Here is a 72,089-nt window from a genome sequence, read left to right as displayed (position 1 = left end):
GAGAAAATTGGAAGATACAGTTCCGAACAGAAAGGTGAGAACTACGCGCAGAGGGGATATTGACTACCTCAGAATTGGACTCAAAGGTTCAAAACCCAGCAATGCAAAGTGGATAGAGATTGGACAAGTGAGGAAGTTGTATCCTCACTTGATTGATGCTTAAAAACCAGCTTTTGGTGGTCCAAAAGCCTTTTTCAGTGGGAAGGCGTGATCCAAATGGATCCTAAGATACTCTCTAAGTCTTCAAAATCATTCAAAAGATCAAAATTATCGCATGGGCAAACCTTCATAAAACAGCAGAAAACACTATCGGGAGGCAAAAAACACAAGAAAACAGTGAAAAACAGAGTATCGGAGGCTTGAACAGTGAATGCACAGGGGCCGTTGGATCTGCCGATCAACGGTCCAGATCCAATCGGCAAATCGCAATCGACGGTGGCAAAGGGAGGCTATCGGCGGAGAACCCATGATATATGTGACTGCGATGAGCGGGGTCAACGAGGACCATCGATCAAGCGCGCAGATCAACGGGGTTATATACATATACATATATGCAATGCGATGGCCGAACTCGATAACAATTATAAACGAAGTTTGATATATTTTGAAATCCGGGAAACACCAATTTCCTTTGTATTTGCGATTTTTGTTAAATAAATGAAATATAAGGAATCAAGCACCGATGCGATGAACCAGACCCGAAAGGGGTCTATTAATGCTGTTGAATACTATTTCAAGTCCGATAAAGTGGGTTTTTCAATTTTTTAACGCATTTTTAATATAAAAGGAAAATCCACGAAACAAGTGGGATTTCGAGAGGCCAAAGGCGGTAAGTGGTTTGGGTCGGGCTTCGCCTGATCCCATACATAGGCTGCCACGTGTCCAGGATGAGGAGAGAGGAAACCACCCTTATCGAGTGGTTAACCTCCGTACGACAGAGCCGCCTGAAATGAACCACAGCCATTGGATCTGGATCTCCCAGATCAACAGTGGAGATGCGATATCGCTACAAAGGCAGACCCGATAGGAGAATAGGATGCATTTATGAATATTTGAAGTCCGGATGAACAGTGTTTTTGGCGGATTTTCACAGTTTTGAATGCATTTCTCTGTGTTAACAGAAAGCAACCATTTCAGGGATTTCAAAGGCCCGATGCACTCATCCATTGCAAAACAGGTGGCCACCTCCCCTAAAGGCATTATGCCATGGTTTCAAACTCTTAGAAGGGGGATTTGAGCGGACAAAGGCCATGAGACAAAAAGCCGAGAAGAGGAAATGAACAGGCAGCGCAGAATGGCTTTAAAAGCCACAGACTGGTAGAAACAAAGGTAGGCAGTATTGAAGGCAGTACTGAGACAAAGCAATAGAGACAGAGAGTCAGTAGGGAGAGTCTATGTACTCAAAAGTGACTTGGGGGATCCAAGTAAAGCCTTATTGTTTGTATCTATTGTGTGAGGCTCAATTTGAGCTCACTGTTGTAAAACTCTGCTTCTGAAAACATAATAGAGAGGCCACATTTGAAGGCTGAACCAGGAGATGTAGCCCAGGAGTATTGGGTGAACTCCTTATTAAACTTGTTGTGTTTATGTGTGTTGTCTATTATGCTTCTTTAACTGCTTCATTGTCTATGTATTTCGCAATCTTATTGATCCATTGCATAAAGTAACATAGGCAACTCCATGCACATGAGTCTGTAATACCTTATTAATTGTCTTAGATCTCATCATCAGATCAAGGTCAGAGATCAGGAGCGCGCGATATGGATGCGCGCCGTTAGATCTGGGGATGAAATATCTAATGGCTATCGCGTGATGAAGTGGCACGGAGGGCAATGAGGGGGAGATTAATGGGGCCGGGGGATAATTATACTTAACCGTAATTAATCTAATGAATAAAGCGGCGATTAAACATATTGCGATGGGTTTAATAAAGTGGAACCGGGGTTAAAATATAGCGGAGGTTTATTAACCACACCAAGGGTGGTGGGTTAAAAGGATTTTTATTGGGAAAATGGTGAATTGTGGAGTTAATTAAAATAAAGCGAGGGGGAGACAAAATTTAGGCTAAAGGGTCTTTATGGGTTTTTTAGGCGTTTTGTCGGGAAAAACATGAATGGTAGAGTTTAATTAAATAAAGCGGAGGGGGCAATAAAAGTTAGGATAAGGGGTTTTATGGGTTTTTAGGGAAATTGTTGGGTTGTGTTATATTCTTTCCATGACTATCCCACGTAGTTAACGGGGGGGTTAGAAGGGGGGCGAAGCCCCCCCTTCGTTGCGCCGATTGTGTAGCGGGGGGAGTCACAGGGGGTTTGAGAGCTGCAGGGAACCCCACTCTATGGGGTTAGGTTGGGCGGACCTACCTATGGTTTTGTGCATGTTTTTCGCACATGGTTTTGGATGCGATGGTTTTCAATCCATGGTTTTGGACGCGATGGTTTTCAATCCATGGTTTTGGATGCTTCGGCATGTATAAATATGTATCGTAACATTGAAAGGAACATAATGAAAAATCGAGCTGGTAGTCTTGGTTTTGGGATCCAGGGGAAATATCTGTGTATATGTGTTTTTTATGTGTTATGCTCTCGCATTGTTTATTTTCTATGTTCTAGAATCGTATGCAGGTAATTTCTATGGGGTTAAAACCTACAAAAATTACAAGGGGAAAGTGATTTTTTTAATGGGGAAAGGGTTTCACACTAGGGAAAAGGGGTTTTGGGTAGGGAAATGAGTTTGGAGGGTAATTTGCTAGGAAAATGTGTGAAACCAAAGGGCAAGGGTGAAAATGAAGGGAAAGGGGTATTTTCATAAGAAATGATGGGATAATGAGGAAATTAGTAAGTATATAGTGGGGGATGAAATGAAACGAGGGGAAGTTAACCAAATCAACTTGTGAACATCTTTTCACTTTCATAACTGCTCCTACATACTGAAATATTGGATTAAGCATGATAAATGTGCTTTTGCTTCAATTAACTTTGTACTTCTTCAACCTTTCTTCTACCTACCCTTTACTTATCCTAATATTTTTTCTTCACTTAATTGGGTGCATTTAGGCTAGGAGACTCTTTTCTTTCCTTTTTCTTTTGAAAAGCAAACTATCTAATTCTAACCTTATAACATCCAAGGGCTCATATTAAACTCATGAGCTCCTTATTATTCTCTACCTAACTACTGATCTACCAAGATTAAACAGTTTGGCTAGATCTTTATTCTCTAACTATAAACATGAAATTTAAAGCATGAACTAGTCAAGATTAAACTATTTGACTATCATGGGTTGTGGCATTTATGACAAGCTGCACACAACCATTATTTTGCATAATAAAGTAAAAAGTAGTGGCACTTGGACTTGCACACTTTCATGATCTGTTTTTTGCTTTTCTCTCTAACCTAACATTTTATTTTTTCCTTCATTTTTTAGGGCATCTATTCTAACATTTTCTTTGATATGGACATATTTATCAAAATATTTCCTAACATTTTTATTCAGTATTCTTTTTGTCCATATCCTAGCTTAACATTTTTTTGAAAAATATTTTCATTTTTTGGACTAATTTATTCTCACTTATCAAAACCACAAATGTTACAACATCGCCTCTATGCCAATGTTTACCTGTCTAGTTTTTAGTGGCGCGGTGATATCTGGATTCTCTATCTGTGGTCCCTCAACTTCGCGGTGGCCTTCTGCCTCTAGGATGTTAATGTTCCTTGGACCCTCCTCTTTGTCTTCGGCAGTCACATTTTATCACTCCAGCGCATGGTGCAACTGGGTGTTCCAATATGGTTGAATCAAGTCCAAAGGATCCTGTGGTATTCTGAAGATCATTACCTTAACCTCCTGCAGCGCCTTGTCAATGCATTCGAACCCATCCTCAAAGATGAATGTCATCAAAAATCCCTGTCTCAAAATGTCCCACTCTTCAGTGCCATGGCGGAGCTCTGTTTCTAGGTACCAATTCATTGGTATTACATCCAAAATGTGACAGAATAAATGCACCCACTCAGGTTGCCACTCCGTTCCATAAACGTCAGTCCATTTTGCTAAATGATCGCGCGAACCATTCCTTCCATCATATTTCTCTGTTAAACAAACTTTTGGGTGACCAAACCACAATCTCATCATTTTTCTGTACTCACGCCACCCATCAAAATTGTCTTTATGCGTACCCCACCATCTTGCAAGCATAACGTGCAGTGCCAAATCCAGTGCTTGGAAGCGATGCTTCTCAGACACTTCCCTTTCAAATGCATCCAAAAATTTATCGCCATCAGTTAGAGCATCATAATAAGGCAAAATTCTTACCTCCAATGATACACAACAAAATGATTTAGTCATCATATTACAGCACAACGTGGATACTTCATGTAATTTATTATGCCAGTGTTCCAATTCCTCATCTAAATATTGGTGAAAGAGCAAGGAAAGAATGTGTTATTCCCAAGTTAATGCCCATAGAACTACTATAATCATAGAGTTAAGCACACCGCCACTCCAATTGACAACCTATCTATGAAAGCATCCACTCAAATAGAAACACGATTTAATTTGTCCCTAATACATATAGAGACACTACCATTGGTGGCGTTCGTACTTGAAACGGTCTAGTTGAAAGATAATTTACTTGTCAGGTTGCACCCAACCTTAGGCTACAAACTCATGTCTTCAGGATGGTGTCTTTAAATTTGTTCCAACTGTAAAACTATGGGTTTTTCAATAGAAGAAATTGATCCCAAGGGCACTGCTGTCAGTACACCAAAGATATTTTAAAGAAGAGGTCACGTGCTTTGTGAGAAAACTGGAAGGGGGATGACCTGTCCCAACAAACATTAGTGTTGTTCTCTGCCTTTGTTTTGTGGCTAAGGAAGAACATAAATATGTTAATACATATCCTACACATTAATGCAAATTCTAGTTTAATGTTGCCCTCTTATTGTTGTCTGAACAACAACTAAAAAACACCTTTTATTCTCATATTTGCCTCCCCTTTCAATTGTTAATGTTATGTACTTACTCCAAATCATAATATTTCTTTTAAAGTTGGAACTAGTCAAGAAAGTATGAACTTATATGAAATTTTTGCTTGAAAAGCGAGTCGAGAAACTAGGACAAGAATTTAGTCTATCCCAATTACAAAATTATGGGGACTCAACGCTGATTAACTAATGGATGAGCAAATAAATTACTTACAGGAATTTTACATCATATCCAAGTAAAATGGATTTAGCTCTAGAGTAAATATCCAAAGAATGACATTTAGCAAAGTGGCTTTGGTGACAATGGAAAGTACTACTTCACAACCTTATCGCTTCCCTTTTACACCTGTTCTCGCGGCATGGAAAGGGTGCCAGGCAGTATTTGGTGGCCAATTAGGCAATCGACAATATCCAACTATCTCATGTTTGTGACCCCAATTGCCCATTTATAGTAAGCACAAGAGGAATGAACTTGGAGAATGTAATATAGAATGAGAATAATTTCCATAAAGAATTTCTAAGGAGAATGGAGTGGTATTCTTATGTTTGACCTTAATGTGAAAATTGAGAATGGGGTAGATAACATACTAGTCCCACAAAAAGGCATTTGGATCAGGAAAAACATGAGAATCATTGCATTAATACTACAAAATGTTTGCTTCATGTGGAAGAAGAAACCATAGGAGATGTGGCATATCCCAAACCTCTATTGGTTGTGATTCATATAATAATGTTTGGTACATTCCCAAAGTTTCTTACCATATCTAGTCCAAATGTCCTGAAAGCATTGCACTTTCCAGTGCGTAACCTAAAATTGCGGAGCACATGTGTGTGCAGGGTGGTTTTGCAAATCAGTTTGACATGTAGAACAACATTGCAATGCAAGGAGAAACTTTGGAAATGATAACCTTCCACCCTTAACAGATGTTAGATGACATGGCGAACAACTAATCTTCATCAGTTTCTTGAAAGTACTGTTTCTCTGTAATTATGGCACAATCCTTATCATTTTGGTTAGAAGTTGTTCTCATCGTAACTATTTCTACAAGTAAGCAAACAAGAAAGGCCACCTTATTAACATAATTGCATACAGATTGGACTCTCCTAGAAATTTTCTTAGAGCACCTCTGAAGGTCTCTATGCAACAACACAAAAAACAATAATTTAGTAAATTCTGTTCAAACTAAAACATATATCATTATTAAGATATAATCAGAAACCAAATCAAATTTCCCAGGCTACAGGTGCAGAACCTCCTCTTCTCAAAGATGGAAAGACCCACATCCCACACCAGAGATAGAACCCCCAAAAAATGACATAAGATTTAGAAAAACTTAAAGAGAAACAAACACTTTCAGTCTGACAACCACTGTCAATTTCATTGACATTTTCCCCCCTTTGTCAGCTGAAAGGAGAGGCAATCTTCTCCACAATATATCCGAACTCCCCCCCTGTAGGTGGAGGAGTATTTCACTAATGTACTCCCTCGTTCAACTGCACGAGAGTACCATCTTCATTTGACTGTTGGTTGCAATATGTGTGAGTGAATCTGATTGTAAAACTTGTACAATCTTCTGGCTGTGGATGACCATTCCTAGGGATCAATCCATGAATAATTTATCTTCAATCTGGCTGACTGTCGTTGGTTGCAGCATTTCTCTGATGTATGATTTGACTTGCCGCAATGGCTACAAGGATGGAGATCAAAACATTGATTTTCCAGATGACCAGTTCTTTGACAATGAGAACATTTTGGTTTGTTTGCAACTTGAGTTTGTGTGCATTTCTGTTTGTCTACAACTTCAGTTTGTGTGCATTAACGTCGGTTTTCAAGTTTCTGAGAACTTGCTGAGGTGATTTGTTCAAGTAATCCAGCACTGACGAACTGAATGGGCTTTGAATAATCAGGGATATGTAAGTTGTCGTTATCTTTGACATATCCTAAGCCGCGTCGATTTCTATTACTTTGAATTTCTTCCCATGGCTTGATGATGGGTTTGGAAGAAAGTTGAACTGGAACAACTTCAACACTTGAAGCTGGTTGGATGAATGAAGTCGAATGATCAGCTGTCTCTCGATTGGTCAAAGACTTGGAAGCAACACGCTTCTCTTGCAACTCATTTCTCTGTAATTGCGACTCCAGTTGAAGAAACTCAATCATTTTCATGTGCATGTTGTAGATTCATTGAAATATCAACAAGAGTTGATTTTCTGATTTGCACCATGTCTTCAGCAGTTGAGAGGATCAAATTGTTAAGAATCTTTAACAACTGAATGCTTTTCGCCATGTGAACTTGTTGGAACTCACGCTCGCTTGCTTTTAATATTTGTTGGATTTATAGAACTCGCTCACTTCATGTTTGATTGATTGTTGCACGCTCGCTTGAACTTGTTTTAACAATTGATCATTTGAACTCACACTTGCTTGCTTTCACGCTCGCTTGATGCTTGTAAGATTTGCACTTGCTTGAACTCACACTCTTGATTGATCAAAAGAAGGGTGTCGAATACTATCAAAAATGCACCCAAGATACAAATGACAAGTTTAATCTTGATGACTCAGTTGAAGACTTACTTGACTTAATGTATTCACCTTAAAAATTCAAATTAGGGTGTCGGTTACAACCAAGAATGCACCCGTACAATTCAGTTAAAAAATGTGTATTTGCAAGTGATACAAAAAATGTTGATGATGTTGATGTCATCTTGGCTTGAAATGCTTGATTTTGTAGCATCCTTAACTTGATGGCGTGAATTAGCTATTGTGAAATGTTGTTGCAGAATATTACTTTTATCAAGTTGATGATGTGACGCTTTGTGCTTATGAACTTAATTGATAGCTTTGATTTCAGGAGCTTGATCGATGACTTGTGATATAAACTTTCTTATGTGCATGTAGTTTTTTGTTTAAGAATAATAAAGAGAGTGTTTTACAAATTCGACTCAAATCATGCAAGCACATTCATGACACAGAGTGTACCTATGATCCTCTTATTCAATTTCGGGTGGATCTAGAACACGATCACCACAAAAAGAGATGTTGTTTGTTTAAATAGTGAATTACATCAACCTTCACCTTCACAACATCATGAATGAAATTTCTCCAACAATGAGAATGCCAATCTCACAAATGCTTGAAACAACTTGTCTTCAAAAATAAAAGTACACTCTACTAAAAACTTTCTTCAAAATACAACAATGAGCTTCCCTTTAAAAATCTTCACTTATCACTCCAAAAATTTATAAAATAGGCTCCTTATGACTCCACAAAATAACCTCAAAGAAATACACACTTATACCTCCACTAAAAAAGGCACTTCTTCACTCCATTAATAAACTTTAATAAAATAATTTAATTCCTTTTTAAACTCCCACTTAAAAGAATTTTATGGAGTCCCTTTAATAAAGTGAATTAAAAATTGAATTCAGGGTTATGGAGTCACTTTAAAAGTGAACGAAATCTCCTTTTTGAAAATTCAAAGCACACCTTAATTCAACACATTCACTTGTCCTCCATGCAAGTACTCCTCCATGCTAGACATTTGTTTGGTCAACACTGGTTGTTGCTGGCACATCGTAAACTATCATCGCTCCAAAATAGCTCAAAGGTCTACACATAATTTGCACTCACAGTGCCAGCATAAGCATGTTGGTTGGGCGGCGATTTGACATTGGAATCAGAAGCATATTCTTTATTTTCCAGTCGTCTCTTGATCTAGATTTGTAAATTCTGGCATTATTGCACCACTCGTCCCACTACTTCAGCGCTACCAACTGTGCTATCCAGTAAAACACTCTAGCACTTCAATTGGATCTCTTCTATTATGATCAGAAACATACAATAGATATTTTTTCATGTGGGACAGACTGATTGATGTGAAGGGCAATTGCTGGTGCAGCGCGGGAGGCCTCCATATGGGCGCCGATAAAATTGATCCAATACTCATAATCTGAATAAGATTTCATGCTGAAGAAAAGAGAAAAATGTTAGTCAATAGTGTTGGCTATGATCCGCTTATTCAGGCTTCTTTGTATTCTATCGTTCCACCTGACTTCTTGAACCTTGCCAATGACCAGAAGTTAACTGCAAATATGTTGAGCCGCCTTGTTAAATGGTTTCAAAGCACTTTCCATGTCCGGTCTTCTGAAGAAAGCTCATCTACTCAGCCTGAAGAGAGTAAAACTTTTGTCACCAAATTGCTCCATTCGATAGAAAGTCGCACTAGGACTATTGAAGAGGTGGCTGCCTTGAATCTAGATGCAGTGATGGATCTTAATTTTCTAACAAAACATAATTTCGCCCAATTGGCAGGCAAGATAATTCACCCAAAAAATGCAAGAAATTTTTCCCAGGTATTGATATGATAAATTTAGTTTGCTTAACAAGTGAGGAATGTGTTCGGATTACAAGGAATTTTGGCCAATCCCATAAATATAATGACCATGAGCGTAGCAAAACTTTTCCTATTGAAACAATCCATCATTGGGTCGAACCAAGTCAAACTAAGACTGGGCAGTGGCATGAAATCAATTGCCATGCATGGAGCAGGTGTAGAAATTCTCACTGTAGATCAACAAATTATGCAATAGACTAAAGCAAAATACAACCCACTCTCTGGATGAATGAATTAACTCGTCACTAGACCAATTCGAATTCCTTAGAAGATAAATGGTTAGTTAGGGTAGCTTTATAACCACTGAAGCCAACCACCACTGGTTAGGGCGCGTATTTCAGCACCAAAATTGGGAATTATAACGAGGGTTTCTCCCTCCCACCATATGTTATTAGAGCTCTCAGTATAATTAACAAAATATCAAATACTCAATCATATCCCCCAAATGAATGCTCATCCTCTTTTTTATAAATTTTCTCTTCCAAATACCACATGTGAATACCATGGATCACTGAAATACCATGTGTCACCCTTTTGATACAATGGCTTTATAAGTTATATTTCTTAATTAAATAAAAAAGTCACTTATACTCCCCTTTTTAATTTTATTACTCGATATCACCTTTAAGATGACATTAAATAAATAAATAAATAAATTTTCTCCTTTCTTTTGCTCTCGAAAAGGGACATTACACATTATTGGTGTTAACAGTGGATCATAACTAACTTTATGAAGCGTTTTTCCCTAGTGGAGCCATAGCCCTAACTTAAGGGTGACCCACTACTAAGAGATATTGGGTAGTAAGGTCTATGGCTAGGTGGAATGTCCAAGGTCTGTAACCAGTTGGTGGCATTTCTTAAAATAAGTGTTTGTTTATATTTATATGATTTTGTGTTGCATTATTCTACCATTTTACATGTTGTTATGCATTAAATATGTTTATGCATGCTTGATTATGTTGCCATGGTGAGGGGTATGTTGCATGCCATGTAGTTTACATATAGGCAATCATGATAGGGAAGAAGTTGGATACCAGGGGTACCTCAGTGACATAATCAAGATTGGTATGTTAATTGGATGATGTTGCAAAGTAGCCAATTGTATTCTCATTGTTGTGAAAACATCAATGGGTATAAATAGCCATGCCATTAAAGTGATATCAACTAGTTTTAAAGGATTTTGATTTTATGGTTTAGAGACAAAGTTGTTGGTAGTAATGTGCCTTAGCCTAGATGACCAGGTACATTACATGCTCTAAGTTTGTGCTTAGCATTCCCTAAAGGACATAAAACCAAGCAATAAAAAAAGTAGATGGTTTTAAAAAAGTACAACATTCCACTATCTTCTAGTACATGTAAGTTTGACATTACCCTTTGCTAGTTCAATCGTTAGAATGAAAATGTTGAATTAGAACACAAATCCCTAGCTCTCTCTAGTATTGGAACTTGTAAAACAACTCCTTTTCTCACTAAAGGACATAACTTCTTATTTTCTCCACACTACGTGAACTATGTAGGTAGAGATATAATTGTGAAGGTATAGGTATAAACATTTCTGAGTTAGGTGTTTGGGTGGTCTTGCACATCATATTAAGTGGAGGTGACAATCCAACTCATTCGTAGAGGATAAAGTGCTACTCCTAAGGACTAAAAATAAGGCTTTAGTTGAATTTCTATGCTCTTCTCTTATTTTTGTTCCTATCATATGTACGATAACTTCTGGAAAAACACAAATATCATATAATTACAATAACAACCAATGAAACCACCTCCACTTTAAACAAGTGCACATAGTAGCTAGTCCCTGCCATTTAGTTTAAATATAGCTAAATTAAAATATATGCTATTGTTAAATATGTTATTTTTATTATTAATTCGTACTTCACTCGCCATGAAGTTGATTCAAACATTCATTAACTTTAGAATAAGTGTGAACTAAAGAGTTGAAAATTTATATTTATCTAAAATTATGATGATTAGATATGATAATATATTTGATAATTTTTAAACGAAAAGTTAACCAAGACAAGAATGTAAGACATATAGATTATATATTATGAAATTGGTTAACTAGTAATTATAAATTTGAAATATAAACTTTTAGTAAATGTGATTATTTATTGGAAATTTGTAATTATGAAATTGAAAGTATTGAAAATTTAAATGAGTTATCTTGTTTTGGAGTGAGAGATGTAATTAAAACAAAAAAATAAAATAAAATAAAACATCATTTCGTATTTGAGTGTGCAATATAATCTATTTTTCTATATTTAAAACTAAGAAAAAATATATCTTTATATTAGTATTTATATTTACACAAAACTATAAATTGATACAAAACAACAATGATTTAGTAATATATTTTTAATGATAAAAGATGAAATTGTTCACACATTAAATTAATGATGATGTCTTCAATTGATTTTAACATTAATGTCATGTGTTAAGTGTGAAATATATTGGACAAAAATTTAGTTTTAAATTAATTTCTAAAATAATATAATAGAAAATAATGAAATATAAAGCATTGATTTGCTAGCATGTTCCTTGCATGATGTTGATTTTGTTTTTAATGAAATTATCTGAAAATACCATTTAATTCATGCATGTGGAGCCCAATTTCCCAAAAAAATCCATACTTAACATATTATAATTTGCTCACGCTAACCACATCTCCAAAGTACAAAATTTTAATTGACAAAAAGACAATAAGTCTAAGTTGTTGATCTTAATCTAATTTTGATTCAGGTTGGGGATCTTCATGTTAGCTGGAAAGAAGGCGCATTCCACGATATCATTATAATTGCACGTGGCTTTTTTGACCAAGAAAAATATTATTAAATGTGATTTGTGAGGTTTGTGACAATGAGTATTATGTTTTACATTCTACTTTTACTCTCCTACTTATTATTCTATTAGCATAGGAATACAAATTTATGATAAGACCTTTGTACCTCTGGCTTATTAATTGATAAGACCTTTGTACTTCTCATTAATTTATGCATTGAGCAATAACATGTTGAATCCGATTGTAGAAAATTAAATTAAATTAAATTTGAATGTTGAATGTTGAATTTGATTGTAGAAAATTAAATTAAAAATTGTCAAAAAATATTAAATTTCAATGTGCAAAGTAAAACTATGGAAAACTTACAAATACTTTTAGTTAACACTAAACTAATATAGATTTGACCACAAACTGAATGCAATATCCCATGCCTACGACAGGGATAAGAGTAGTTGGAAATGATTCTCAAATAATGAAGAATATAAATAGAAGTTTATAAAACAATTAGGAGTATTAAAACAATTCCTCTCTCTTAAAGCTCGATGAGCCCCTCAATCTTTCACTTCATCAATTTTAGGGATGAAAGATCAATGTTTCACTTCATCAATTTTAGGAATGAAAGGTCAATGTTTCACTTCATCAATTCTAGGGATGAAAGATCTAAGGAGGATCGAGATCAAGGGTTGGGACATCATTGTGGGACCAAGAATATGGGAAGGAAATCAAATAAAGATTTGATGAAAGAACAAGCTAATAAGGATAAGGAATTAGGAAAGCAGTAATAGATAGACATAGCTCTATTGAAAAGAACGAGATCAAATTAAAAAAAAAGGTAATCCCCCTATGCATGTGGTTCAAAATATTAAAGTAAATAATGAAGATCATCTCTTAAAATCCTAAAGGATTAGATTAAAAAACACCAATAAAAATTAACAACCCATAAAATACAAAAAAGTTCCTTAAACCTAAGACCTTAATGATCATTATCATGAAAGCTCCAAAAATTTCACTTCTCTATTTGAAAAACAAAAAATTTATCATTTTAATTAATGCCTTTAAAATTTTAACTTTAACCAACCCAAACTAATTTCAAATAAATTAATGTCTTTTAAATTTTAACTTTAACCCACCCAAACTAATTTCAAATAGAATATATCCTTTACTAAAATATTAGAAAAATCATATAATAAATTGTATGTGTATGTATTTTTAAACCAATTGAATAATCTCATTTATAAATGAAATATCAAACACACATTTAAAAAGTTAAAAATTGATTCTTCTCAATTAAATTTATATATCACTTCCAAATTCAATCGTTATTTTAAAAGTGTGGTGAGTGCAGAAGAAAATAGGACATAAATAGACATCAAGAACTTGGTAAAGACCACGTCAAGGGTAAGGTCACGGTGCAGTAGTAGATGGCGTATTATACCGACAAGGTTTAGTTCTTTAAGCTGCAGGTGGTATGGCTTCTGGTGGGAAGGGAACCAAAGGTAGGGATGCTTAGTCATTAGCAGTTTTTTAAGCTGCAAGTGGTATTAGCAACTTTAGCAATTAGCCTAAAAAGATTATACAACCCTACACAATGCTTAGCATAATTACATGTCCAAGAAATAAAGAGACGTTTGTACCTTTGGCTTATTAATTGATAAGACCTTTGTACCTCTGGTTTATTAATTGATAAAACCTTTTTACTTGCTCATTAATTTATACATTGAGTAATAACATGTTGAATATGATAATTGTAGAAAATTAAATTAAAATATTATAAAAAATTATTAAATTTCAATATGCAAAATAAAACTATGGAAAATTTAGATATTTTTAGTCAACCTTAAATTAATATAAATTTTATCCCAAACTAAATACAATATCACATAACCATAATAAAAATAATAATAAATTTTACTAACTTAACATGGTTAAAAAGGACTAGAATAAAAATTAACTAATTACTAACATTACAAAGGTTATTGAAGTTCAATATTTTCTTATGACCAAAAAAAAGGGTTACTTTTAGGTATCTATATACATCCTTCCACAAACACAAATAAATTAAGAACTTTAAACTTAAAATCTTTTAATATATACCACTTTTATTATCAAATCATCACACCATATTATATTCCAAGCAAATCACACACCATATTATTTTTCCACCAAATAACGTTTCAACATACTTCTATCAAAGATTAAGGTCCATCGGATAGACTTCGATGTTGTCTGCCCATTTTTTTTTTTTTAAGATACTATACTACAAATTTTATTAAAAGATACTATGCCACAAATTTTATTGGGAGAAGGCAGGCTATATAAAGGCTCTGTCATGGTTCAAAGGTTCTTAGGAAGCTTGTAAGCATGGCAGCAGAAGAAGAGCTCTGTAAAGCAGCTGTTGAAGGCGATTACATGAGAGTGAAAGGGCTTATAGACAACGGAGCCGACGTGACATATTTTGATTCAGATGGCTTTACACCCCTCATGCACGCTGCTAAACACGGCCATTCTCAGGTCGTTCAATGCTTGCTGGACTCTGGTGGCCCCTGGAACGCCCTTCATCCCTCCGGCCTCTCTGCAGGTGATTTCGCCATGGAAGCCGGTCATCAGGACGCCTTTGACATACTTCTCAATGCAGGAATGCGGGCAGAGCTAGTTTTAGGAAAAATAACGAGGCCCCAAAACTCTAACACAGAGTATCTCGAACATCGAGTTCTTTATAGTGAAGACAAGCTCCTGGACGAGGAGGACAAAGGCGTTATGATGGCTTGGGAGAAGCCATTAATGGAGGCACATGCGAGGGCGGTGTGTAGCGGAGGTGAAAGTGGGCACATTCTCAATGTTGGGTTCGGCATGGGTCTGGTTGATGAGGCTATACAGAAGTATAAACCTGCATCTCACACTATAATTGAAGCTCACCCGGATGTCTATGCTCGTATGCAAGCAACAGGATGGGGAGACAAGCCCAATGTGAAGATCATATTCGGCCGATGGCAAGATGTTCTTCCTCAGCTGGAATCTTATGATGGTATGCTTATGCCTTCTTCTAGGATTACAATTTTTTTAACTTCTTGGGTTTTTAATAGAAAAAAAAGATTTTAGCATTACAAAATGACGCCAAACATAAGTTTGGTCCTCAAAGTTCAAACTTTTGAAAGTAATTCTTGCTCTGTCTTTAATTGGGTTGGTCCTTCAATCAATCCGATAAGATTCTGATCAGCTCAGTACTGTCTTTTTCTAACTCCAAGGGTTGGGGCTATGCCTGTGGGTGTTACTGGCCTTTTCCAAAGCATAGAATTAACAGCTTATATGTGTTATACGAAAAGACTGAAGCCAAGTTGTTTACACTTGCTCTGTGAAGACACGAAGCCTCCAAGATTGGCTCTGCACCCATTCATATTTACTCAATGTTGAAAAGTTGGACTTGGATAACATTTTTAGTAAACTTGTTACCTCGGTCTACTGGGTCTAATCCAGGGGATTTGAATTAGGCATTTATTGGCATGGAACTAGTCAAATAACAACATTGGTGATAACTGTTAAATTTCCTTTCCCTTAACCCTAACAACTGGCAAAATATTAAATTTAATCGCAGATTACTGAGTAAAATGCACTACTGGATTTTAACTGGTAAATAAAAGTAAAATCAGCAGAAGCAAATATATACTGATTTCACACATGCACACATAGAATTTCTGCCCTTGAATCTGTTGTTCATTAAATTAAATTCTCAGCATACAAGGGCTTCTCAATCTGGGAAATAAATTGCCCACTGAGGAAAAAATACAATTACAGCAAAACATAGAAATTTTCAGCTGAACAAAGATCCGTACGGAATGTTGGCCTACCTGCGACCTGCCCGTGTGCTGTACCGCCTAAGCGAGGCCTGTACGGCCCTACCTGTCACACGTGCGATCAATCTGCGCGCTGTACAGCTGCCTGCGCGGTATGACCTGCCCGCAGCCTCTTTAATGCTGGCCATGACCTTCTCAGCCTGTCCTCGGGCTGTTCTTCCTGGTTGCAACTTGTACAGACTGGTTGCAACCTGTACAGACTGGTTGCAACCTGTACGGATTGCCCACCTCCTGCAATCTTTACAATATGTTTGATTCTAGGTTGCCAAGGATGGGAGTGGAGCAGGAGTGAGAGCGTCATTTCCTTAAAAACCTAAATAGTGGAGTGTCTCAGGGGTGTTATATATATATATAGATAAATAAGTGTTATAATGCATTTATATAAAAAAACATGCAGAATGCCAAATTAGTTGGTATAATATATGAAAAAATACAGATTTGTGTTACTGGTAGATGAATATTACATTATTTAGAAATGTCATACATTGTACATTAGTAATTATATTTAACTTTGGAAGAAAGCATTCTGAATAAACGAGCAAGAACATTTAAATGACAAATATAAATGACAAGCACTTTTCCACCATTGCCTATATGGGATCCTCATTGTTTGAATCATCCTTCATGCTTTGCCTGCCTGTTGTCTAGCCTTTGCCTACCTTGGTCCTCTAGGGACATCAGTCAATACCACCCAATTTTGATGGAACTGCCTAATCTAAGCCTTAAAATATGGTAGAAAAAAGTCATCAATGATTTTGGTTGGAGTGAAGGGTACCTTTTTGCTAAGGCATGACAAAGGAATTCAATAATCAACATCACCAACATTGGAGTACAAAAAAGGTTTGGTGCTCCTGATTAAATGCCAATCACATACCCTCACACATGATAGATTCCAATGAAAATGTTGCAATCTCATTAATTTTGAAATATTGAAAACTGTTAAGTCTGCTGAATTTTGAATGGAATATGAAATTATATTTTCTCTATATGAAGTCCAATGAGGTTGGAACCACTCTCAATCATCCTGTGAGATAATTAATGGTAATTAAATAAAATGATAAAAATAAAAGATAAAGGAAATGTTAAAAGGATAAAAAAGAAAGATAAACGAAATGTCAACTTTTACGCAACAATGCAACGTTACCATTGATTTCCAACATTTTTGGTTGGACCTACTCAAAAGCCACAATCATGGTTCAACGTGTCTGAAGAGCCTTTGGAGAGCATCTGGGGAGTGCACTCCTTGCTCCAGTAGTGTATGACAGAGCATCACACTCCCCACCATCTTCTGAATTAATATACTAGAAGGGGTAGCTTTACTTGTCAGTAGGTCTCTCATTGACTTAGAGTCCCCCTGTTTTTCAAGCACTTTCAAACTGCATATTGCTTAATTATGAGTGTATTTGTTTTGATTTCAGAAAATCAGAAGTTTCAAACTGTATACGTTTGTTTTAATATGAATATTATTTTACAACTATATTGTAGGAAACTCACCCCGGTACTAGCTTAATTATAAATGTATTTGTTTTGATTTCAGAGCAGAAGTTTCAAACTGTATACGTTTGTATTAATATGAATATTATTTTACAACTATATGGTAGGAAACTCACCCTTCACCCCGGTACTATTTGCATTTCCGTATTGAAACGCTGAAACATGTTTCAATTTGTATGAAATGTGTTTTGTACATATTGAAATACGTTTCAGTGTCCATACAATGCCTTTCAAAAAGAAAGTCAGATTTTGCCATAATTAATTATGAATTAATGAGACTTTTAGAAGCCTCTAAGACTGAAATTTTTTCTGTAAAAGAGGGTTTCACTCTCAGTTTGCACCAAAAATGCTGGCAATTAAGGGTAATGTCAAATTCTTAAAATAAAGGAAAATTTTTAACATTACCATTAATTATTTCAGGATATTTGAGAGTGGTTCCAACCTCACAAGACTTCATATGGAGAAAGTAGAATTTCACATCCCATTTAAAATTCAGCGGTAATGGTTTTTAGGATTTCAAAGTTGGTAGTATTGCAGCATTTCATTAGATGTATGAGGGTATGGGATTGACATTTGATCAAGAGCACCAAACCCTTTATGTACCTTGATGTTGGTGATATAGATTGTTGGACTCCTCTATTGTGGCCTTAGCAAAAATGTGCACTTTACTCAAACCAAAGTCATTGATTGCTAGGCATGTTAAGCTTTTTCTACCATACTTTAAAGCTTGGATTAGGTAGTTTTATAAAAAATTGTATGGTGTTGACTGATGTCCCTGAGGATTGAGGTAGAGGCAAAGGGTGATACTAATGGTGAGGATCCCAATATAAGTGACGGTGGAACATTGCTTGTCATTTATGTCTATCATTTAAATGTTCTTGCTCATTTATTCATAATGCTTTCTTTTCAAGTTTCAAGTGTGTGTGCACGCTATTTTATGTATGTATGTATGTAATTTATTATAACTTTATATTTAAGTTTTATATATATCACATTTCCCTGTTTCCAAAATTTTGGGGGGTCATGTTTCCTGTGCATTTCCATTTCGGAGATGTGTACCTGTTTCCCTTTATCTTGCAACTTAGTTTTATGAAGCATTTTTTTGTTGTGACTAGAGGAATCAGGTCTTGTACTCACATGGCATGGGTTGATTTCCACCACTACCACAATAACCTCTAGTTGAGGGTTAGGCAGGTGGGACACCCACGGGGTTTTGAACTGGTGACCATTATGCAAAGTGTGCCTTAACAGTATACCCATTCACTGACTGTTCTATGCCCTTTGGGCATTTTTACAAAGCATTATAAACACCATGAAATATTGTTATTTGTCACATTATCACACACAAAAAAAAAAAAGTGCAACAATGACATCATTGCTTGTTTCTTGTTTGACACTATCTACTAGTAACTACAGAAGATACAAAGTAGCTATCATCTTTGTACATTTGTTGCAATACAATCTGGACCACGAAGGCTGAAATTGGACGCTGGAATTTGTTTCTCATTATTTATTCGAACTAATTTGGAATTTACTAAACATTGATCTAACTCTTGAATATTTTCATGGAGCAACACTACAATAACTGTAACCTCAAAATGGAACTCTCTATTATGAAACTAGCAAAATCAACATGGTACAATATATGCCAAGAAAATTTTCTGAGAAGGTCTGAGTGCCAACTCCAGTCGAGTAACTTTCAAATTCAGCATGGGTGCTGTGCTTGGTCAATAACTAGTTTTCCACTGACTATCTACAACAGCTATTCCAGATGTACTTAAGGTCTTTAAACTTTATAACGAAAATTCCCTTTTTTTTGTGCCAATTAGACTGATTGATGTCATTACACTGGCTGGCTGACTGTTTTTTCTCATTAACTCACTTTTTTTTAAATTTATTAATTAGACTGACTGATCGATTAACTAGTGCTGAAGTTGATTAACATAGAGTATCGTAACAGTCTAGGTACATTCGTTAATAGAGAAGCATACAGGGTTAAGAGCACAGTTAAAAGTGCACACAATAAGGAGGGAAGGGATATTTGCAATAATCAAGGACTGAAAGGTCATTGAAGTTATTTTTTGGAAGAGTATAATTGAAAATAATGAAATCATTGCTGAATCAATTGCCAACTGGCCAGCCATTCATACTAAACGCAATTGAAGTTTAGGTATAAATTTCACAAGTACCATGAAACTTAAGAAGCAATGGTTTCTTTTCTTCTCTTTTTTCTTTTGTAACCTAGCTGTGTGTTTCTATTAACTATAAAAGTGGAAAATTATACAGATTACAGTTCTGCTGGTCTGCCACTTGGGACACCAGAACAGTGGCAAAAGAATTAGCCTTATGTCCGTTGTGATTGAGACGAGTTAAGTATCAAATGGTTATACATAACAGAGATCATCATATGGCTGATACCACTTTGCAGGGCTCCACTAGAACTACTATGCCTGTGATAAAAAAAACATAAAAGCTAAGAAACTAAGTCTACTGGGGATCGTTCAGAAATATATCATTCTGCTGGAGAGGGGTCAGAGCATGCCCCTGGCCTTGAGATGACTGAGTGGAAGCTGAAATTTTGCATTTAAGTTACTTGATTTGCAGCAGCACCTCATCAAGCTGCAGCATATCCTAGCGAGTTCTGTCCCTTTCCAACAGCACCTTGCCAATCATTGTCTTGATACGCTAGTAAAGGTCCATTTTCAAATATTTGGTATCTCTTGCCCTAGAACTGCTTGTATCTTGGATCCAGTTGTCCATTTCCTCAATTTCAAAATCATGAATGAATCCCCTTTCAATTCAAACCTCTTCCTCAACTGTAGCGATTTCCTCCCTGATGTTGGGTGGAGGGGAAGGTGTTGCTCCAAAAAATATTGGCAGCCTCTTGAGCTCCCTGCAAAATTCCGGAGCTAGAAAGCTGACAGCTGCCATGATGTTCTGATCCGGATTGGATCATTTTATAGTTTGTCATCCATCTCGATGCATTTGGAGTGGAAAAAGTGGAGGAATCAACTCATGGGATTGTTTTTACAGGCGGGACCCAGTTTTGCAAAACGGGCACTGAGACCTTCCAGGAGCATTTTGAGGCATCAAACGACGTTTTTTGGGGGTAAAACTTTGCCGCTTTAGCGCAACACTTTTTTTCTGCTATTCTACATACAAAGATCTTTCCAACAACGTAAGAAACTCATCAATCAGAGTCCGTATGCAAAAGTTATGCTACTCAAAAGTTGACCGTTTTGTTTTCACACGTATAGTTCGAGAGGATGCTGCATCAACCTCCATTATTCATGGAAAAGGGGCTAGCCACGTGTTTTGGATGTAAAAGACTCTAGAAGAGTCTATATAGTAACTCTAGTTAAGAGTTGATGTAGTCAAACTTAAGCACTAGTAGGATATCGCGCTGTGTTATAACTGGACCACTACAAGGAAGAGGTATTCCATTCTTTCCAGAGAATTTTGTTGCATAGCTGAGCAAAGATAGCCAGGAGAGATAGGAGGTAGAGCACACAAAGAGTATCTGTGCACTATAGCAGCCCACAAGGCACAAACATTATTTTTTTGTACTTGCAGCCATATTTCTAGATAGAGAAAGAGAGCGAAGCAACCTCACCTTTCAGTTGGGTTTTCTCCCGAAAGGGTTTCTCAGAGCATATCTCGTGTCTTATGTTTGTGTGTGAACTCATTTTGCCGTTCTCTACTTTTTGCATAATTTCCATTCGCATGCATGCACTAATTACAATTAAATTTACAAATTTAGAAGTTTAATAAAACTGTAATAGTGTTAAAATTCAGAATTTTAATATATTATTATCAGTGATGAACTTTCCAGTGGAATATCCACGACAGTTTACGGATCATTTGGTATCAGAGCGGGTTTCTTTGGGTATTTTGTGGAGATTTCAGGGATCTAGATTGACAAGGCTGAAAATCGTAAAACCCTAATCATGGTTGACGAATCTGTAAACAAATCTCGTAATCCTGCAGAGGTGAGGTTTATGCGACTGGAACAATAAGTTGCAGATATCAACTGCAATGTAAACCTCCTCATGGCGGCCTTGAATAACAAGCTGGGGATATTTGGAGAAGATGGGGGTTTGAATGCAGAGGACAAATCTAAACGGGAATCAAAAGATCGTGGGGAAACGAAGAACCAGTGGAAGAAAGAATCCAGAAAAGATCAACCCAGTTAGAGTGCCGTGAATCAATCCCTGTTTAAAATAGAAGCAAAAGTCGATATCAAGCCATACCACGATGAGATCAACGCTCTGAAGCTGAACCATTGGTTGCAGCAATTGGAAGTTTATCTCAACGTCCATTAGATTGAAGAAGGACAAAATTTTCATTTGCACGACTGAAATTGGAGGGCCATGACTTGGTGGAGAGCCACACAGAAACCTTGAGGTTGGAAGGAGAACCTCCAGTGATTAAGTGGGAAAATTTCAAAACCCTCATTAAGTCACAGTTTTATTCCTTTGGGTATGTGGAGGACTAGTGGATCCGGTGGCATTACTTTGGACAAAATCTAGACCAAATCGTGCAGGAGTAACCATAAAATTAAGAAAGATGGCTATAATGTTGGGTATCTCTCCAAAGAACCCAGATGTACACAAGTATTTGGGGGGCCTGCACCGTCATCTACGCGAGCAAGTGATATTGTTCAAGCCCAAATTGGTGGACGAGGCTTGCGTATAGGCAAAATATCTGGAAAACATAGGCCTGAAAAGAGCATAATCAAGTGGATCGAAGCAGGAGGAGCAACAAGAAGCTTTTAAGGAGGGGAAGAAGAAGAAAAAGGGGGAAAAGACGACAGCCACAACACACTAGTGCAAAGATCCTAGCAACCACTGCAACCACTGCAACATTGATGACCATACCGAGGAAAAATGCTGGAAGTTGCATCTAGATTTAAACCCGAAGAACAAGAAGAAGAATCTCATGGCCATGATTCGAGCAACCAAGTTGAAAGCAGCTCGGACGTGGATGAGAAGAGTGTATGTACATCAGTGCAGAAGGAGGTGAATCTGAGTAGCCTTCAACAACATGGAGAGAAATAAATGACCAAACTCTTCCATATAAAGATACAGGTCAAGGAGACAAAGATTGATGCTATGTTTGACTCAGGATCGCAGGAAAATCTCATTGCAGCAGAGTTGGTCAAGAAGTTGGGGCTGAAAGTTCATGATCATCCAAACTCATATCCACTGGGATGGGTAAATAAGGATGCACAGTTGAAGGTAACAAAACAATGTAAAATTAGATTTGCTATCAGTGCTGTTTTTATTGATGAAGTAGATCTAGATGTGGTTCCCTTTGATGTATGTGGAGTTGTGTTTGAGAGTCTATACATGTACATGTGCGATGCAATATTCACGAGGAGAGTCAATCAGTGTTGGTTCGTTAAGGATGGAAAATTGTTCATCATCAACGCGCACAAAGGAAAGTTGAAAATTTCGCTGGTAAGTGCCAACCAAGCCAAGAAATTGATCAATTCCAACAAGAAGTATGTTTTATTGTTTTTAAGAGAAAGTCAGTCTGAAGAGGAGTCAATAAGAGGCAAGGCATCCCTGGAGGGGTGTACTAAGAAACAAAAACAACAATTGGAGGAGTTGTTACAAGAATACAGGGATGTGTTCTGAGAGCCCAAAGGGTTACCACCTAAGAGAGAAGTGGAACATGAGATCCAACTATTGCCAGACTCCCCATTGCCAAATATTGGGTTGTACAGGCAGTTTGTTATAGAAGCAAGTGAGGTGAAGAAACAGTTGCAGTAGCTGCTGGAACAAGGTGTCATTCGACCGAGTACATCACCATGTGGGTCACCCATCATCATTGTGCCAAAGAAGGATGGGACTTGGCGGATGTGTATAGATTATAGGGCGTTGAATAAAATCACGCTCAAGAACAAATACCCCCTGCCCAAGATAGACGATTTGCTAGATCAATTGCAACAAGCAAAGTACTTCACCAAGTTGGACTTGAAGTCTGGATATCACCGGGTTCGAGTCAAAGAAGAAGATACATGGAAGATCACCTTCAAAACCAGGCAAGGTTTGTATGAGTGGTTAGTTATGCAATTTGGCCTATGTAATGCACCAACTACATTTATGAGATTAATAAACGATGTACTGTGTCCTTTTATAGATTCATTTGTTGTTGTCTATTTGGATGACATACTGGTATATTCTGCTGCCTGGGAGGAGCATATTTCACATTTGACACAGTTGCTGGAAACATTGAAGAAGCACCAACTGCTAGCAAATCTCAAGAAGTGCGAGTTTGTGCAACAATCCTTGGTGTATTTGGGGTATGTGATTGGTGGAGGAGAACTGAAGATAGATCCTTCCAAGATGGAGGTCATCATGAAATGGCTAGTGCCTACTAATGTTTCTGAGGTTAGGAGTTTCATTGGGGCAACATAGTACCTAAGGAAATTCATAGCCTCATTTTCAGCAGTAGCAGCACCACTCCATGCCATAACAGCAAGTGGTAAGAGTTTCCAATGGGGAAAAGGTTAGCAGAAGGCTTTCGAGGAGCTAAAGAAGAAAATTAGTCAAGCACCAGTTCTGACATTACCAAATTTGCAGCGACCCTTTGAAGTGGAGACAAATGCGAGTGGGTATGCTATGAGAGCTGTTTTGATGCAGGGAGGAAGGCATGTATGCTACCATTCTGAAGTATTTCATGGGTGAGTGCTTAACTACCCTACCTATGACAAGGAGCTCTATGCCATGGTACAAGCTGTGAAGAAGTGGAAGCACTGTTTGATGGGAAAGGAGATAGTAATCTACACAGATCACTAGCTGTTACATTACTTGCAGGCCTAGAGTAAGCTACAACAGACTAGGCATTACAAGTGGATGGGGTTTTTATAGCAGTTTTATTTGGTGATCAAGTATAAGAAGGGCAACACAAACAAGTTGGCCGAGATGCTTTCCAGGCCACCCACATTAAAGATCACAACTTTGGGGACTCTTATGCACATGGAGCCATTCACCCATGATGCATACAAAGAGGCATATTTAGAGGATGAGGACTTCAAAGAGGTGTATCAACAGTTGCAGAGTTAGAGTCATGTGCACGATGGCGACAACACCGTTGACTACCATCTCTAATGGAGGTTACTCTATAGGCTGAATAAGCTATGTGTTCCTAAAGGTGAGCGACTTGCAGATGATTAGAGAGATTCACACCTCCAAGGTTGCAGGGCACTTTGGTGTAGGGAAGATCGTGGCTAACTTGCAGAGGTATGTGTATTGGCCCAAGATGTAAGAGCAGGTAGCTAGGTTCCTAAGAGGATGCATGCTTTGTTGTACTAGTAAGCCTAGCAATAGGAAACAAGGTCTATATCGTCCCTTACCTGTACCTACTCGTCCTTGGAAAAACATTTCCATGGACTTTGTGGGAGGTTTACTGACAACCAGGAAGGAACGTGACTACCTGTTCGTGGTAGTTGACATGTTCAACAAAATGTGTGTTCTGATGCCTTGTAAAAAGACCATCAGCAGACAAGAAGCAACAAACTTGTTCTTTGGACAGGTCTGGGTGCACTTTGGGATACCAAGGAGCATCGTTTTAGATAGGGATACATGATTTCTCAGTGCATTCTGGACTACATTGTGGGAGAAGACGGACACAAAATTGAAGAGATCTACAACATTCCATCCACAGACATATGTGTAGACATAAGTAGTCAACAGTGCTTTGGTGCAACTTTTGAGGGGATACAACCAGAAGCATTCGAAGACCTGGGATGAAAATCTGGTATATATATAACATTCTTACAACAGAGCAGTCCACAGTTCTACATGAAAGTCCCCATTTGAGACTTGTTTTGGATATTTGCCACCTTCACCTTTGGATATTGCATATGGGCAACAAGGAGGAGTGAGGAAAGATCTTACTGGAGATGCTTTGAGGGCTGAAAAATTTATAGAGAAGATCAGACAGATCCATCTACAGGTACAGGAAACACTACAAAAGTCGCAGGAGGAGTATAAGGCCTAGCATGATTAACACAGAATAGAGAAATCGTTCAAAGTGGGAGACAGAGTATGGCTACAGTTGAACAAGGAGAGGATGCAGGGGCCTAGTAAGAAAATCAAGGTTCTCAGATATGGTCCCTTTGAGATACTGGAAAAGATGGGTGATAATACCTATTGACTCATTTTACCACGGTATGTGTGCATTTACTTAGTTGTGAATATAGAGAATTTGAAACTCTATGAGCCTTCCATGCTAGATCAGGTAGAGGAATAGGTCCTACCTTCTGTGGAGGATTTGGCACCAGATGCTCAGGCAGAGTTGACAAAAGATACAATTTTGCAGAAGAGGTCCAAAACTACAAGACAGGGATAGGGAAATTGAGTTGAAGGGACAACTTCCAGGCAAAGCTAAATGGTACACCAGAGAGAAGGTGGAGGAAAAATTTCCTCGCCTCATTCAGTAAAATATTTTGGGGAACAATATCCTCCCAAAATGGGGAGGTGTGATCCGAATTGGATCATTAGGTTGTTTGTCATCCATATCGATGCATTCGGAGTGGAAAAAGTGGAGGAATTAGCTCATGGCACTGTTTTTACTGGTGGGACCCATTTTGGCAAAACAGGGTTCAAAACATTTCGAGAGAATTTTGAGGCATCAAATGAAGTTCTTTGGGGGCAAAACTTTGCTGCTTTAGCGCAGCACCTTTTCATACTATTCTACACAAAGATCTTTTCAACTGCGCAAGAAGTGCGTCAATCGGAGTTCGTATGCAAAAGTTATGCCACTCAGAAGTTGACTTCCCTGTTTTCACACCTATAGTTTGGGAGAATGTCGCGTTAGACCCATTATTCATAGAAAGGGGGCTAGCCACGTGTTTTTGATGTAAAAGACTAAAGGAGTCTATATTGTAACTTTAGTTAAGAGTTGATGTAGTCAAACTTAACCATTAGTAGGCTATCGGGCTGTGTTATAACTGGTCCACTAGGAGTAAGAGGCATTCCATTCTTTCGAGAGCATTTTGTTCCATAGCTGAGCAAAGATAGCCAGGGGAGATAAGAGGTAGAGCACAGAGAGAGGATTTGTGCACTGTAGCAACCCACGGGCCACAAACATTACTTTTTTGCACCTGCAACCATATTTCTAGACATAGAAAGAGAGCAAAGCAACCTCACCTTCCAGCTGGGTTTTCTCTCGAAAGGGTTTCCCAAAGCATATATTGTGTCTTATGTGTGTGTGTGAGCTTATTTTGTCGTTCTCTACTTTTTTGCATAATTTCCATTCACATGCATGTACTAATTACAGTTAAATTTACAAATCTAGAAGTTTAATAAAACTGTAATAGTGTAAAAATTCAGAATTTTAATATATTATTATCAGATCTGTTGTGACGAATTGTCCAGTGGAATATCCACGACTGATTATGGATCATGTTCCCTCCTTCGAGATTGTTCGCAAGGCATGGCCACTCACTGATGAGCAAACACCGAAGGCAAGAGAAAAATCAAAAGACCAGACCCAAAGATAGAATAGACCTACTGTAACCAATGTTTGTTTGTCCTTGACTTATTGGAAGAATAATTTGTTATCAATGTTAAAGGATGTCTAATTGAAGAAGAAAATTGCATAGGCTTAAAGAGGACTTTAAGACCTTTCCAATGAGTATTTGCATGCCTCCTAACTCCTCTCCATTTAGGATGTCAAGTAAGGGTAGATCGAGTGGTTGAGGTGGGCTGTTAACTCCCTCACCAACCATGTTTGGTTCCCCGAAATGACATGCTTAGCATGTATTGATTAGGCTCAAGGAGTAGATGGCCCCAGGAAGTTTTCACTTTGTCTGTGGTCAATACGGGACGTCTCGACTCTTGCTTAGTCATTGGGTCATTACTGTTAAAAAAATAACTCCTCTCCATTGAGGAGAAATTGATTTTTTTAAGTTAAAAAACACTTGTTTCTGATCTCTGTCAAGTCGGCCTACTTAAGAACAAGTTGATCCTCTCCCCAACAAATATGTCAGTCCAGTGCAGATTGCATTAGTATAAATACGAGCCATACATCCTCCATTTCTGTCAAAACAACTCAGTGAAGCAAGAAAAATAGTATTCATACCTGAGGAAGAATTGTAGAGGTTCATCTCATGAACCTAGGAGCAAAGTGAAGGTGTTAGTTTTTGGATACGAAAGCAACAGGCAAGTGTTCTAGTCTCAGATTGTGTTTAAGAGGCTAAGGAACACAAGATCTCCAAAACTTAGAAAATATTTTGCAAGAAAAGACTTGGAGACACCTTAACTAAATTAATTAGCCAAAATTAAAAAGTTCTTAAGTCTAATTTAGGAAAATTGGTTAATTAAAGTGAATTAATTAAGGAAATTTGATTTTTTCTCTAGAGGTTTCTATTAATGAAGTCAAATTGATCTTAGCCATTGGTTGAGATGTAATCATGGTTGTTGAGACTCTAACGAGAGATTATAAGAGCAGGTTGAAGGGATTGGAGAAGAGTGTATGAGTTGGCAGGTATTCAACAAGGGCATAGTTGAAGCTAGGGAAAGCATCAGAGCAAGGGTTTCAGCGAAGATTTGAGAGTAGGAGTTCGACGGAATTTTCCTCGGTGTTTTCCAGTGCCCGGGAGACAGAAAAGAGGAGGCCATATTCATTTGCAGAGGAAGCCAAATACAATAGTGCAAGTTGTTAGAAAATCAGAAAGGCAGAAAGATTTTCTTATATAGATAATTACTTATGATTCTTTTATCTTTTAGTTCATCAAGCAATTACCAAAACAATAACACAAGGACAACATATGTAGGCAGACAGCCAGGGAAAAACCCCTATCTAGGGGAAAACCTAGTCAACAATTCTTCCTTCAATAGTTTCTCGAGATAATCCAAGACTCTTTGACCTAGACAAAGACTTCCTCCACACCAAGTCAGCCCTCAATCCTTCTTGCAGATGATAACCCTTCAAAAGCAACTTCGACCTAGCAACATCAACATGCAGTAGCAACTTCGACCTAGTAGCAGCAACAGCAACAAAAACTTCGACTAGACTAGGAAAACTTTGATCTCCCTTGATACACCTCAGAAGTGAGAGAGAGTTGGCCCAAAATTTCGATCTTGGTGTCTTCTATCTTCCTCCAAAAACTCACACTCCTTTCCAGCTCTCCTTCCAGCCCTTTTCCAACTTCGCACTTCCCAGCTTCCAGCTTCAGATATCGAACTATGTGTGAGAGAGTGAATTTCTCCAAATGAATTCGAACTGCCTTGTATATATAGCCTTCCAGTGAGGTCGAATTACCCTTCTTGAGGCCAACTTGGTGTGGAGGAGACTAAATTCATTTTTGACTCAAAAATAATTCTTTTTACATGATTTGAAAGCCCAAGAAGGGTCTCTTTTATGTACAATGACTCTAATGACTCAGAATAAATCCTAGAAGTCCTCAATGGGGACTTTGACCTAAAACATGATGACTCAAGTATGAAACCCATGCTTTAATAAGTCATAATAATAATAATAAAAATATTTACTTCATTCTTTTGATAAGTACATTTCATTTTGACTCAAATACATTTATGAAGACTGAACCTAGTTACATATTTGAATCTTGGGAAAGCATCAGAGCAGGGGTTTCAATAAAGATTTGAGAGTAGGAGTCAGGCAAAATTTTCCTTAGTATTTTCCAGTGCCTGCGAGACAGGAAAGAGGAGGCTGAATTCATTTGCAAGGGAAGCCAAATGCAATAATGCAAGTTAGCCAAATTTCCAAGTGTGAGTTGTCGGAGGAGCCACGTTTAAGTTGCTAGTTACCGTATCAATGCTCTAGAGGCAATGTGAGTGGGTTTTAGAGGCAGAGGGAGGCTAGACGACTTGCTTGGAGGTGATTCTAGGGTTGTACGATTTTTCTTCAGCCAGATCTGCAGATTCCAGGAGGAAGTGCGACTTTCAGAAGGAGGTGCGAGTCGCTGAGAGAGGCCACATCAGTTGCAGAGGGAGAGATTATTTTGCCAGTAGAAGATTGCTGGAGCTTCGCCAAATTGACAAGCAAATCATTGTACTCTTGAATTTGCTGAAGGTAATAATAAAACCTTCATCTGTTGAACTGGTTTTCCCTTTGGGTTTTTTTAGGGAAATTTGTCCAAAAATAACTTTGTCGATTTTATTGTGTGCGTGTGCATCTATTTCTTAGTTCCAATTTTATATTTTGCAACGTTTTTATTGTGAAGAATGCAATAGTGAATTTATCGTTATTTGCCATATAATAAATTCAGAAAACAAATAAACTGCGAATAATTAGAAGATAAATCTCTAGTTTATTGCATTCAAGGAATTTTCACATGGTATCAGAGCAACAAAGATTGGATCAGAGGCTCTAGAAGCGAAGGAAGTGAGATTTGTGCAGTTCAGAGGGAGATCTGAAGCACAAAATTCCAGATCTGCGCAGGCCTAGCTAGGCAATGTGAATTGTAGAGAGGCAAAAATTCAATTCTAGGGAGGTGATTTGGAGGAAAAGTGCGAATTGTCTCAAAGCAACAGCAGTAGGCAATGAGGTTACGGGAAGGGATTCCGGTGAGTAGATAAGATATTTCGCAGAGCAGATCTAGTGCAAAGATTTGCAACAACATATCAATGTAGGGCAAGGAAGAGAAAAGCACACGAAGAATTATATGTAGGACTTCTCCAGTGTATTTGAGTTTCTCAGATTTTCTGGTATGGCCGCAGAGAGATTCATAATTCAGGATGCTACGGGTTTGTCCTCCATGTTGGAAGATGAATTCGCTCATATAGCTTGCCTCTCCAACTCAACTTCACAGGGTGTTTGGTATATAGATAGTGGAGCGTCAATGCACATGACAGAAGTTAGAGACTACTTCTCCAGCCATAGGGAGGAGCAAATGGATTTTCAGATACAGATGGGAAACAAAACTAAATGTATTGTAGTTGGGAGAGGCACCATTGAGATTTAGAGGGAGTCAAGAGCAAACACTAGTGTCACAGATGTGTTGCATGTGCCAGGCTTAGGTATGAACCTAATTTCAGTCTCAAAACGACAGGACATGGGATATGATGTCCACTTTGTAGGAAAGCTGTTCATCAAACATCAGAACTAGAAGAAGGTAAAGCAGATTGGGGTTCGAAGCAACAGGTTGTATAAATTGTAGCTTGATTCTCCAAAGGCACTATTCAACAACACCAACAACAATGGGAGAGACTTGAATGAATTGTGGCATAGGAGAATGGGTCATCTACACCATGGAGCACTGAGGATGCTCAAGGAGACAGTGATGGGTGTTCCAGAATTAAGCACGGAACATGATGATGTGTGCAGAGGGTGTGTACTTGGGAAATATGCTAAGGCAATGTTCCCAAGAAGTGACCATAGATCAGATGGGGTGTCATAGCTTGTACATTCAAACATTTGCGGTCCATTGTCCACTAGATCTCTCGGAGGGTACGAGTATTTCATTACGTTCATAGATGATTACTTTAGGAAGACCTTGATCTACGTTTTTAAGACCAAGGATGAGGCCTTCAGTTGGTTCCAAGAGATTAAGGCTCTAGTGGAAAACTTGACAAGGAGAAAGATCAAGGTACTTTGCACGGATAACAGAGGAGAGTACACAAATTGTGACTTCACTGATTACTATGTGAAGGAGGGCATCAGGGGAGAGTGGACAACTCCATACAATCCACAGTAGGATGGAGTAGCAGAGTGGAAAAATAGGAGTATTGTTGGGGTGGCAAAGGCTATGCTATATAATTAGGACTTGCCCAAGTTTCTATGGGCAGAGGCGTGTAGCATAACAATGCACATATAGAATAGGGTTCCTCACAAGGTGTTGGGGAAGATAACACAGAGGAGGTTTTCTCAGGGAAGAAACTGAAGGTTAATCGCTTTAGAATCTTTGGTAGTATAGCATACTGCTATGTGCCAGATGAGAAACACACTAAACTAGATCAAATTGCAGAGAAGGGGTACTGTGTTGGGTATAGTGAAATCTCAAAGGTATATAGGATCTACATTCCTAGCAGTAGGAAGATTATCGTGAGATGGGACATGAAGTTCATGGAGGAGAGAGCCTTCAGAAGGTCTCACAAGATGTTGATAGGTGATTAGAGTGAGCCAACAGAAGCTCGATTAGTCCAACAACAAGGACAATCGCAAGGTTCTAATACAGTTACCAGTACAAGCACTAACTCAAGTGCAGAGGATCTAGTGAGTGCGTAGCAGACACAACAACATAGGCAAGATGAGGAGTTGGTCGAACCACCCACCACTAGCAGTCGAACCAATACAGAAGTTTGTTAGACACTGAAGGATGCACAGGAGTTTATGGAGGCTCCTAAGACTAGCAAGAGAGAACGCAGACAACCAGACAAGTACCAAGCATTGGTGGCACAAATTGTTGAACCTTCCAGCTATCAGGAGGCTGCACAACATCAGGTGTGGCAGGATGCCATGGTGGAGGAGTGTAGCTCCATTATGACAAACGATGTGTGGGAGTTAGTGCCTAAGCCTGTGGATAGGTTAGTTGTGGGCTCTAGGTGGATCTATATGATCAAGGACGCTGCAAATGACAGTGTAGAGAAGTACAAGGCTAGGTTCGTGGCAAGGGGGTATGCGTAGAAGGAAGGTATAGACTACGAGGACGCCTTCGCGCCAGTTGCCAGATATACTTCCATTCGGTCAGTGATATCTCTAATAGCACAAATGGGATAGTAGATTCACCAGATGGATGTCAAGACAACTTTCTTGAACAAGGTGATAGAGGTGGAGGTATACATTAAACAACTAGAGGGCTTCGAGATGCATGAGAGGGGCACACACATGTGCAAGATGAAGAGAGCACTATATAGGCTCAAACATGCTCCTAGGGCATGGTATGGTCAGATTGACAGCTACTTGCAGCAAATGGGATTTGTGAAGAGTGATGCAAATCCAAACCCTTACTATTTGATGGTAGAGGGTGAGCCACTCATCCTAGTATTGTATGTGGATGACATCTTTCTGACAGGGTCATCAGGGCTCATAGAGGGCTGCAAGAGGAACTTGGCAGCAGAGTTTGACACGAAGGATTTGGGACTGATGCATTACTTCCTAGGCCTGGAGGTATGGCAGAGGAACGAGGAGATCTTCCTTGGTCAAGGGAGATAAACTACAGAGATCCTGAAGAGGTTCAAGATGCAGGATTGTAGACCTATGTCCACGCCTATGATTACTAATTGGAGGAAGATAAATGTATCAGAGGACAAGGATGTGGACTCGACCTTGTATAGATAGCTCATCGGTTCACTCATGTATTTGGTAACCACAAGGCCAGACATTTGTTTCGCGGTCAACTCTCTCAGTGAGTTTATGGTGGGACCCAAGAAAGTGCATTGGACAACAGCGAGACATATATTGAGGTACTTGCATGGCATAGTCGAGTATGGGCTGAGGTATACTCGAGGTGATGATGTCAAGTTATGTGGTTATAGATGCAGACTGGGTAGGTAGTTCAGTGGATCGGAAAAAGCACATCAGGGGTGTTGCTTCAGCGTTGGATCAGGGGTTGTATTTTGGTGTAGCAGGAAGCAGAAGTCTGTGGCACTAAGTTCTACAGAGGTAGAATACATGGCCACATGCAAAGCTATTTGGATTCGGAAGCTGCTTGTGAGTTTGTTCAATCAGAAGATGGAGGCAACCGGTATCTACCGCGATAATCAGAGTTGCATCAGACTCTATGAGAATCCAATGTTCCATGATAGGTCGAAGCATATTGACATATGATACTAGTTGATGAGAGATCGTGTGCAACGTGGATTAGTTTGGCTACAACATGTTCCCATAGATCAATAGGTGGTTGATATACTCACGAAAGCCGTAGGGAGGGCAACGTTCGTTTATTTCAGAGAACAGGTGGGTATAGTGGAGAACACCTTCCTCGCTAAGAGGGAGCGTTAGTTTTTGGATATCGTAGCATAGAACAGGTGTTTTAGTCTCAGATTGTGTCTAAGAGGCTAAGGAACACGAGATCTCCAAAACCTAGAAAAAGGGTTCGCAAGAAAGACTTGGAGACGCCTTAATTAAATTAATGAGCAAAAATTAAAAAGTTCCTAAGTATAACTTAGGAAAATTGGTTACTTAAAGTGAATTAATTAAGGAAGTCCGATTTTGCTCTGGAGGCTTCTATTGATGAAGTCAAATTGATCCTAGCCATCGGTTGAGATGTAATCATGGCCTTTGAGACTCCAACGAGAGACTATAAGAGAAGTTCAAAGGGATTGGAGAAGACATAGTGTATGAGTTGAGCACTTTGACTACCTAATTGCAAGTATTTAGCAAGGGCACAGTTGAAGCTAGGGAAAGCAATAGAGCAAGGGTTTCAGCAGCGATTTGAGAGTAGCCCTGAGGAATTTTAGTTAGTATTTTCTAGTGTCCGGGAGACAGGAAAGAGTAGGCCAAATTCATCTGCAGAGGAGGCTGAATACAATAGTGTGAGTTGCCGGAGGAGCCACGTTTTAGTTGCCAATTGCCAGATCAGTGCTTCGGAGGCAAAGCGAGTGGGTTTCATAGGTAGAGGGAGGCTAGACGACTTGCTTGGAGGCTATTCCAGGGCTGTACGATTTTTCTTCAGCCAGATCTGTGCATTCCAGGAGGAAGTGCGAAGTCCAGAAGGAGGTGTGAGTGGTTGAGAGAGGCCAGATCAGTTGCAGAGGGAGACAAAGGTGTCTTCCAGATTATTTTGCCAGTAGAAGATTGCTGGAGCTTTGCCAGATTGACAAGCAGATCATTGTACTCTTGAATTTGCTGAAGATAATAATAAAACCCTCATCTGCTGCACTGGTTTTTCCTTCGGGGTTTTTCCAGGGACATTTGTCCAAAATTAATTGTGTCAATTTTATTGTGTGTGCATCTGTTTCTCAGTTCTGGTTTTATATTCCACAGTGTTTTTATTGTGAAGAATGCAATAGTGAATTTATCGTTATTTGCTGAATAATAATTCAGAAGACAAATAAACTGCTAACAGTTAGAAGATAAATGTCCAGTTTATTGCATTCAAGGATTTTTCACAGAAGGGTTTCTTGGTTTCTATTCTTGTTTTGGATTAAAGGTTATAAAAGGGTTTTTTGATTGGTCTTTGGAGCAGAACTTGGTCTATCTTTTGGAGCAAGAACTTGCATCTCTATATCCCAGATTTCGGCCTCCTTGTAGCACAAAATTCGGCCTAGAACTTAGCCTGTGGAGCAGCAGAACTTGACCTAATTCAGACCTGTGGCAAGGCACAAATTCAACCCCTCCCAGTGACAGAATTTGGCCCTCTGTAACAGATTTTGGCCCCTATAGTAAGGTGCAAAATTCAGCCTGAAGGAGTTACAGACTTGGCCTGTGGAAGAGACAATTTCGGCCCTGTAGTTCGATCTCTTTTGTGACAGACTTGGAACCCTGTTTGACCTCTGTTTTCGGCCCTCCTTTGGAAGCATTCTGGAGCAGATTTTGGAATACTTTTAGAGCAGACTTTGGAGACGTTCTAGAGCAGAGTTTGGAGCTTGTTTGAGCAGACTTGAGGCTAACCTTGGAGAATCTTTTGAACAGTCATTGAAGATGTTTTTGGAGCAACCATTGAAGTAGTCTTGGAGCAGAACTTAAAAGCTGACCTTGGAGCAGACTTGGAGCAATCTCTTGAAGCCATATTGGAGCAGTATTGTAGCCACTTTGGAGCAAACTTTAAGAAGATATCTTTGAAGCAGTCCTTTAAGAGTTTTGAAGCATTCTTGAAGACTTGCTAGAGTAAACTTTTGGAGCAAGATTTGAACCAGATTTTGAAGAATTCCCTGGAGTGCCTTGGAGACCATTTGTAGCAGCCTTGGAAGCCTTTGTTGAAGCATAGTTGAAGCAGACTTGGAGAAGATCTTGAAGACCTCTTTTGAAGGTATTTGGTACAGACCCTGGAAAGCCTTTTGAAGACATCTCGAAGAAGTTGATTTGAAGTATTTGGAAAGGTTAGAGCCTAGGAGTATTGGAGTCCTCATTTTGACCAAGTTGGTACTTGGATTTGTTGAGAGGATTGGAGTCCTCATTTTGACCAAGTTGGTGCTTGGATTTGTTGAGAGGATTGATGTCCTCATCTTTGAAGAGTCATTATATAAGTTAATTTTCTTTTTATTTTGTGTGTTCTGGTATCTTCTATTTAAAAAAAAATCTTAACTGGCTAATTAACAATTGAAAAAAAATACCGATTCATCCCCCCTCTCAGTATTTTCAACAAAACAAGCAAAAGACCATCAAGAGCTAAGTAGTCTAGTAGGAGTTGATCAAAAGAAAGGAATTTTACTTTTTGTGGGTCATAATGTCTGTGCATGCCATAGAGTGACCACTTCCTTGTATGAGTCGAAGCTGTCATTCTTATAGATGGGATGATAAGATCTCCACTTCGTGCTATCTGGAGGGGATTTGCAGAGCCAAAACCCTCCCACACTCCATCATAAATGGCGAGTACCTGCACTTGCGTCCTCATTATTCACTGCATGTGCCAAATCTGCCATGGATCCACCAAGTGGCATCTTGTTTTGCGAGGAGGGTTTGGTCTCATCATTCATCAATGATAAACTCTGCCCTGGGCTTGGGGTCTCTAGCATCCCTAACACCCCAACAAGGGACTCTTTTCCTCTCATTAATGAACATACAGTAATACATAAAAATGATTTACAAACAACTCTCTCGAGCATTATGGATGTTTTCACACTCCCTGCAATATGCTGCAACAATCTCATACCCAGTAAATCACATATACAAGCATCTACACATAGGAATTTCCTAATAAAAGCTTTATCCAATACATCAACAACCCGCACCTCAAAAACCCCTTCAAATCAAAGACACCGATGAGTAAATTTATACACCATTGGTAGTGTACCACATGCACACATCATGAAATGGATCTATCGTGGATTAACTTAGTCATTTATGCCCACTATCCTGGATAAATTTCCACATTATGACTTTAATTGCAAATTAGAAATTTCACCTCACATCAGAGGTTTCCTGCAGGGTAGGTTTGAGGGACTTCTAATGCTAACATGGCAGAAGGAGATTGAGCCAAGTCATAAACTGTAATGGTTGTGGGCGGCCTTTGCATTTTGATTGTGTATAGTCCTGTTTTCTATCAATGACGTTCTATATCACATTCATCTTTCCTTGAAAAGTCAAGGAATAGAAGTGTAGAACTAACGTGGACCCAATCCATGCTAGTGACTGGTGTATCGAAAATAAGAAACCCTTGTGGCCTTTGTTTGCTCTCTGAATTCTTTCCTTGTGAATTTCAGCCTTGGGGCTGATCTCATATATTAATTTATAGGAATAAACCATGAACAATATTTCACTTCATTTCAACTGAACACACTAGGCGGCCTAGGAGTAAGGGTATGAAACATATGCCAACAAGTTTCATGTTGAGAATTATGGTTCAGACATGAACTTCCACACAGGTTTAATATGGACATGCATAAAGTAGTTCGAGATATTTTGGAAAAATGTAAATTTTGAAAAGCATTTCTTTTTTGGCAAAGTAATTTTGTTTTGTAGCTCACTTTAATAAAAAAAGTGAAGCTCTTATATAAAGCAATTGAGTCTAAAACTATATCTCTCACATGATTTAGACCTAGAGGCTTTGAACACACTAGTAGTTGAGCAGGTTGAGCAACAGAGAGGGAGAGAGAGAAAGAGAGTGGGTAGCTTTCAGCAAATTACATATAGATTCGTAGAGTCGTATGGTACTATCCGTATAGTCATACGAACAAACTGTATAGGTGTTCCTAAAGTGGTACAGACAAGTTGTACACTCTACAAAATCATTTGTACAACCATACAATAGGCTGTACTATCTTAACGGGTTGATCCACTCGAGTTCAGTATGATTTCGATAATTGTGCAGTGCTTTTTTTTGTGGACAGCTTGTGGAGGTTTCCTAAATTACAAAGGAATACAAAGCTAATTTGAAGGAGTAATTCCTGTGTATGTGTGAAATCAATTTTTATGCTTCTATTTAATTTCTAGCTTTTGTGTCATGCTATGGGCTGAAATTTAATTTCAGCATTAGTTAAATTTGGCATTCTATTTGCTTGATTGAGATCATAAGGACATTAGTCACCTAGGGCTTGAACTTTTCACATGGTCCCAGAGCTAACTTCTTTGATTGTGATTCTCAAGGATTTGCAACAGTAAATCAATTGTCGAAATAAGGACAAACAGTTAGAGGATTTCAAACTAATTTTCAGCTTTGAGAGTTGTGCAGTATATCTCAGAGATGGTATCAATGAGCCTCGGGGTTGAGGACAGATTGGATGGTGCGTCAGATTTCTTAGCATGGAAGGTGAGGGTTACACTCTTACTAAAAGAGAATGATCTTTGGGTTATCGTCAAGGATACTGACTCTGCTTACAATTCCACAGTAGTTGGTAGCCTACAACCAAAAGGAAGTGAAGGCCAAGCAGTTGATCTTGGTTCCATAAAGGATCATCTAATCCCTCATGTATCTGAGAAGTCAATGGAGGAGATGTTTGATGCCCAGGTTAGTCTCTATCAGAGTCAAAACATAAACAGGAAAATGATATTGTGGAACAAACTAAGATCCATAGAGATGACTAAAGCAGACATAGTCACTAGCAACCTTATGAAGATTACATAGATTCAGGATCAACTTGCAGTAGTTGGGGAGAATGTTATAGATGCATAGCTAGTAAACATGGCATTGAATGGTTTCCCAGTTTCATGGGAACCATTTGTCAAAGGTATTTGTGCTCGGGAAAACCTTTCTGACTTTGAGAGGCTTTGGGATGATTGTATCTAGGAGGAGACTCAAATGGAGTCAATGGCCAACAATAAGTGTGGTGATGAGTATCCAGATCTATTTGGCCAATCAAATAAGGATAGAGGTAAAGGACCCAACAAGGGCAAGGGAAAAAGTGAGGAGTCAACCTCACAATCAGGAAAGGACTTGAGTAAAATCAAGTGCTTTGTTTGTCATAAGCATGCTCATTATGTGTCACAGTGACCAGAGAAGAATAAGGGTAAAGGGAAGTAGCAACAATTAGCAGTCTCAACATAAACTTAGATGAATGAGTTTGCTACCAAGTTCAAGAAGAATTTCTCGTCAATAATAGGAAGCATGTATCATGCTTCTTTTATTGATGATTTCTCTTGCAAGACTTGGATCAACTTTTTAAAGACCAAGGATGATGCCTTTAGCAGGTTTCAAGAGTTGAAAGATCTAGTTGAAAACTAGATAAGGAAAAAGATCAAAGTCTTGAGATTGAACAATGGGGGAGAGTATACCTCCAAAGCATTTGAGGGTTTTTACAAAGAGGTGGGAATCAAGAGGGAGTTGACAATTTCATACAACCCATAGGAAAATGGGGTTGTAGAGTGGAAAAAATGATCCATTATAGGGGCTGCTAAGGCCATGATACATGATCAGGACTTGCTGGTGTTTCTTTGGGTAGAATTGTGCTACCCAACAATCTACATCTAGAACTGGTGTCCTCACATGATCTTGGATGACAAGATGTTGCAGGAGGCATTCACTGGTCTGAAGCTAGAGGGTGAGTGTTATTATCCGGTGGGGGGGGTAGGGGGAGGAGCTATATTGGTTTAAATGTATATGGTATGACCCCAAGGGGTGGCATATATGGGGTTAAATGTACATGTAATATTTAAATGTATATGTAATAGGTTGGCCTAGTGATGAAGGGCCCACATGTAGAATGTGTGATTAGGTATATATAGAGATCTTGTTGTCAGTATTCAGGAGAGGGATTTGGGATGTATGAATGTAATTGCCATCTCGAGGAGGTTCTCCTATTCTTAAGGAGTTATTTTGTGTGACTTATCTTTCCTATCTATATTGTAGTAGTGCTCGAAAGTCTACACTCACATTTCTGTACATGGCGTGTACTTCTAAATTTTTAAGTATTTGGTTCATAACACATTTCTGTGATTAAATATGTTCATATTTGATTTATTTAATCAAGAGAAACACAAGACAACAATTATTTAGGGCCTTTGGAAAATTTGATAGTGTAAATACACGAGTATCATTGTGTTGGAGGTTGGATTGTATTGTCTTGTAGCAAACATGGCTTGTGGAGTGATTCATACCATATGGGGTATTTGATAATGTTTCCCTACCTTAAAGGGTTATTTTCTCTATATTCTTGTGTTCTTCAGGGTGAATGTTTTAGTATCTTCAATGTTCAAGGGTTTATTTATGAAGTTTTACGATTTATTCTCTTTTACATCTGTGAAGGTTTGCTACAGTGCTTAGCCTCAAGCTTGTCAATTTTATCAAAACAAAGAGTCGCTCATTGATGGTAGTCATGTGTGATTGGACTTCCTTGATAGTGTGGGTCATGGAACCATGAGGACCACATGAAGGGTCACCGAAGAGTTGTATCAATGCGATCAGTGTTATGTGAGGACTCTTTTGAGATAAGTCACAAACAATGGTAATGTTAGGTCCACAAAAAGGGGTTACTTGAGAGCTACACCAATGTGATCAACGCCATGCATAGTCTTTTGAGACAACTCTCCAACAATTGTATTGGCCGACCCCAAAGTTCTTTTATTATTATTGTTTACTTTGATGGATGTATTATTGCATCATTGAAATTCCTAAATTCTTGATATTCCAAAAGATTGTTTTTTGCCACTGTCTATGCTACAAAGGTGTTAACCCCAGTGGCACTTCTTGCTACTGAAGGGTTAAGGTTGAGTGAGACTCAATCACACTGGTCTACTTCTAGACGCTTCATGGCATAACTGTTAATCAGAGGACCTTATATACTGAGTTTCATCAGTTTCTAGGAAACTTTTGCTTTGGGCAATTATGCTTTTTCAATATTCGGACCATCAAGGGCCCACATCAAATTTGACTACTTCTTGCTTGGTGAAAAAGCGAGTCTAATGGGACCGTTTTCATTGAGATCTAGAATGGCAAAATTTCCTAAACTTTTGTGTTTTTTTGTTATTATGGCCCATTATGTCATTTGGCCAAAAGTTGTACTTTTGTGCTTTTTTGCTTTTTCGGGAACACTTCCTTCTTAGGCATGTATATAATTAGTAAGTTTATATATTTGGTAGGTGCACGTGTTGGTCGTGGTTCCCAACTAGCAATTGAGGGGTGGTTTGAGACTCTGAGCTCCTTTGCATGGAAAAGTGAGGAGTTGAGTAGCATCTTTGTCACTTGCTTTTGATTTGTGCTGACACTTGGCATGGATCTAAATCATATCTTTGGGTAAATTTTTCAAGGATTATGACTACAAAGTCATAAGTTGTGAAATAATTTAATTTTTATTTAATTATCTAATCACATGGAAAATGAGTCAAATAGTTTTAATAAGAGAATGAGAACTTTTATTGAATGTTTTCATGAGTAAAGCTAGAGGAAGAGCTAGATTTTTCCAATTAAATGAGGAGATGTGAAAAACGGATTTTGTTGACGTTTCCACTTAAGAAGAGAAGCAAAGAAAGCAGATTTTGTTGATGTTTCTACTCAAGAAGTGGAGAAAAGAAAGCAAATTTTTTATTTTTTCCCAAATAGTTGAAAATGGAAAAGGAAGAAACTTTTGGCCTTTACAACTTTTCCTTGCTTTGAGCCATTGGATCAACTATTTTAATTTTTGAGGGTGGAAATGTTTCTTCCATATATGCATATTGGAGCACTGGTACAATGGTTGGGCAATTTTTCTTAAATGCTTTGGTAGCAATGGGGATCTCACTTTTCCGTGTCCTAGTCTCTCAGACCACTACCTCCACCACAAGTGAAGGAACTCACGCTAGCCTGTCACTCAGTACTCATTATGGTGCAACCAACTTCTTGAGTAATTTGTGATTTTATTCAATTATGTTTGATTCCAACTCTTTGAATGTATTGGAGGTTGTTGAATGAATTTTTAGGTAGTGTGATGGTACATTGATGTGCACTTGCTTTGAATTATTTCATTCGAGGTGCACATTCGTTTCCTGCATCACTTTCAATTTCGTTGCTAGCATTACTTTCTAAAATCTATTTTCAACCATCACAAATTTCTTTTTAAAGAATTACCTCTCTTTTGGTTGTTTATCAGCAAGTCAAAAGTTAGGCTTTGTTGTATGCTAATCAAATTGAAGTTTTATGCAGGAATATTAAGTGGATAATAGCATACATCATTTAGGGGCACCCCTGGAGACTGGAAAACACTATGGAGAGACTTTCAACCGTGATGGGGTCGGCTGTCTAAAAGTGTCATGCAAGTTTGTCAATATATATTTGCGTGATAACAAATTGGTGTCCTTGCCGGGGATTGTCATCTATCGTCGAAAATCTACAATGACATGTGGTGTGTGTATTTCCTTTTGTTTATTTTAACTCACTTGGTGACTCCACTGTGTAGGATCGAAAGCATTTTGGAAAAGCCACAAAGATCCTCCAGATTCGATCCTTCTCAAGGATTATTTCCAATCTTTAATGAACCAGACACTTATTCCAGAATAGTGAAAAGACTTACTTGGGATTTCATCAGTTTTGGTAATTGGATCATCCACTAGTACAACCACTTCCTAGGTAGTTAGAATCAATGTTTTTAAAACCGGCAAATATGAACTGGTAATTGGTCAAACCGGCGGGTTAGCAAGGCCACCGGGTCAAATTGGCTTAAAAACCTGGTAAACCTCCCCATTTCGCTGATTTTTGGCCCTAACCGGCCGGTTTAGGATGGAACTGGCCGATTTGTGGTCAAACCGGCCGGTTAGCTGCCACGGCTACGGAGGACCCATGCAACGATTTTTGCAAGGTGGTTAGGGTGTTTTCGAGGGAAAGTAAGGGTCCTTTCCCTCCAAAAACACCCTCTCCAAGCCTTTAATAGGCACTTCTCCCTCTCATTTGTCTCACACATCTCATTTGGAGTATTTGTGAGTTTGCTTGGGAGCTTGGAGAGTGTTGAGTTTTTGCTGGAGTAGTCATCTTGGAGGCTTGGAGTTGGAGTTGGAGCTATTTTGGAGATAGTTTGTAGTTGTCAGTGGAGTTGGCATCTTCAAGAGGAGGCTAAGGAAGCTAGTTTGCATTTCCAGGTAAGGATTTTCACTTGAAAATTCCTCATTTGACTGCTGTCCATGTATTAAATTTTTTTATGTGTTATAAATTTATAAACTTCTAACTTCTATCATCTATGCTATCAAATCTCTAGTTCTATGCTATCAAATTTTGTAGCCTACATGTGCATTTGTTTTCCTAAATTCAGCTTTCGTTTTCCATGTTTCTTAGCTGCAATTTTTTTTTTTAAATGGCAGATTTCTTTGCAAATTATAATTATTTCAAGCAAACATGGCTCCAAAAGGAAAGGACAGTGCATGGGTTCATTGTGATGTAATTGATGGAAAAATGATATGCAAATTATGCCATAAATCTATTGGAGGTGGGGGTATTCTTAGATTGAAACAACACTTGGCTGGGGTAAGAGGCCAAGTAAAGCCATGTGAGGCACCAAATGCAGTGTTAGGTCCTATTAGGGCAAATTACCTTTCCAAGCTTGAAAAGTTTTATGAGGATAAGGCTAGGGAGAAGGCCATCCAAGATGACATTGCAAGGAAGAGGCAATTATTAGAAGCCATGAAAGAGAGTGGGTATGACGAAATAATCGGAAATAATCGGGAAAAATTCGTTTGGTACAAAATATTCATTTTTTTTCAATTTTTTTAATATATAAACCATCTACAACATAAAATAAATACATTGACACATAAATATGATAAAAGAACTAATATATAAGATGTTTAATATCATTTCTAGTGCTAAAATCACACATAACATTGAATCATGTCATGAATAGTAAGTCCTGACTCCTGAGTCCCAACTCAGCCTCAAAATATCAACAAAAAATATAATAATGTATCTCATCATGTCATAATGTCATATATAATAAAATGAAGAAAATAACTAAAGTCTAATCCTATTGATTTCCTCTGCCCCTCTTGCGAGAAAATGCCACAGCTTTCCCTTTCCCTCTAGATGTAGAAGCTGGTTTTGGAGGAGTTGGCAGTGGAGTCTGCTGTGCTCTAGAAGCTGAAGAACTAGAAGTAGGAGCTATAGGAGGTAGACCACGTCCTCTATTGGTGGCAGGGGTAGCCCGGGCAGGTGGTGTCACCTGGAAACATTACAATCTCCCAATCCTGAAATCTTGAAAAACTGATAAGTCTGCTGGATTTTGAATGAAATCTAAAATTCTACTTTCTCCATATGAAATCCAATGAGGCCGGAACCACTCTCAAACATCCTGAGTCATTTCATGGTAATGTTAAAAATTTAAGTAAAAGGATGAATGTCACTTTTACTTTAAGAATTTAACATTACCATGAATAACATATCAATACTAGGGCCTAGACTTGATCATTAAGTTGCCCCACTCAAAAATTATTTGTTTCTTTAAAAAAAAATTGCATTTCGAACATTTAGCATCCCTTATAAAACCGCGCTGCCCAACCCTGGGCGATAAATTGAGAAAAAATCGCGATTTTTTCAAATTATAGCGATTTTTTTCGAAATTATCAGGTATAAAAAAAAATCCGTGATTATTACTCGCGATAATATCGGCTTCGGGAAAAAATCGTGATAAAACGATAATATTGCGATTTTCACAACACTGCTTTGGATCAACATTGGAAAAAACAATGCAAAGAAACTTCTCATCAATACATTGCTAGATGGTGGTATGATTCAGATATTCCATTTAATGCTGCTCGCTCACCTTATTACCAAGCTATCTGGGACTTTGTTATAGCTATAGGATAGGGCTTCAAAGGCCCTAGTATGCATGACTTGAGGGGAGCTCTTTTGCAAAAAGAGATATCTTCCATTGATGAGTATTTGGTTGAGTATAAAGATTCATGGCTAAAAACAGGTTGTTCCATCATGGTAGATGGATGGACCGATGGAAAGAACCACACTATCATTAATTTCCTTATTTCTTGCCCTCAAGTAACCATGTTTTTGAGATCAGTTGATGCCTCTGATAAGGTGAAGGATGTAGCCCTTCTATTTGAGCTTTTGGATGACATTATTCAGGAAGTTGGGGAGCAGAATGTTGTGCAAGTCATCACCGATAATGCCTCAAACTATGTTCTTGCTGGAAAGATGCTTGAGTCCAAATATAGGACCATATTTTGGACTCCATGTGCTGCACATTGCATAGGCCTCATGCTTGAGGACATAGGCAAAGTGGAGTGGGTAAAAAACACTGTAGAGCATGCCAAGTGCATTACAAAATACATTTACAACCACTCATGGGTATTGAACCTAATGAGGAAAAACACTGGGGGCAAAGAGCTTGTTAGGCCTGCAATTACGAGATTTGCAACTCCCTTCCTCACGTTGCAATGTCTCAATGGTCAACATAAAAACTTGTAGAAAATGTTTTCTTTTGATGAATGGACTCAATCTCGGTGGGCTCGTAGACAAGATGGAAAAGACACCAAAAGAAAGTGTTTGACAATTATTTTTGGAAAAGGTCTGTAGAGCTTGTGAAAATTACCGAGCCCCTTGTTAAGGTGCTAAGGATGGTGGATGGGGAAAAATTGGCCATGGGCTACATTTATGAGGTTATGGATCAGGCAAAGGAGCAGATATGGGAAGCTTACAAGGATAGGTTAGCTAAATATGGCCGTATATGGGAGATCATTGATAACAGATGGAACAATCAACTCCATCGTCCTATACATGCAGCTGGGTATTTTTTGAACCCAAAGTATCATTATAAAGATCGGCTAGGAGATCTGCAGGATGGGGAGGTCAGAGCTGGATTGATTGATTGCTTGGAGCGCATGGTCCCTACCCATGCAGACCAGTTGGAAATACATAGACAACTTACTGTTTTCAATATGGCAGGTGGTAGCTTTGGCCAAAACTTGGCAAAGATGGCAAGAGATGTGGATCAACCAGGTAAGCAATTCTAATTTCCAATTTTTTTTCTTTTCAAGTTAAAATTGTATATGCTCTTTACAATTCAAATTATAAACGAAGTTACTAATTAATGTCTTTTTCTTTGCAGCACATTGGTGGGAGTTATTTGGTGGCCAGTGTCCTTGATTGCAAAGTTTTGCAATTAGAGTCCTCAGTCAAACTTGCAGTGCTTCAGGTTGTGAGCGCAATTGGTCTGTTTTTGAGCACATACACATGAAGAAGAGAAACCGTTCGGAACAAAAACGGTTAAATGATCTTGTTTTCGTGCAATACAACCTTCGACTAAGGAGGAACCAAAGAATGAACAAAATATCTGATCTAGATGCCATTGTGTTGGACGATATTGATCCAACATCAGAATGGGTGGAGGAGACTGAAGATCCTGTGTTTGATGCTGATTTTTATTGACATGGCATTAGTCGGGGATGAAGCAGATTTTGTGGCGGCATCAGAACCAGGATCAGTAGCAGCATCAAGGAAAGGCAAAGAACCAATGGAAGGCACTAGTCGTGCGGGTCGACAAACTCATGCTTCCATTACATCCACTTCTATTGTTATTGGTGGCATCGCTACTGAGGTTGCAGATCAGGCTAAGGCATCCTCAGACTCTGAACCAGATGATGTCTATGTAGCTCCTGATGATGATCCTGTGTCTAGTAGTGGTGATGAACTTGATGATTGATCATGTGTACACTGTAGACTTGTAGTAGGCCAATGGCCTCATTGCTTGCAACATTGTTTTTGGACTTTATAGGCCATTTAGAGCCTCATTGCTTGCAACATTGTTTTTGGACTTTATAGGCCATTTAGAGCCTCATTGCTTATGTATTTTACTATTTTGTCGATGATATGTATTGCACTCGGTGCCATTTTGATATATTCACCTTTACATGGTATATAAATGAGCAAACTTTGCATATTTTGTCTCTATTGGCTTGGAATCATGGTTTTAAATCTTAAAAATAGTTTTGTTTCATAAAAAAATAATTATTTAATGTATTTGTCTAAAACTGGTTCGTTTAGACCTAACCAGTCCTGGTTCGACCGGTTCCGGTCGGTAACCCGGTTCATTAGGTGGAGCCGTCCGGTCACTGGTTTCGGTTTTTAAAACATTGGAACTTAGAATTGGTATTGTGGTAAGTTCATGTTAACTTAGTTCTTCAGTTCTAGTAAGTTTATCTCAAAATTTTCCTTTACATTTTCATCTGTTATTTCTTCAGTTGCGATCTCTGCTTATACTAGCACAATGGCAGGTCCTATAGTTAGATTTGTTCTTACTGTATATGCTCCTTTAAATGTAACTTATACTCCTAATTTGCCTCATGATAAAGCCTATTGAATATCGCAAATTCATCCCAAAATTTGCAAGGAACGTGATTACGGTTAAGGATAATCTCAATGCTTTCTTGAAGATTATTAATTACTTGGATTTTGAATACGAAGATGTTGTCATGAAGATGTTCGTGCAAACCCTCAAAGGGTATGCATAAGCATGGTACAAGTCACAACTTGCTGCCTCCGTTAATGGATGGGAATCCTTCAAACGCAAGTTTACAGAGAAGCGTGATCATAAGCAAGAGAGCTCTTTCTTGTTGATAGAGTTTACTTTTATCAACAAGAAAGAGAATGAAACTGTATCTAAGTTCAATACTCGCTTCTATAAAATTTTTCTTAAAATCCCTCAAAATGTTTGTCTGAATGTTGAAATTACCTTAGTATATTAGTTTCAAGCATTTGATGGATACTTTGGTTTCTTTCTTAGGGAAAATAATGTAGAAAATGTGGAGGATGCTTTAGATGATGCTCTTAAGATTGAGAAAAATCTTTTGGGGGCCAAGAAAGTCCAAGCTCATTCCTCCATATTATTTGATCCACAAGGAAGTGTTAGAAAATCAGACAGGCAAAAAGTTTCTCTTATATTGATAATTACTTGTGACATTCTTGTAGTCTTATTATTTTCTCTTTATGTTCTTTTTATCTTTGTTTCATCAAGTGATCTGAAAATGAGGCACTTAGGCTTCTTGTCTAACTTACAAGAACCTCTCTCACTTCTAAAGCTTAAATTATTCCCAAGTCTTCATGATTAACCAATGCGGAATTAAAAAGCATGCTTGAAATAGGTGTATGCTTGTGTTTATTTTGGACTGTTAAGTGTTGTAATTACTATTGCTTATGCTGATATTTTAAATACAAAGAACATTAAATAATGCAGCAAGTAAAGCACACACATAACAACAATATTAATTTGGAGTTCACCCAAAACTCTTGGGCTACGTCTCCGTGAGCTCTAGTCAACTTGACTAGGCTCTCTGGGATTATGGCAGCAATTCTTTTACAAGTCTTTGACTCAACTCCATCGGTTTACACAGAACACGATGGGCTTGCTTTACTATCTCATCCCCGGCTCTGAAGCTCTTGGCTTTCTGGCTCTGGCTCTGGCTCTTGCTCTTGCTCTAGCTCTGGCTCTGGCTCTGGCTCTCAGCTCTGGCTTTGGCTCTGGCTCTCGTTCTTTGGCTCTGGCTCCGGTTCTGGCTCTGGCTCTTTGGCTCTGGCTCTGGCTCTTTGGCTCTGGCTCCAGTTCTGGCTTTGGCTCTTTGGCTCTGGCTCCGGTTTTGGCTCTCGGCTCTCACTCTGGCTTCTCTGAGCTCTTTCTCTCGGCCTTTGCGTGCCTCTGTGAGTCGCTCGACCTCCAAGCAACTCCAACAACCTTCAGCAACAATACGCTGCTGTCAATTGAGCTCTCTGGCTTTTCACTCGACCTCCGAGTGACTCCAAAGACTCTATGCGCGCTCAACTCTTGCTCATTGTTCGCTCAGCCTGCTCTCTCCGTTCATCAATTGAGCTCTCTGGCTTCTTTGAGGCAGTCCTCCGGCTTTGCGGCTATGATAGCCGTTTTCTCTGTGCATAATCATTCTCTTTCGCCTCTGTGGCTCTCTGAGCTTCATAACGCATAGGTGTGATGGCGGTTTCTAATGGAAAGGGACTGGCGCACGGGAAAACTGGTCGTTTTTCCTTCCTATGCAGAAATGGACACATAATGCAATACACAGAGAAACACGCGAAAAACACATCTTTGGCCGTTTAGCCGGACTTCAAGTGTTATGCAATCGCGTCCATAATCTTATCGGGTCCGCCTGAAATCGCTATTGCAAGTCGCTTGGCCTGGTTCCAAGGTCTCCCTTTGTATTTCAAAAATACATTAAAACATGGAAAATCCCGTGAAAATGGCTTTGGTTCGGATCTAAAATATTATGTATTGGCATTCATAGCCCCGTTGAGTCCGCATATATGTATATATATCGCAAGTCGCGTGTATCGCGAGGACTCGGTGTAAGCTATATGGTGTAACTGTGGCCGTCGTCGATTGCGATCCGCCGATACTGGTGATCGGCATCGCGCATCGCGGGGTCCTACCTTTGCCTCGTGGCATCGCCGATTGCGATCCGCCAATATCAGCGATTGGCATATCGCTCGGCTCGGGACCTTTGCCTCATATACACTGCCTGCCTCCCATTCGACCCATCGACCCGATCATCAGAGGTCGCCGATCGGGGGTGCCTTCCGCTCGACTTTAAGTCCTCTTGGCCTCATGCGATTTCCTCTTTTGAAGGGTTTTTTGCCCATTTTAAAGGGATTTTGCCTCTTTTCCCAAAGAACAAGGGGAGCCTCTTTGTGATAACTTTTTCATCTGAAGTCCGTTTTGGCCCATTCAAATTGCAGTAGATTCAGAATGAGGTGATCTCTGCAATGGGGCTAGTTCCAGAAACTTCCTTGGACTTTCATTTTCCTCTGATTTACAAGGGATTTGTGCCATTTGGCACCTTTTACCTCTTCTATGAAGTCTTTTAGACTTAGAGGTTTATCCAAGATCCATTTTTGGATCACGCCTTCCCACTAAGAAAACTTTTGGTCTCCAAAAGACTGATATACTGATCTGAACAGTAAATGAGAGTGACTCACCCTCTTTTTTCAGCCTCCCTACACTTGCCTTGCTTAGTGCCTCTGAACCAAAGTTTCTGACCACTTCCCTTCTTGGATGGGCTGGTCTTCCTGGGAAGAACTGTCTTCCTCCTTGCCTTCCTGCAGAACTTCTGCTGAAATGGTCATAGAAGGTGGTTTGAGCTTCTCTGCTTTGATCATTGATCCAAGGTGGCTCAAACAAATGTGAAGTACATCTGCTCCACAAACTTTCATTTGTATCTGTTAGACAAGCTGTCAACAACAACAGAAATACAAACAACAACTGGATGGCCTAAACTCCTGCTTCAACAAAAGAAATAGATTTCATAACTTGTGAACACCTCCATACAAATGATGGAATAGATAACAAGCCCACAAAACATGCCTTTAAACAAATGACCCTTCAAGTCAAGCATGTAGAAAAAGACCATTAGGACTCTTTTTCAAAAGATGAAACACTTCATCATTATCTCCATTTGGAGACCAAGTTAACTTCTCCCAAGTCAACATGGCATCACATGCATGTCAAAGCAATCAACCCTGCAAGTTAATTACACATACATGTTCAAAAACAAGGAAATCATCAACATCCCTGTGTTCATGCATCTCATGCTCATGCATGCATTTCATCCTTCAACTTTCACTTAAGCACACTGTACTTTCGAAGCTGAAATGAAATATAATGTAGATGTATCAATATACATGCAATCTCAATCGGATAAGAACTCTAACCGTTTCTTACCAATCCCTTTCAAAGTTACTACCTTTGTCTGCACATCAGCATCATCATGTGAATCATTCTGAGACACATCATTCATGGAATCTTCACTTCCATCTCTGCCATCTTCTCTTTCCACTTTCTTCAACTTTTGTGGAAGCATTGCTGGATTTAGAGTCCAACATTTTGCAGCAAGATGTCCTTGCTTATGGCAATAAGTGCACTGCATGTGCATCCTCTTGATAGCATGATTTGCCTTGTCCAATGGACCTTTGGCTTCTTGCTTCTTTTCCTTCAAAAGCTTCTTGTGTGTGGCCATTCTCTTCCAACATCTAGAAACATTATGGTTATCCAAACCACAAAAGGAACAAGCAATTCTTTTTCCATATCTATGTGGAAATTTATCATGCTTTGCACAATCAAAAGGAAAATGTTTAGAACCAGATTTATACCTGCCTCTTTCACCTTTATTGCCTTCATGAGGAGGTGAAGCAAATGAAGAAGTGGCTCCCTTTGGAACACCATCAATATCTTCAAGGCTGTTGGAGTCTCCCCAACTCTCTGGTTCAAGTGTATGCTTCTGAACACCTGCATCCTGCAAATGATGTTTCAATCTATTGCATTCTTCTTGAATACAATCTTCACACTCTGTAATGCAACCCCTTCTTGGATCTGTTTCAATGGCCTTCATGGCAGCTTTGGAACTCTCTCCATAAGACTGTCCATAGCTAAGACCCAAATACTTAGGCCTTTCCTCTTCACCTTTGCAAACTTTAAACAATATTCAGTCTGCAAAACAAGCATACAATCAGCCTCTGACTGTTTAAACACCTTTTAGACAAGCAATCTTTGCTTTGTCAATCGAGCATTCTGATATAACCTTCTTTGAAGGCGTGGTCCGATACCACCTGATCTGAAAATGGGGCTCTTAGGCTTCTTGTCTAACTTACAAGAACCTCTCCCACTTCCAAAGCTTAAATTATTCCCAAGTCTTCATGATTAACCAATGTGGAATTAAAAAGCGTGCTTGAAATAGGTGTACGCTTGTGTTTATTTTGCATTGTTAAGTGCTGTAATTACTGTTGCTTATGCTGATATTTTAAATACAAAGAACAATAAATAATGCAGCAAGTAAAGCACACATAACAACAATATTAATTTGGAGTTCACCCAAAACTCTTGGGCTATGTCTCTGTGAGCTCTAGTCAACTTGACCAGGCTCTCTGGGACTATGGCAGCAGTTCTTTTACAAGTCTTTGACTCAACTCCATCAGTTTACACGGAACACGATGGGCTTACTTTACCATCTCATCCCTGGCTCTGAAGCTCTCGACTTTCTGGCTCTGGCTCTCGCTTTGGCTCTTGGCTCTGGCTCTGGTTCTGGCTCTGGCTCTCGGCTCTGACTCTGGCTCTAGCTCTTTGGCTCTGGCTTCGGTTCTGGCTCTCGGCTCTCGCTCTGGCTTCTCTAAGCTCTTTCTCTCAGCCTTTGCGTGCCTTTGTGAGTCGCTCGACCTCCAAGCAACTCCAACAACCTTCAGCAACAATACGTTGCTGTCAATTGAGCTCTTTGGCTTTTCACTCGACCTTCGAGTGACTCTAAAGACTCTCTGTGTGCTCAGCTTTTGCTCGCTGTTCGCTCAGCGTGCTCTCTTCGTTCATCAATTGAGCTCTCTGGCTTCTTTGAGGCAATCCTCCAGCTCTGCGCCCTCCATAGCCGTTTTCTCTGTGCATAATCATTCTCTTTCGCCTCTATGGCTCTCTGAGCTTCATAACGCACAGGTGTGATGGCGGTTTCCAATGGAAAGGGACCGGCGCACGGGAAAACTGGTCGTTTTGCCTTCCTGTGCAGAAATGGACACATAATGCAATACACAGAGAAACACGTGAAAAACACATCTTTGGCCGTTTAGCCGGACTTCAAGTGTTATGCAATCATGTCCATAATCTTATCGAGTCCGCCTGAAATAGCTATCGCAAGTCGCTTGGCCTGGTTCCAAGGCTTCGCTTTGTATTTCAAAAATACATTAAAACATGGAAAATCCTGTGAAAATGGCTTTGGTTCGGATCTGAAATATTATGTATTGGCATTCATAGCCCCAGTCCGCATATATGTATATATATATCGTAAGTTGCGTGTATCGCGGGGACTCAGAGTAAGCCATATGGTGTGATTGCTGCCGACGCCGATTACGATCCGCCGATATCTGTGATCGACATATCGCGCGTCGTGGGGTCCTACCTTTGACTCGTGGCATCGCCGATTGCGATCTGCCGATATCGGCGGTCGGCATATCGCTCGGTCGGGGACCTTTGCCTCATATACACTGCTTGCCTCCGATCCGACCCGTCGACCCAATCATCGGAGGTCGTCGATCGGGGTGCCTTCCGCCTGACTTTAAGTCCTCCTCTTGGCCTCATGCGATTTCCTCTTTTGAAGGGTTTTTTGCCCCTTTTTAAAGGATTTTTGCCTCTTTTCCCAAAGAACAAGGGGAGCTTCTCTTTATGATAACTTCTTCATCTGAATCCATTTTGGCCCATTCAAATTGCAGTAGATTCAGAATGAGGTGATCTCTGCAATGGGGCTAGTTCCAGGAACTTCCTTGGACTTCCATTTTCCTCTGATTTACAGAGGATTTGTGCCATTTGGCACCTTTTACCTCTTATATGAAGTCTTTTAGACTTAGAGGTTTATCCAGGATCCATTTTTGGATCATCAAATAATCATCAAATCAAAACATGAAGATCAACAACACCAGATGTAGGCACTCAGCCAGGGCTAAACCCCCCCTCTAGGGGAAAACTTAGTCAAACTCTTCCACTAATCAAATTGAGATAGACCAAGACCTTAGACCTGACCAAAAGACCTTCCTCTTCTACCAAGTCAGCCTTCCAAGATGATTCGACAAACTTTAGTAGTCTCTTCTTGTTCAGTACCTTCAGCCTTCCAAGATGATTCAACAAACTTCAGTAGTCTCTTCTTGTTCAGTACCTTCAGCCCAGCAACAATCCAGAATTTCGGCCCTACTGCAGTCCTGCAACTTCGACCTCCTCAGCAACTTCAAATTTCGCACGTGTGAGTCAAAGAGAGAGAAAAATAACTTCTTGCTTGACAAATTTCTCCTTCTCCTTCGCTAGGGTTTTCTCTTCCTTCTTGGGAATTTCACTCTTTTCCTGTCTCCATCTACTGTAGATCGAACTTGTTGTGAATGTGTTCAAAATGAGTCGACTTGCTGCGCTTTTATAGTGGATTTTGCCTCCTTAGTAAGGCCAATTTGGTGGAGGAGGCCAAGAAGGGTCTTTTGCATATTGACAAGGACAAGGACTCTTGATATAAACCCTAGAAGCCTACAATGGAGGCTTTGACCTAAAAATCATTGACCCAAGCATGAAACCCATGCTTTAATAAGTCAATTTATTTTATAATAAAATTCCTTTTTCTTTCTTTTGACAAATACATTACATCATGACTCAAATACAATTATGAAGACTGACACTAGTTACATTTTTCAACACTCACTATTAACTAGGGAGGTATTGATAATTACATATATACAAAGGTACATGAAGATCTCAAAGTGATATACTCTATGAAGAGTTCACAACACACGCAGTGCTACAAATTAGATACTTGACCAGGATACTCTAATCGGGTGGGACTAAGGTGTACTCAAGCTTTAGCCACTCTAGGTACTATCAAGCTTTTAAGCTCTAACACCAACCCAGGGTTCTAGGTGTGTATCCAAGGTCGGAGCACCATGAGTAGCACCACCCTCCCTACTTCGGGATCTAGACAACATAGAGGCTGCGCAAATGTCCTCTGAAGCATCTTGTTGCCACAAGATGCTTCATCTCTCCTAAGCATGCTTCAAACGTTCAATATTTTTATGGAGAGATCCTGCACAATCACAACCCCATTCAATAATAAATTTTTAAAGATATATTCAAGTAAACACAAACCTTCGAGGTCCTTAATCAAACATCAAGTTATCCATATACAACTTTGTCGAAAGCTTTCTTCTTTCACTTTTTTAGTAGCACCATATACAACTTCAGTACTTCTCAAGTCTTTTGTCTGCAAATCCATTAGTACTATCATTCATTCTTTGGTTTCATCTTTTCTTCAAGGTATTCATTATGACTGTCATAATATGCCCTCCCTCTTAATTGGGGAGATATACCCTTTCTTTCATCCAAGCTCCCTCTCAACTCAGGGAGATCAATAGCGACCTTCTTTTATAACATCAGAGAAACTTCAACCTTTCAAGGCTTCATTCTTCCTCATCGCATCAAGGTCATCTTGATCATCATTATTCTTATAACTTACTTCATCATGCTCATCAACATCTTTAATTATGAATATCTTCAATATCTTGAAGATTATGTATCTGCAAAACTTTAATAGCAAGTACAATGAAATACAAATATACAAAAGCATGATGTTAAATATATTATGTCATTTCAATGGAAGCATCAAAACATTCAAGCTTTATCAAACACCTAAACCTAGTTAGGTTCATAACAAGGGTCACATCTTTTATATTCTAGACTTCAACAACTTGCTAGGGTTTTGTCACAAACCCTAGACGTCAACATCCAGACTTAATCAAGATTTCAATCCAATCATAGCACTATATATCTAGGGCTTCAATATTATGTCCTAGAATTCATAACAGATTCTACAGGGTTTTTGTTATAAACCCTAGATTTCTTTAATCAGTGATCAAGTTAGCATACTCGAATATACACATCTAAGATTTCATTATCATGCACTGGCATTTCATATCAATCTCTACTAGGTAAACCCAAGATACAAACATCGAAGTTAGATATACAACAATTTTGACCATGCTAGGGTTTCGATCAAATGGGCTAATATCAATGTGTTAAAGCTCCGACTTCGACTCGGAAACGGCCAGGGTCGACTTCGACTCCGACTCTGTATTGACTCGGCTGGTTTGATTTCAATGACTCGATCGTTGTAAAAAATACATTAAATATTTTTTTTTTATAAAAAACATAATTTTAAAGATTTTCATTCATGTTTCCAAACACAAAGCTTTAGAATATAGAGAGAAGACAACATATGATCAAGGTAGGCTCATGAATATATCCATTATATCAAAATGGCACCCAGTGCATTGTCCAATACAAAGTTCATATTTAAAAACCAATGCCAGGTTTCTTTTCTGCCTCAGCCTAAGGACAATCTCTAGACTACAACAACAATAATACCAATTGTCTGCCCCTAATGAAGTCTCAAAACCCTTGATTTAATTTTGGTCAAGCTCCAGAACAATCAGAGGTAAATATGTATTTATTAGTCCATTGCCAGAACATTTGCCTTTTTAAAAACATTGTATGGCTCAATGCATTGTTTCGGTTTTCTAATTCATGCCACTAGGATAACCATACTTCGGCCTTGTAATTTTCAAAACTTTCTCACATTGATAGATTACTTTAGGGCTATAAATATGCAATAAACAACCAAACCATTGATATGTAGGAGGCGAAACAACTTTTGACAAATGTGCTTCAGGATATTTGTCAAATAACCGAGTCGGCCGAGTTGCTACCTTGTCATTACCGAGTCGGCCGAGTTGTTACCGAGTCAACCGAGTCAATGATTGGCTCGGTAAAAACTCGGCTAGCCGTTCTGTTTTGGCCACTGAGTTGACTTGGCCAGGCATTGGCTCGGTCTGACTCGGCCGAGTCGGAGTCGACTCCACTGTTTTTTAAAACAATGGCTAATATACACCTAGGGTTTCATTCCTAGGATCTTACTTTTAGTTATTACAAGGGTTTTGTTCATAAACCCCAATTTTCCAAACCCTAAAGATCTAGTGTTTTATTATATAACCTAGACATTAACAACAAACCCTAAAGGACTAGGGTTTTTATCATGACATTATGAAAACCCTAAACTTCAAAAGAATAGGATTTCACTATATGTTTTAGACTTGATAAAAAAACCCTAAGAAGACTAGGATTTTATTATTAACATTAACATAGCGTTAGCATCAAGAGGTTAGGGATTTTATAGTGAACCCTAAGGATTAGGGTTTCATAAGAATGATCAAATGGCAAGAGATAGTATAATGAGGGTAGATTCATTCTAATGATTAATCACCCTTAACAAGAAATTTTGAGATTCAAAATCCTAGACATAACGATGTCAGTAATGTAAAGCCAGTTTCAAAAGAGAATGATCATACCTATTCTATAGAGAGAACCTTGTAACAAAACTTGTAGTCTAAGACATACCTTGAGTTTTTCTTTAAGAAACCTTTTAGGACATCAGTTTTTGAAGGGCTTCCTTGCAACAAAACTTCTTTCATGATTCAAGTCTTTCCTTTGAAGTCTCCTTCATAACCTTTGTGTTTTCTGCAAGCTTTCCTAACCAAGGAAAAATATAAAAAAAAGGTTATTAATATGCAATACAAACAAATCTTGATGGAGGAGGAAACCAAATATAAAAGAGGAAACAAGGAGCAAGATACTTATCTTTTGGTAAAATGGTGAAGGCTCCCTCTTTAATCTGATCCTTTTGAGGGATACCTACAACTTTTAACAATAATTCAAAAAGTTTTGAAAAGATATATTAGATCTATGAGCTCTAGAAATCAAAATATAAAAGGAAACACCGCAAAACTTAAAGTAGAAGGATATGCAAGGGATAGTATCCCTAAGAGACTTTAGCAAATAAGTCTTTGACTTCAGATTCTTCAATCTTGTTCTTCTTAGGTGGAGCTTCATCGACAACATTTGCATGTTCTCTTTTTCTCTTCTTATTCCTTGGATCTTCAGGACATTGACTTTTGTAGTGTCCCATCTTATGACACTTGTAGCATTCAATCATTGATAGATCAAACTTCTTCTTTGGTCCTTTGAACTTCTTGTATGTTCCCTTCTTCTTGTGATGGACAGTGTAGGCATTAGAAGTGTTGTTTTCGTCATCCTCCTTTTTATCATTTACTAATGAAATGTAGGGTTTTTCTTGACTACATGCATTCCACATTTGTTCAAAGGTTGGTGTATCCTTCCAACTGCTAATTCCTGATGCAAAAGAGCTCCAAGATTTTGGTAGACCTAGTAGTGTAGCAATCACAAGTTCTTTCTCTAGTACAACTTCATCTATAGCTTGGAGTTCATCTCTTATTCTAGAGATTCTTACAAAATATGATGAAACAGTATCATCTTTTGTCATCTTTATTGTTCTTAGTTCATTCTTGAGACTAGCTATTTGACCAATGTTCTTGATGGTAAATAACTTGGAGAGGGCTTCATACATTTCTTGAGTGGAATCTATATTGGATATGTATGGGATTAGATTGTCCTTTACTCCATCTACTATTAGATTCATGGCCAAGATGTCGGTTTCCCTGAACTTCTCCTTTCCTGCATCATCTGTAGGTTTCTTAAATTTTCCTTGAACAAGATCCAAAACTTTATGCTTAGCGAGAATAAGATCTATCCTCTTCTTCCATGCCCTGTAGTTGGAGGCTCCTTCTAGCTTGTTTTCTATCTTCATTGTGGTTGACATAGTCTCTATAGATAGTAGGCTTCTCTTCTTATATGATCCTTTTCTTAATGACCTTCTTTTGTTCCTTCCTCCTTAACCTTTCTTTCAATAGACCTTCAAGCTGCCTTTTTCCTTCCTTCTTTACCTTAGCTCTGATACCATGTTAGAAAATTAGAAAGGCAGAAAGATTCTCTTATATTGATAATTACTTGTGATATTCTTGTAGTCTTATTATCTTCTCTTTATGTTCTTTTTATCTTTGTTTCATCAAGCAATCATCAAATCAAAACATGAAGATCAACGACACTAGATGTAGGCACTCAGCCAGGGCTAAACCCTCTCTCTAGGGGAGAACCTCGTCAAACTCTTCCACTAATCAAATTGAGATAGACCAAGACTTTAGACTTCACCAAAAGACCTTCCTCCTCCACCATGTTAGCCTTCTAAGATGATTCAACAAACTTCGATAGTTTCTTCTTGTCCAACAACTTCAACCCAACAACAATCTAGAATTTTGGCCCTACTGCAGTCCTGCAACTTCGACCTCCCTGACAACTTCAAAATTTCGCACGTGTGAGTCAAAGAAAGAGAAAAACAACTTCTTTCTTAACAAATGTCTCCTTCTTCGCTAGGGTTTCTCTTCCTTCTTGGGAATTTCACACTCTTTTCCGGTCTCAAGCTACTGTAGATCGAACTTGTTGTGAATGTGTTCCAAATGAGTCGAGTTGCTACCCTTTTATGGTGTATTCTGCCTCCCTAATAAAGCTGTCTTGTCCAGGTTGAGGCCGACTTGGTGGAGGAGGCCTAGAAGACCTTATTTACATAAAAATAAATTTCTTCTTTGATAGATAAAGCCCAAGAAGCTTCTTTTACATATTGACAAGGATATGAACTCTTGACATAAACCCTAGAAGCCTAGACCTAAGAATCATTGACCCAAGCATGAAACCCATGCTTTAATAAGTCAATTTCTTTTATAATAAAATTCCTTTTTCTTTCTTTTGACAAATACATTATATCATGACTTGAATACAATTATGAAGACCGACACTAGTTACATTTTTCAACAGGAAGGACATTCCAAGAATTTAGAAAGGAGATAGGAGCTAAAAATAATGAAGTGCCTGCAAGATCTGAGTAATAAAATGATCAAATTAGAGAAAAATTTACAAAATCAGCAAGCTGTTCCTGCAAATTAATGACCATTTCAGCCTAGATAGCGCCCTCCAGGAAAGCTTTTTCAAATTGAAAAGAAGCCTGAGGAGCTTAGAGTTCCTGTGCCCAAAAGATTCATTGAATACATTATCCATGACTTAAGCCAATTGCATCCCATAAATATTCCAAGTTTCCAATGGTAAAGGGGTGAGTCAACAATTTTTTTCCTTTAAATCCTAAACATTTTGATGCATGTAGGAGTAATATGTCACCTACCAGTATGGCTCTACTTGGAAGCCAAATGGCTATGTCAACTGTTGATAAAGTACAGTCTAAAGCTGTAGCCATGGTTGTTGAGATCACCAAAACCCCAGGAAAGGCAAGGCACTGAACAATCAACAAATAAAGCCTAATGTACCAAAGGATACTCAACAAGTCACTGCCCCAATCCAACAAGATCTTGTGATCCTCCATAATTCAAATTTTTGCCTTAGAAGTGAATTAGCAAAGACGAAGATTAAAGGACTTTTTTTTTTCTTAATTTCTCAGAAAAAATCACGTGAGACTTTTTTGGTCGAAGCGTTTCGAACCATCCAGTGTGGTTCATCGTCAGGGTAAGATGGAGAAGCAGATCTAACATACGTTTAAATAGAGAGAGCACAATGTAGAGATGATGAACCGCTTATCTTGACGATGAACCATACTTCTCTATTTAAACCTATGTTAGATCTGCTTCTCCATCTTATCTTGACTATGAACCACACTGGATGGTTCGAAACACGTTGACCAAAAAAGTCTCATGTGACTTTTTCTGAAAAAATCTTTCCTTTATACACATTATGGATCACAAAAGCCTTAATTCAGAAATATGAAGATTCCTGTACCACTCATAGAATTGATACACATGCCTAGACAAAAAGAAGGCATCAGTAAATTCTTGGGTTTAGGTGGTTCTATTGATCCATCAAATGATAATCCACAAGTATATCTTGGTATGAATAAACTGATAAGCCCCACCTTTTTACATTTCCTTACTTGTTAATGGCGTGTTACTTCACAATTGCATGTTAGATTTGGAAGCCTTGACGAATGTCATGACTCTCGAGGTGATGAAGGAATTAGGACTAAGTTACTAACAATTTCTAAGCCATATAGGAATGTACAGATTGTGGATTCACATGAAGTGTAGGTATGTTGGGTCATTAAAGACCTTGTAGTATAGATACTGGAATATCCAGATAAGATCTTAACCATGGATGTTGTTGTGATTGATTGTCCTACAAAATGGGGTATGTTATTATCTAGGATGTGGGCAACTAATGCAAGAGGTGGCATTCAAATGGACCAGTCATATGCTGACATCCCTGTTGCCCTAAACTACACGGTAAGATTGTTTCGTGAAAAGATGCTGCATAATGTTGAAAACCCACAACAACTAGGTAATGAATCTTTGTATCCTGAGGTATCCAAGCTTGAGTTGGGAACATTTGTGGTGATGGATGACCACGATGAATCAATTATACCCCATGAAATTGTTGATGAGAAATTGACAAATAATTTGTGGAGTATGCTTTTTGACATTGCAGTGTCCAAATCAGGAGCAGGGGCAGGGTTGTTTTCACGTCCCCAACAGGTATTATTTCTCCATTTTTGTTTCGTTTAGAATTTGATTGTATTAACAGTGCAGTTGAGTACGAGGCTTTATTGTTGGGTCTTGAACCTGCATGAAAGATGGGCATCAAACTATTAAAAGTGAAAGGGGATTATGAACTTGTGATAAAACAAGTAAAGAATTTAGGTGAAACAAGGAATCCTAGACTCAAAAGATATAGGGAAGCCATTTGGGATGGAATTGGTTGTTTTCAGGCATTTGGCATTATTGTTCTCCCACGAAGCTTGAACAAGTTGGCAGATTCCATGGCATCATCTGCAACATTTTTTCAACCATGTGTATCCATCCCTTATATTGGATACTTGGTTGAGGTAATTTTTAGACCTTCTATTCCTAACAATATCGGTTGTTGGCAAGTTTTAAAAAATGAGAGGCATATTTCAGTTTTCTTAATTCTATTGATGATTTTTCTTGCCACTTAGTTGACAATGTGAAGGAAGATTCTGAAATTTTTGGTCCCTTTAGGAAGGTTATTTGATAAATTTGACGTTTTTGTAGGGACTAACAAATCTGCTTTGAATGAATGGGTAGGTGATTTGGTCTTGTTGTGGGATAAAACTTTAAAAGAAATGTAAAACCTAGAGACCATGGCAAGTTTTACAATTTGTGGTTGGGACCATAGCTCATTAATGCAACAACAGGTCCCAACACCTTTTATCTTTCCAACTTGGATGGCATAAGAGAGGAGTTTCCAATTAAAGGACAACGACTTAAATTATACTTTCCATGATTATTTAAAAATAAATCATAATAAATAAGAAATAAAAAAAGGGTTTCTGTTGGGTATTTAGAATAATTTCAGTTTGTTGTTTTTTAATTTTAAATTCTCGTTTTGTCATTTATTTCAAATCCTTTTACTATTACATTCATCTATTTTCATTGAGAATCACAGTTGGTTGTATTGCAGAACTTCAAGTATCATTTAGCCCTTTATCTTCCTTGATTTTGTCTCCATTTTCAGCTAATGACGTTGCCCAGAGTTGAAATTTTCCAATTTGATATCACCTGACAACTTCCTCTTGTATTGCAAAGTCACCTATGGTCAAGCTTGGATGAGGCTAATCTTCCATATAGTTCGCTCATTTGATCTTAGTAGGCATGGGTAGTGTTAAAGAGACTATAGTAAGTGTCTTCAGTCATTTTATGGTATAGTTTCTTTATTCATTCGCTTTTGAGTCAGTTGTCCTTGGTATGTGCCTCATCCAACCTTAGAGATATGACATCACATACTTGTACTTACATGATTTTATGCTTCATGCCGTGGAAGAGGTTTTCATCATTGCTTCTCTCTTCGCAGATCATTCCTTATCGACTCTGATGCATCATCTGGGGATTGATCTAGGAGCTAGAGTACCTTGATCATCGTAGCCTTATTGGCGATCATCTCATATCTAACAGGGCTGAGCATTGTTGGGCCCTTATTGGATGATCTTCATCAAGGGTTCAACCTCAGATCTTTTTTTCATACCGATGAGTTGTACTCGTACCTTAGAACCCATTAGCCTTATTGGTGGGTTCCTTTGTGTCTAGCAGATGTTTTCATCACTGGAACATGACTAGATGACTTTCTCCCAGTTGTTGTCTTCAGCTCATTTCCTAGTGGGAGGAGTGTACTTTCGAGATGCATTGCAGGTTGCAGATGGGCAGGCATGGTCATTATTATATTTGCAGTTGAGAAACATAGATACCATGTAGTTGACTTCATAGCCCAGTGGATAGACAATTATTGACAGGTCATTTCTCATTGGCCAATTGCACAGTTTCAAAATATAGAGATTCAGTGGTTCTCGACATCCCATAAGGAGACATCGTCCCCTCGAGTCTTTAGTGTTAACCCCAGTAGCACTTCTTACTATTGAAGGGTTACGGTCCATTGAGACTCAGTCACACTAGTCTATTTCTAGATGCTTCATGGCATAATAATCAATCAGAGGACCTTATATTTTCAATTTTGTCATATTTTAGAAAACTGCTATTTTAGGAAGTTCTTTTTTTTTCGATATTCAGACCATCAGGGGCCCACATATCAAATTTGACGACTTCTTGATCTTGGTGAAAAAGTGCGTCTAATGGGACTGTTTTCACCCAGATCTAGAATGACACTTTTTTCCTTAGCTTTTGTGATTTTTTGTGATTATGGCGCATTATGTTATTTTGACCAAAAGTTGTACTTTCGTGCTTTTTTTTATTTTGGTGAAGATTTCCTTTTTAGGCATGTATATAATTAGTAAGCTTATATATTTGGTAGGTGCAGGTGTTGGTCATGGTTCCTAGCTAGCAACTGAGGGGTGGTCTGAGCTTCCTTTTCTTGGAAAAGTTAGTAGTTGAGTAGCATTTTTGCCATTGGCTTCTGTCTTAAATCAACACTTGGTGTGGATATAAATCATATCTTTGTATAATTTTTTCAAGGATTATGACTTCAAAGTTGAAGTCATAAGTTGTGAAATAATTAAATTTTTATTTAATTATTTAATCACATGGAAAAGGATTCAAATAGTTTTAATGAGAGAATGGGAGCTTTTACTAAATGTCTTCATGAGTAAAGCTAGAGGAAAAGCGAGATTTTTCCAATTCAATGAGGAGATGTGAAAAACAGATTTTGTTGATGTTTCCACTCAAGAAGTGAAGCAAATAAAGTAGATTTTGTTTATGTTTCTACTCAAGAAGTGGAGCAAAGAAAACAAATTTTGTGTTTTTGCCAAAATAATTGAAAGTGAAAAAGGAAGAAAGGTTGGTTGTACTTACAAAGCTTTTGGCCTTTTCAACTTTTCCTTGCTTTGAGCCATTGGATCAACTAGTTTAAGGGAGGAAATGTTTCTTCCATATATGCATATTAGAGCACCAGTACATGGGTTGGACAGTTTCTATTAGATGCTTTGGTAGCAGCGTAAATTTCACTTTCCTGTGTTCTAGTCTCTCAGACGACTACCTACACAGCAAGCGAAGGAACTCACATTAATTTGTCACTTAATATTCAATATGGTGCTACCACCTTCTTGGGTAATTTGTGATTTTATTCAATTATGTTTGATTCTAACTCTTTGAATGTATTGGAGGCCATTGAATGATTTTTTATGCAGTGTGATGGTATATTGAAGTGCACTTGTTTTGAATTATTTCACTCGAGGCACACATTTGTTTCTTGCATCACTTTCAATTTCATTGCTACTATTACTTTCAGAAATCTAATTTCAACCATTACAAATTTCATTTTAAAGAATTACTTCACTTTTGGTTGCTTATCAGCAAGTCAAAAGTGAAGCTTTGTTGTATGCTAATCAAATTGAAGTTTTATGCAGGAATATTAAGTGGATAATAGCATACATCATCTAGGGACACCCCCCAGAGACTGGAAAACACCAATCTGAACAGAGAGACTTTCAATCGTGATAGGGTTGACTGTCTAAAAGTGTCATGCAGGTTTGTCAATACATATTTGCATGATAACAAGAGGCTAGGATTTGCAGGGTCATAAGAGCAGAGGAGTGACAAGGGCTATAGCTCTCTGATATATCAAAACTGTTTTTTACCACTATCCAAGTTGTAGAGGCTAGGGTTTATAGGGTCCTAAGAATAGAAGAGTGACAAGGGCTTTAACACTTTGATATGTTGAAGGGTTTCCCAAGATATTATTGGGTTGAGTTTTTCATGAAGATAACTAAACGGGATAAACTGTACCTTTAATCATACTACTTGATTCCGACATGTATGAGTGATTTCCCTGAGTGTTGTTCTTGGTGTGCTATAGCTACAAGATTGCTGGAAAGTTTATGTAATAATGGTTTTAGGTGTGCCCAGGGGGTATTCAATATATCCAAGGGTATATGGGAGATCAAATCCATAGACAGATTCTATCTAACGCAATCCTAGTGAGCTACCAATAAAGGTGTACAAGGGCATCCAATTCAGTGACCTCACTTGTATTCCGTGTATGTATATTTCACAACTTTTACCTGCTAAATGATAGTTCTCTATGGTTTAAGATGGCTAAACACCTCTCTGGCCTTAAAATAAAAATTGTCTAAAATTTGGGCACAGGCTAGCACAAGAACATGCTCTAATTCCACTGGTGGTGTTTCTTGATAGCGGAAACATAATAATTAGAGAGGCATAGACAAAAATATAATTGTGGAAAGCAAATAAATAGAACCGAAGTATTGAAACAACAAAAATAGGCAAACCTTTATGGATATTCTGAATAAAAAGCAATGCTCATTTACCTTTTTGAGAGGCAACCCCAATTGAGCAGAGCTCCAATACAATATCAAAATACTTTCATACCCAATTACATAGTTTCTACTATTTAGTACTCTAAATAGTTTCTAACAAGGTCAAAACCCTAACCACCCTGTGGCCCTTCATTAACAAGGCTACAACAACCAATTAATCGACCTTCTTTAATGAGGCCACCTTACATTTATTGATTCCACACTTGAATTAACCAGTGGGTCTTATCTAGTAGAGATGACCATGATACATTAAGTGACAACCTATCACCTAACTATGGGAATTAGGGTGGGACCCTAACACTTCGTTTGGAAGCACCTTCTTGGTGGTTTTCTCCTTGTAGGTAAGAAAGGCAATCATTTTCTCCTAAGGATGAAGGAAAATTTTCTTCATTTGGTCTCAAATAGATTCAAAAGACATAGGAATCATTGTCATTTCATAATTGAGACTTTTGCCATCTTCCTTGATTAAGAAAATATACCTTCTGAAAAATGAGATTGCAATTAGAAGGGAGATTTCCTTCCAAGCTTATGCTATGGGCTATGGCATCTTAACATCTGGAACAATTTTCCCAAGGAAAGGCTCTTGCAATCTCAATATAGAGATGCCTTTTTTGTGTCCAATGCAATTTCAATTCCTTTGTATTCACGAATCTTGATGAATGCTATTTGTCTAATGTGAAGTGACAGATAGTGTACGTCATAGTGAAATCTGAAACTTGGAATGCTTACGTCCAACTTATCACTAATTTCTTCCATAAACTTGGCTGGATTTAAATTTTCTCCAATTGCATTGTGTTTTTAAGCAATTTCCATTGTGTCTTTATTGTTCTTTCTGCTGTGGCAACTTAATATCTGGAACATTGTTCCCATGGAACAACTCTTGACAACTCAACTGAGAGGTGCCCCTTTAGTGGTCCAATGTAATGTTATTTTTATTTTCTGAAAATGTTTCATATGTTATTCAGAGGACAAATAAGTACATCGAGATTCTAACTGGTTACAACAATCAGACAACAGGGGTGCCGAGAAAGTTCTTGTCTACAAAATCTAGAAAGGCTGACATATGAACCTGGGCCCTAACAGAGACGGACTCAACATCACAACAGAATGCATTGAGGTTCTCTCTTAGGAGTAAAGCCAACTCTTGCTTAAAGTTTCTCAAATTGCCTAAAGGTAAAATGGTGAGGATCCTCATTGAATGTAACTTTACAACAATATTTCAACACAAGGAAAATTGGCAACTGTCCATAACCATCCAAGTGCCCCTGAGGAGGAGCCCCAACCATGAGAGTGGTTCTACAAAAAGGGAATGAAATTCAACTTGAAAACATGTCCAGAAAACTCTGGCAGTTTGACATTTCCAAAAAATATGTTGACCTATCTCATCCTTACAGCACAAGGCAAATGCCAAATCAATAATGCCAACTTTGTACAGCCTACTCTTGACAACCAATCCTTGATGAAGCAACAACCAACCCCCAAACTTTATCTTTGAAAGGAGTATGAACCTTCCAAATGGTTTGACAGCTCCTCATCCATTGCACCACTGGATTTCTAAGCTCCCATCTTTTATTTAAGTGGGTACCAAGGTCAGAGGAGTTCCTAATTAGCTCATAATGATCCTTAGTCTTATAGATATAAATAGGATTCCCGCTCCTCCATTGCCCATCCTCGATAGGGAGCCTTTCCCATGCATTTGTATTTTATATAAAAAACTTTCTGGAATCATACAATGAAGACCATCTAAAACAATGCTGTTGGCATCAGATAGCTTCTGAGTGTGGTTTGGAGTCCTCCATGTGTGCCAATCCTGGGTGTCATCGTTGCACATGTTTTTCCAGGGAAACGTTCAAACAAGCCTTTCCTAGTCAACCTTTTACCTACGTAATTTGGTTAGCATCCAACCTGGTCCCCTGAAGACTGGAACGTTCAGATTGGCTGGGATGTTAGATCCCAAACATCACAAGGTTCATCAAACTGCCATGAAAGAAATCTGGAGACTGTCTGCTGTGCCTCCCATTCTCTTGTGATCAGAACGAAACTTGAGATTGAATGAAACCGTGTCTCCCATGCCTTTGCATTATCGATGATGTCCCATGTCTGAAAATGACTGTCAATCCCTCCCATACGCTGAGCCTCACTGGATTTGGTGAGGCACTAAGACCAGCCAAGGGGCAACCCATTCCACTGCCTGTTTCTTCCATTTTCTGGCAAGGGCTACCCCTTGGGCTTTAAACTTGGGAAGGCCGAAACATTCTTGATCTCAGGGTAAGGTACCTATGTCCCATACCACAAAAGAAAGCTCCGATTTACCCCCCTGCTTGCCCTAGAGAAATCTTCTGAGAACACAATCTAAAGCTTTATAGGCTGATTGAGAAGCGAAGAGACATGAGGAGTAATACAAGCGTCGTATTGCTAAGATTATGCCCATAACTATAAGTCTCCCAGCAAGTGGTAAGTTGAGAGTGGACGAAGCGTGAAGCTTCTTTTCGAATTTGCTCATGAGCCACCTCCATTGATCTGCAAGAGAAATCTGAATGCCAAAGCATTTCCCAACTACTGAATGATCGCCCCAGGTCTTATGCAATTCCACTTCTAATCCAACCAGTGTGGGAGGTTCTCCTGCCCAATGAAAAAAACCTCAATTTTCTTCTCACTAACAACTGCCCAGCAGCTTCCACAAAAGTATCCAAACATAACATATAACAATGCAAGATCAGTGAACACTGTCTGTACAATATGAAGTTTCAATACTTGAAGAAAATGTTATATATTGTACATCATAGCCAAAACTGAAACTTGCAATGCATGCTTCCAACTTTTGACTGAATTCTTGCATAAACTTTGCTGAATTTTGATTTTTTCAATTTCTGTTTTTATGCCATTTCCTTTCAGTCGTTTCCTTTTCTTTTCTGGGGTTCCTAGCGTTGCCTGATCAAGATCTCTCTGTAGTTGTTGGATACCTTTCTTTTTTCTTAATTTTTTGCCTGCTTTCATGCAACTATATTCACTCTACTGCCTACAGTAAAATATTTAGCCCTTTAAACTGTAAAATTTTGATCTATATCTGATCAAATATAATGTCCAAAATAGATCTGCAGAAGTACAGATTGTTAAATGCTGCAATTGATGTTCAGAACAAGTATTTTCTTTCTTAGAAACCCAGCAGGTCACTCCCACAGCTGCAATGTAATCCCATACACCAATCTCAAGTGCAAGTTATTGACAGAGTTTCTCGGATCCATGATTTTCTAATGGAAGTCTTAAAGTTATGTATCTTGTCTGTAAAATAAAGACAGATGGAGACGAACATTGATGGCTACCGAAATTACGTAACTAAGTAAATGTGATGACCACTAATTGAGTAATACCATGTACATTATAATATGATCATGATACCACATTGACTCTATCAAACTAAAGACGTGGATGTATATATAGAAAACTGCTTTCTTGTTGCCATGGCTATGAGGTTGTTTTTAACTGGGGCGACATAGTCGACAGCACATTTTTGCAGCTTGTGTGAATAATCATAGTGGTCCCATTGATTTATTATTGGAAATATTGTCTGCTCTTCTGTCGTTAGTACTTTGAACTTTGAAGTATTTCAAGAGGACATTGTTAATTGAACAGTGTGTGGCATCTATGTTTGTATTCTTGAGAGAAGTTTGCAACTGTGTTCTGTCAGAAAATTGTGCATGAAGATTTGGACTTTCGGAACTAACCTTGGCAGCTGCTTTCCATGTTTATACTAATGGTATACTGCATTGTATAGATCAATTTTTTCTTTTTCCGACCTTAGAGATGGGAAATTGTGCTTACTGGACAGGAACACATTTCATTTTTTAGATATTGAATGGACAAACTGTATTTGCCTGTTTTGTTGGTGGGTGTGATTCATAAGTGCCGCAGCTTTTGGTTGAGTTAAATTCTTGTAAAATCAAAATTCTTTATTACATAACTTTATACCAACATTTGATCTCTCAAATCATGGTGAAGTTCTCTATATTGTAAAACTCTTTGTATAAACAAGCGCACAGTTTTTTCTTGAATCATGGTCACATACGCAATTTGATGGACTATACTTTCACATTATTCAATTGCCGAGTCCTCCCAAACAAATTATATGATGTATGCTACTTGACAAGTGTTTTTCTCTTTGTGCAGGGGTGTTTTTTGATACATATGGTGAGTATTATGAAGATATGAAGGAGTTCCATGAGTATCTTCCAAAACTACTAAAGCCTGGAGGCATTTACTCTTTTTTCAATGGCCTTTGTGGAGATAATGCATTTTTTCATGTAGTTTACTGTCAATTAGTTGCACTTGAGCTTGCACATCTAGGTTACACCACGCAGTTCATCCCCTTACCGGTAAAAGATTGCTTGGATGAAAATGTATGGAAGGGTGTCAAGCAAAAATACTGGCAATTAGATACTTATTACTTGCCTGTCTGTCAATCATCTTCTGAAGATGATTCCAAATGATTTAATCTGCATTTCTGATTGCATGTCTTTTTGTAGCCAGTCTCTGTTTAAAATTATTGGTTATTATTATTCAGTTTAATTTCCATTATAAACTTATAGTGGGAACAAGTTGTCTTTCAATGTTTGTTTTGCACATACATGTCAACTAAAGGATTGAAATAAACAACCATGAATGACAATTTTTGTTTAGGTATAACTCGAATGGGAAATTGAGGATGTTCCATGGATGTCTCTAATACCATTGGGACACCCAAATATCTTTCTTCCCAGGATGTCTAGGCAACCCCTCTCAAAAGTGGTGTCTAAGAATTGCTGTTTTAGTTAAAAAAGAAAAAGAAACTACCCAGTGCACCATTCGAAGACGATTGATGATTTTGAGGCTGAAGTTGAAGGAATGCTGAAATTGAAGGAATTCATCTATGCATGTTGGTAATATCTGAAGGTACTCATTTGTGTATATTGACTTAAAACATAATGCATGATAACGAGCCCCATGTTAGGTAATTTATTGTGCTTTAAATTACTTTATATTAAATTGTCAATCCAGGTACGTAGATTTGTGAAGTATACACATAATATATGTTAGGGGTTTAGCTTTCAATTCTAATAGAAATAAATTGCAATGAAAGAAAGTTTTATTTTATAAAAACAAATAAAATGACATGAAATGAAATACTAATCTAGAAAAACATACACATATAATCTATGAAAGCATGCAAACCGTCTATGAAAGCGGGTTTAGCTTTTAATTCTAATAGAAATAAATTGCACTGAAAGAAAGTTCTACTTTATAACAACAAATAAAATGACATGAAATGAAATACTAATCTAGAAAAACATACACATCTAATCTATGAAAGCATGTAAACCGTTTATGAAAGCATGAAATCTTAAGCTATGCAACACATAAATTTAATCTATTAAAACATGAAAATATCTAATCTATAAAACCGAATAAATTTATTCTATGAAAACTTGTAAATTTATTCTAGAAAACATTTGAGATCTTTTTTTTATGAAATTAAACTCTTAGTCTATGAAAACAAATAACTCTAGTCACAAATGAAAATGCTTTAGAATTTAAATCTTTTTGTATTTTTATATTTATCAAGCGCTTAATTGCAATATCGAAAAAAATGAAGTGACAATTATAAATCTGAAAAGAAAGTATCTATAACACGTAAATAAATCAAATCTTATTGATCATTGTAATGTAAATTATTTCTTAATTAAAAAGATTAGAGAATTGTGATGACTTTAGAAACCAGATTGTTTAGGTTCAAAATGAACAATTTCGTTCTTAATTTGAGGGATAGTTCAAATTCTTTCTTCTATTGTCACATTTGCTGGCTGCAACACGAAATCTGGGAAAATACATTTGAAAGATCCACAAATATCTTCAAAATAGTGCACTATTTTGAAGAAATTCTTGTGTCACCTAAATTGGCTCATTCTGCACAAAACCCATGTTTTAGATTTTCGAGAGTTATTTTAATTTGCCCATAAATTGCATCAGAAGTTGTCTGCTCGAAAATTGCTGCTAATCAAAATCAGCATCTTTGATCAAGTGTTGAAAGTTCACAATTGCAACACTAAGCAAAGTGCTACTGCTAATCTGCAAAAAAATTAATTTAAAACATAAGAAAATTAATATAAACTACATTAATTATAAAACTACATCATACAACAAAACAAGAATATAAACTATAAACTAAATAATACAAGTATTTATCAAATGTGTGTTATTCCATCATAGTTTGAAATTATGTTTCAAGAGTTTTTCCTTTTGAATGGGGAAAACACTCGTATTTATACAAAAATTAAGATAACCATAGAATTTATCAAATGTGTGTTATTCCATCGTAGTTTGAAATTATGTTTCAAGAGTTTTCCCTTTTGAATGTGGAACACACTCATATTTATACAAAAATTAAGATAACTATTTAATAAATGTAGATCCACAATTTTTTCATAGATCCATATATCTATCTTAGATTCACAAATATTTCATGTAGTTACAACCATGTGTTAACTTCTAGCAGGGAATATCTCTTCATATCCTCTCACAAATCTTTAACATATTTCATAGGAGACACTTATGAAAATTTCCATGATTCTTTTCCATGAAATGTGTTTGATCAATGATCTCAAATCTTCTTCAAGTTTTAAAGAGTTTGAAGAGGAAATTCAAATTTGAGACTTAAAGGCCAAATATGACTTTTGTTGGAATCTTCATATATGCCTACAAACATCACAAAATTCATCCAACTTTTAAATATAAGTGAAAGCATATTTTTTTAATATTTAATTATAAATTTGCTCAAAACATTAAAATAAATGCTTTGTAGAATAATAAGTCTAAATCCATATATAATCATAAAATTGGTCTTAATGTAAAGTTATAGGATAGTGGAATATGGTTAAAAGTGAATGAAAAGAGAATGAACAAGATGACATTTTGGTTACAAAACACCCCATATCACACAACCAAACATGGATTGCTAGTATCACATGTAGGGTAAATAATGTTGTGTAAACATATTTCAAAAAGCAAGATTTCAGTAGCTAGCATAAATTGAAAACACTGAATATATTAACATATTAATATATGTTTGTCTTTATTGTATTTTGTGTTAAGAGGGGCAAAAATTTAGACAATAGTAAAAAATCGCTGCTAGACAAAACTTTACCCAACCATACAAAAATGTTGATATAACCTTCTAGCTAGATGTTGGATTCCTTTTGGTTGTATAGTTTTCCCATAAAGGGGTGAAAGTTAAAACTCTATCCAACAGTAATATAATAACAAACTACCTAATGCACGATTCAAAGATAATATTCTGAGTGGAAATTGAAGAAATTCATTTATGCTTGTTGGGATTATTTGAAGTAATTTATTTTTAGC

The 72,089-nt window shown here is 38.0% G+C and overlaps 1 protein-coding gene across 1 annotated transcript; it reads left to right on the top strand.

Moving 5' to 3' along the window:
- Positions 1–14,430: 14,430 nt before the first annotated feature.
- On the top strand, positions 14,431–69,304 carry LOC149146792 (ankyrin repeat family protein). Its single transcript, XM_089447131.1, has 2 exons — positions 14,431–15,181; positions 68,865–69,304. The coding sequence occupies exons 1-2, from the start codon at positions 14,518–14,520 to the stop codon at positions 69,182–69,184; spliced, it is 984 nt and encodes a 327-aa protein (XP_089303257.1). The 5' UTR covers positions 14,431–14,517; the 3' UTR covers positions 69,185–69,304.
- The last annotated feature ends 2,785 nt before the right edge of the window (positions 69,305–72,089 follow it).

Source organism: Pinus tabuliformis, chromosome X (genome assembly GCF_031772625.1).
Source record: "Pinus tabuliformis cultivar Carrire ecotype Pingquan chromosome X, CPIR1, whole genome shotgun sequence".
Lineage (NCBI taxonomy): Eukaryota > Viridiplantae > Streptophyta > Pinopsida > Pinales > Pinaceae > Pinus > Pinus tabuliformis.
This window is presented reverse-complemented; position numbering and strand designations above follow the sequence as displayed.

Bases quoted from the DNA above. Each gene is read 5' to 3' on its own strand.
- LOC149146792 (XM_089447131.1), top strand. From the start codon at position 14,518: ATGGCAGCAGAAGAAGAGCTCTGTAAAGCAGCTGTTGAAGGCGATTAC. The intron at 15,182-68,864 runs GTATGCTTATGC...CTCTTTGTGCAG, and splicing joins TCAGCTGGAATCTTATGATG to GGGTGTTTTTTGATACATAT.